General features: G+C 39.9%; 2 pseudogenes; one reads left to right on the top strand and one right to left on the bottom strand.

Annotated features, from left to right (window-relative positions):
- Positions 1–12,598: 12,598 nt before the first annotated feature.
- Positions 12,599–12,910, bottom strand: LOC147449148 (PHD finger-like domain-containing protein 5A pseudogene; annotated as a pseudogene).
- A 1,936-nt stretch (positions 12,911–14,846) lies between these two features.
- Positions 14,847–67,278, top strand: LOC147449147 (elongation factor 1-alpha pseudogene; annotated as a pseudogene).
- Positions 67,279–72,089: the final 4,811 nt, after the last annotated feature.

The raw sequence follows: 72,089 nt of genomic DNA, 5'->3' as shown, positions 1-72,089 counted from the left end.
ATACACATGCAAATAAAAAACACAAAGATAGATACATAAATAGATAACTAGGGATAGAGAGAGAGAGAGAGAGAGAGAGAGAGAGAGAGAGAGAGAGAGAGAGAGAGAGAGAGAGAGAGAGAGAGAGAGAGAGAGAGAGAGAGAGACCCTTTTGGAACTCAAGGGCATTGCCCCGTTATTGAGGATACACTTTTATGATGGACAAATGACATGATACATGGATCAAACCCAAGACAAGTTATTCCTTGTATTGATTGCTAATTGAGTATGCATCATGCATACTTTGAGCCATCTGTAGCAGAGAATGAGTAGAGAATGCATCATGCACATGGTGAGCCATCTATAGCCATTTGTAGTAGAGGATGAGTTTGCTTTTTCTAGATATATCATATGAGCTATAGTTTTGTAAAATGCTTCTTTGGATGGATGTTCATGGTTATCTTGTAGGCCCAAGGCCACCATGCCCAAAACTAAGCAAGCACAAAGAGTAGGAGGCAAGGCAGGGGGTGCATAGGCCTTGGGAGTCCCAAAGAAAGCCTGCCACAAGGGAGCGCATTTGGGCCTTCCATAGGTCTATGGAAGGCCCAAATAACCATGAACATCCATCCAAAAAAGCATTTTGCAAGGCAGGGGGTGCATAGTCCTTGGGAGGCCCAAAGAAAGCCTGCCACAAGGGAGCACATGTGGGCCTTCCATAGGTCTATGGAAGGCCCAAATGCGCTCCCTTGTGGCAGGATTTCTTTGGGCCTCCCAAGGACTATGCATCCTTGTGGCAGGCTTTCTTTGGGCCACCATGCCCAAAACTAAGCAAGCACAAAGTGTAGGAGGCAAGGCAGGGGGATGCATAGTCCTTGGGAGGCCCAAAGAAAGCCTGCCACAAGGGAGCGCATTTGGGCCTTCCATAGACCCCGGCTTTCTTTGGGCCTCCCAAGGACTATGCATCCCTTGCCTTGCCTTCTATTTGTGCCACCTTGCTTTGGCATGGTTGACATGGTCCTACAGGATGTTCAAACTTCACTCAACCATGCAATAATAGCTATCTCATACCATGGCGCGTTGCAAGCCCCCCTTTGATTTTCGGGATAGTGCCCCATAGTGTGTATGCTCTACTTTTGGTCTCGAAAGAAAAAGGGGGTGCTTTTCTTGGTTGTACAAGACACTTTTTAGTCTCACAAAGGCCTACTAGTGAAACAGAGTTGAAGCAAATGGCCATAACATCCACAAAAGGAGAGATACAGAGAGAGATAATTGATTCTTAAAGAAGCTACCCATTAAGGAGCCAATATTCTATTAGTACAAAACACTACTCTATAAGTTTATGCAAAAAATAATTGATCATACATGGCTAGCTAGCTGTAAGCAAAGAGATATTGGGGGGGGGGGGGGGGGGGGGGGGAGAGAGAGAGAGAGAGAGAGAGAGAGAGAGAGAGAGAGAGAGAGAGAGAGAGAGAGATAATTAAGGTTTTCTAAACCCATCCCATGCCTCTTTTCCATCCAATGCATGAATAGGCACCCTTGCCTCCTCTCCTAAACTAACCAACTAGCCCCTACCTTTGAAGCATTGGTTGATTTAGTTTTGCATCCTCAAAAATGCTACCATGATGCAATTACATGGCCCATCTTGATGCAGGCTTATGAGTGATGGGTAATCCTCCCCACTAGCATAATTCTCAACATTGGTTCAACACTTTCTATATTAGTTATGAACCCCTAGAATTCACCAAGAATTTACCGTATTCATGTGACACACTTGTATAAGCATCAAACCCCTCAGTAAGAATCAAATATTTAAAGAAATTGCTACATGGAAAATAATTTGCAAGATCAAAGATTTCATATAACAAAGCCATAGCGCTTGTTGTTACAAAACCATGTCCATTGTAGACCACCTCAAACATGATTGAGATTACAAAGTAAAAGCTATGTTGATAGCTTTGGGCATTAGTTGGGTAATCCTCCCCACTAGCATAATTCTCAACATTGGTTCAACACTTTCTATATTAGTTATGAACCCCTAGAATTCACCAAGAATTTACCGTATTCATGTGACACACTTGTATAAGCATCAAACCCCTCAGTAAGAATCAAATATTTAAAGAAATTGCTACATGGAAAATAATTTGCAAGATCAAAGATTTCATATAACAAAGCCATAGCGCTTGTTGTTACAAAACCATGTCCATTGTAGACCACCTCAAACATGATTGAGATTACAAAGTAAAAGCTATGTTGATAGCTTTGGGCATTATGGATACATGTTCAGCATGTATAGAGTACAAATCTAAATTCTTCAAATGTTGTCTCAAATACACTCAGGTTTGAAACCAGTGCCCTTGTGTAAAGTAACATCACCATTGCTTGAAATAATTGACCTTCCTATGCTTGGGATCCATCTCTGTCTCATGGCTATGGAGTTTCCACCTGTGGTGCAGGGGCACCCTTCTGTGTCCTTCCTACTAGAAAGTTTATGATGTGACTCCACCTTACATGAAAAAGAAATATTCTGCTCCATAGCTTGCAAGAAGCTGGGTATGCTAGAGTCTTTTCCATAGCTTGTGTGACGGTTGTGTATTAGTGTTGTGGGATGCAATAGAGGAAAAGGTGGATGTGAAGACAACTACATTAGCTTGTAATCATGGTGGGCTTGGTTGATAGGGGAAGTTGAGTATGAGGGAAGGGGTAGGGTCAGGGGAGGGGACGTTGACATTGAAATGGAAGATTGAGGAGGTAGTTGCTGTAGATCTTGGCTTATGGTAGACTTGGTATTTTTGATGGAGGACAGTGAACAATGGAAGAGGGTACATGGATACAAAGAAGAGGGGAGAGAGGAATGTGACAGTGAGACGAAGGGTTTAGCAGCTAGATGAAGAGGCAGATCCAGGAGTGTGTGAGAAAGAGAGGGAGGGTTTAGCAGGTAGATGGAGAGGGAGATGCAAAATTCTGTAAGAGTGAGAAGGAGGATTTAGCATTTAGATGAAGAGGGAGATGCAACAGGTCCTGGCTATGGTGGGCATGACTACTTTGAGGAAGGGGAGTGAGAGAGACAAAGAGGAGACATGGAGAGAGAGAAAGGGATTTTGGAGCCAAAAAATGATGTTTTGATATTAGAATAGGTTTGGGGTCACTTTTTGGGGGGAAATGACTACTTTTGAAAATTTCAATAAATTTCAAATTTTTAGGGTTTATTTTTGGCCGCGTTTTTAAAAAAACATGAAAGGTGGGGTTCTCTTTTTGTACAAGGGTCCCTCTCCCTCTTTATGACACCCCCTTTTCTCTAGGAGATGCTGAAAAGCTAGAGAGAGAAGGTAGCCTCTTAGTCACTACTTACCCCATCTTTTCTAGGCTTGAAGGATAGAAAATGACCTACCAAAATAGCCCCCATCATTTCCTTTGTCTCCCTTAATCACAACATACTTCCTTAAAATTAGGGATTCTTACAAGGCCCATGGAGAGTCCATATTTTTCCTAATGTTGAGGGTGCGATCCCTATCCCACCTACACTAGTAATCCCATCAAGCTAGGAACAAAAGGAGCTAGATTCAATCACGGGCATGAACCAAAGCTCAAGGACCCCATATCAGAACCAAGGATAGTGTTGAATACCATGGACAACTCTTCCAAGGGATTTCACATAGATATACCTGATAGTTGTAAAGAAATAGATGGTCTTGAATAATTGTGGGAACAAGTCAGAGAGAGGCCAATGAAGCAAATGAGATAAACAGACGAGTAAACCAAACAAGTGATGAAAGAGGAGTGTCTCTTCCACCAATAGAGGAATTTGAGGCTAGATCTCAAATGAATCTATAAGTGGAATCGTATTGGGGAGGACTCAAACCTCTACTATTAAGAAACCAATCAAAGGACAACTTTTGAATTCAAATAGGCAAAACGGCTAGTTGATTTGAATTCAAATTTTCCCCCAAAATGAGATTTAAAATCTAGCAATAAAAACCATATCACGTAATATATCTATGGAAAGATCTTGGCATGTAGATCACAAATCTATTATCTCCACTCAAATTGGGGATCGTACGTAGAAGTTATGGAAGGAAAAAAAAAAACTCCCTTTTGGGGGATAAAAGTGCATCCTGACCACTTTTACATGTCTCTGATACACCCACCTTTCTTGCACACATGGTGTGCACCTATTTGTCAATATATTAATCACCTTCATGATCTCATAGAAAATAAAGTGGACCTCCTAGACCCCATTCTCTTCCTAATGTTTTACATCTTTGGTTCGAGCCCTAGTCATTTGAACTAGAGTTCAAGCATGTTAAGGGTCTCTCAGAGATTAATTTTCTCAACTATTAAAAGTGCCACCTTCTCACCTGTGGATTGCAATGGAGGGATATCTCTTTTTCTTATGTCCTCTTTTATTTGTGAAGAATCAGCATGTCCTTCAGACCGTGGAGGACACTGTGGTATCGAAAAATTATTCTTGTACCAGGTGCTATTCTTTAGTGTATAGCGGCTCCACATTGGGTCAATCATGTATCTCTCCTTCATGTTCTTTGGTTTGTAGCTCTAAACTTTGCTGCTTTTATAGGATTTCTTATGCAACATCAGTGATGTGTCTAGGAGCTTGAGAGAGAGAGAGAGAGGTTGTGTTGAAGACCGTCCTTCTTCAATGGTAGACAGTGGAGAAAGTGATTTGGGAGATTTGTTCTCCATAGGTTTCTTTGAAACAGTTATAGTGGGGGTAACTGTATCTTGAGCAAACTCTTCACGAGGTGTAGCTAGACAACAAGGACAATCCAAGATTGAATTAAGCTCTGTAGTCCTTTGCCTTTTGGATTCTGCCTCTCTTTGTTCAGCTTTACGCTTCATCTCGTGATGGATTCTTTGTCTTTGTGCATCAGCCAACTTGAGGCTATCTCTTATAGTTTGTCTTCTTTCTTCTTTAAGATTTTACAATCTAGCATCTAACCCTGCGTCATTTGAGTCCGAGAAGGACGAAACATGTTGGGTCTTAGTAGCTTTCCTTAACTCTTTAGCCCACTTGGCTAGTCTTTTCGCTCTGAGTCTTTGAACCTCCTCCATGGATCTTTGCACCTGTGCTCTTGGAATATGCTCTTCCTGCTATGGTCTTTTCCTGATTAGAGGTATGCCAATCTTGTCCTCTTCTTCAATCATTTGATATTCTGAAGGGATGTATTCCTTCATGATCTCTCCCTAGAGCTCTATATCCAATTCCGTGGCTTCATTGTCTGTGGTAGGTGCTTTTGAGCTTGAGCCATGTGTCTTTCTTTTGGTAAGAGTCGTCGAAGCACTCCTTACTGCTTGGACATTGTGCTTGGACTTGTGTAGAAAATCCAGCTAGGATTAAGCTTTTGGTAGATCATCCATCATGCCAAGCTCTTGGTATGCTATGCGTGTTAGTATTGGCCCATCATTTATGTAGCTTTTGTTCTTGTCACTGCTCTTGAGGTTTGACTCTATTAGATTCCAAGATGTAGCTGCCCATGTCCCACTTGATGACAAGACGCTCTGATAATCCAATGGCCATGACCACCACCAGATGTAGGAGTGCGTCTTTATATCTTGGTGGCTTCTATACTTTGGGATGGTGTGAGATTAGTGGCAAAGGAAGCTCTGTTTTGACATAGATCAAGTCCTTGTAAGTGAGCTTGTGTCCTTGGTGCTTGATAAATGATTTTTCATTGTAGATTGCCTTTGTCTTTAGTAGCAAATTGTGGTGGGTCCAATAGATAAGTGAAGTCCTTGGAAGCTTATTTCACTCGTGATCTTCACTTGCATTTTGTAGCTCCATCCTTATCTATAAGGGTTGCCTCACCATTGTGTTGGATGGTGGAGATTAACTCATGTGCTCTTTGGAAATATGTGCTCCATGTTGGCAAGTGCAAGAAGCTGTCCAGTTGTAGACATCTAGCACCATAAATTATCTAGGGCTTTTGACAAAGTATCCATAGTTATTTGGGGGATATGGGTGCCTTGACTTTGGTTCCATCCGCAACTTGGAATTTGCCAATGAAGATTTTTGCGGTTATTTTCTCCAAATCTTCATCTTTGATGTGGGCCTTCTCATATGATGAAATATCTACCACCTCATAAGGAGCAGCTCCCCACTCCTTTGGCACACATCTTTGAGGCATCGTGCTAACATAATACATCACTTTAGTGCCAAAAGTTTGGTTGCAAACTTGTCAAATAATATGCTTTAGCGCAAAATTGACCATAAACTAAAAATTGGGCATAACTTAAAAAAATGTGATCCAAACTTCACCAGTGTGTCTAAGATAATTACAAGCACTAGGAAGATAAAGAGGTTATCAATATTGCACTCCCCAAGCATCCACTATACTCTATAAACACATTGTTGGAACTTTGATCTAGCTGGGAAGATGCAAACCTCTAGCTGTGAGAGGTCATGATCAAAGTCACAAACACTTTGTGGGAAAAAATTATGTGGCTCACCAACCCTCTTCCTAAGGATGGTTAAAAGCTTAGAGCATGTGATAGGGAAATCACAACCCTAGTTCCATGTCTGCGTAGAAATGGCCTATTATTGTGAGTGAGTTCATAATGAAAAGATCATAAAATCACAACCCCATTTACTTTAAAATAATAATGAAAACACTTCAATCTTAGCTATGAAATCTCAACTCACACACAAGCACAAGACCATTCAAAACCCCACCAGCCTTATTGCTGGATTCTTGTAGCCTCGCCTCTAATTGCACAATTATACATCAAACTATTGATAGAAAAACGCAAGCTTCTTGCTTCAAATTACTCACATTCTTATTTTGCAAAAAATTAAGATCTCTCATATTGAATCCCACACACCATTTAGAAGAAGTAAAACCCTAATTCACACGCTCACAAGCTTAGATACAAGATAGGAGAGAGGTAAATGGAATTAACAAAAACTTGACATGCTCTCATAGAGGCTAAGATGTCCATCAGTCTGCATAAAGATATCAATATTGATCTGCAAGATGTGATCAAGGACATTGCAAAGCATTTAGTCACACTAGAAGTCAAGTTAGCAATTGTAGAAGTGCAATTAGAAAGCATAGAAAAAAAATTGGTGCTTAAAATTGTATAGTCAAAAGAATCAAGATGAACCCTAGAGTTGCACGGTTCATAGATACAGGAGCTACATCCTCAAATGTAGAAGATCAAATCAAAGAGATAGAAAAAGTTGTTAGGGTACATGAGCACATCAGACAAGATGCCACAGTAGCAGCCATGACTCATGAAGATGATCGACAAGTAGAGAATGAGGCTTTGAAAAAGGAGAACGAGTATTTGAGGGCATTGGTAGCGGCATTACAAGCAAAGCTTGAGTGCAAAAAACCAAAATTGACTCACATCAACAATCATGGAGATGATGAGGATACAAAAAGGAAATTTGAGAGACTACCAAAAAATCAACAAAGGGAGACCACACGCTCATTGTCAAATACAGATGTAACAAATACATCTAAACCACAAGGTGAGAAAAGCACAAGAAATCAACAAACTGAGATGGAGACAGCTCAAGATGTGTCAGTAGAGACTAGTGCTGCTCCAAGGACAACAACAAAAGGCACAAAGGAATATTCAGTTTTAAGATACACTTGTGGAAAAGACTCGTAGATTGACAGATATAAAAATCAACTACACAAATGAATCACCACAATAGAAGAGACGCACTAGAAAAGAGCAATGGAATGGGAGGTAAGAATTTTACACTCGGTCAATGTACAACTACTAAAACCAACAAAGATCAATGAACAATGGCATATCGGAGCCCTCCCATTGATCATATATGAATGCTTCACTGCAAAGCATCCATAGAGCAAGAAATGACTGAAGTTGAGTCTAGTAACTAACAACCCAGATGGAGGAACGTGTGGCTCGATACGCATCCTAAATGGTTGATTCACTTGATGCGAGCACACTCTCCACTCCAGCAAGATGTCACTTTTTTTGTCCAGTGCCTAGAGTCAAAACCTAGAGCTAGCATTAAATATACAAAGAAGACACTACAATTGCTAAATTACCCATCATTAGTAGGTCTAGATGATAATGAAAGGTTAGATGAAAAATACATGCTACACACTCTCACAGTAGCAATTAAGCAATACGAAGGCTTAACATTTGTCTTGCTAGATGCTATAAAAAATATGTTGAATGTTAGAAATCTTCATCAATATGTACCACAAAGCACATGTTACACAGACTCCATGGATGTCCTTTTTGGAGGGGAATAAAGGCCTGATATACAATCTCAACAAGCGGCCTAGTGAGTAGATTTTGCATGACTTATTTGCATGTCTAATATTTATGTCTTCATACTACATGAGCACTTTCGAAGAGGATTTTTACACAAGATTTTTCACACTATATACAACCATTTTTGGGCCAGAAGTCAATGATCTTAGAGAAAATTTGTCAGTTACCATGCCATGGAGTTCTACCACGAGAACATTTTCAAGCCTTGTGTCCAAGAAGATATCGAGCTATGAAGAAAATATACAGAAGAGCTGAGGTGGACACTAAATCGTCATCTACAATGTCGGTGTGTAATTTTACAACCACCCCGACATTGACTCATGTGGAGGATGACATAAAATATGTAAGATCCCCAATTTTTGGGTCTCTTTTAAAAATAAGAAAATTAGCTTTCAATATCTATTTTGTCAAATTCTGATCTAAGGTGCTTGATTGACAATATTGAAAGGTTCTAAAGTAAAAGGCAAGGTCATTTCCATGTTCCAGTAGGTTAGACGAACATTTGGTTCAGTTTTGAGAAAATCCGCCATTTTTAGCTTTTTTCATGCTTTTTATGCTTTTAGGTGCTTTTTATTGCAAAAAGTAGACTTGGATCCTTAATCTACGTGTTTCGATGAAGGTATCGTTAAATTTTTTAAAAGTCTGCTTTTCAAGTGCTTTTTACACTACTTTTAGCTTTTCATGTTTTTTAGTGCTTTTTAGTGAATAGCAAGTCCGCTTTCTTATTCTAGTGGACAAGGGGAACCCGTGGTTCAATTTTAGAAAATTTTTATTTTTTATGTTATTTTTAGCTTTTCGTGTTTTTTGGCGTTTTTGGAAAGCAATTTCTTTTTAGGATGACCTAAGCATAAAAATATTACTTTTAGTCGTTGTGGATTTTAAAATGATCATCCGGAGGAAAAATGGGACCAAACGAGATTTTTACGAGAATTATTTTTATAAAACGCAGTATCGTAAATACAATGGGGCAGTACGAGAAAGTCATAATTATGTCGGGACGTCACGTTGCGGCATAGTCTAGTCAAGGTTCCATTAGTTGGCTGGATACTGTTCAATTGATCAATTTCACTGTAAAAATTGGATGGTAAGTGAGAGAGTTGACCACCAAAAGCAAAGCCATGTTTTTAGCAAAGTTCACAAAAAGCTGCATCTATTCTTGTACCAAAAACTAGCGCTAGAGTTTGCCTTGCGAGTCAGTCCGGTCTTGCACAGTGCCTATAAATTCACCTGTAGTGCTCAGTTTTCAGTGCCGTCTGTTGCGTCTACTACGGCAAGGCTATACATATCTATTATATGGACTGGTGCAAGCTCTTCATCACTATCTCCATAAGCTTTTCTCTCTCATAAATGGGAACAAGAAGAAGAAGAAGGTTATTCTCTCTCTACTTGATTATTATCTCCTCTCTCGTTTCACGGTGTACGCGCTCTCCAGAAGCTCTCGTGGTGAATACCTAGCTCTTATCACCGCTCTCTTGCGGCAAAGCAAGAAGCCTTTTGACAGCCCCTAATCGATTTTAAATCACGGTGAGACTCTCTAAACTCCATAGCCATCATCATCTGTGTGTGTGTGTGTGTGTGTGTGTGTGTGTGTGTGTCATTTTTCTTAGTAGTACCCTCTCGGTGATAGTTTTTTCATATATGAGTGCATGTATGGATTTGACAAGTACATACGAACTTGCCCCATGATTCTTTCATCATGTTTAATATGCTGATTTATGCACACGATGTGTTTATGATCACGTGCATGCATAAGAGTTCTACCAAACACCGAGCAAACTTATCCGAGCAAGCTCAAAACCGAGCAAAGTTACCAAGTGAGTTTCTCATGTATATATATACTTATTTTCTAAAAAGAGATATCACAAAGAGAGAGAGAGAGAGAGAGAGAGAGAGAGAGCTTTCTCTAAACCCAAACAATAAATGTCAGCACCATTGCTCCCCAGTCATGAATATGCAAACCTAGTCGTCCTTATACATGTCACCGTTGCTAGCAAAATTATGTTTTTTTGGAAACTTAAATATAGATCAATCTAGTCCTCCTTATGCATGTCACCATTGCTAGGTCAAATATGTTTCTTCACTTCATCTTTCACATTCTCCCACTTAAGTTTTAGTCCTCATGAAAATCAAGCCAGCATGTGAGCACAACCAAACTACCTTGTAGGATCATCTCTCTCTCTCTCTCTCTCTCTCTCTCTCTCTCTCTCTCTCTCTCTCACACACACACACACACACACACACACACACACACACACACACACACACACACAAAACTCTCTAAAAAAGTTTGCGTCTCTTTCTATGTTTAGATTTCAAGTCCGCTAAAATATAGTGCTAAGAGCCATTTGAAAACTCAAAACAAAACCAATTGAAGGGAGGGAAAGAAGGATAGAATCCTCTTTGAAAATTCAAGAAAATAGAGTTTAATTGTAAAAAATGCCGTTATTTTGAGAAATTTCCTCTATGGATGTTTGTGAAATTGTTTTTTTCCGAACACTATCTGAAGCATGTGAATCGGTGCTCTCTCTCTCTCTCTCTCACACACACACACACACACACACACACACACACACACACACACACACACACACACACACTAAGCATACACTCATTAGCAATATAACATGCTGACATTTGTCCAAAAATGATTTGCGAGAAAAAACCAGCAGCACTACCACATAGTAAAACTTACTTTAGCAACGCTACATTCCAGAGAGGCACCTACCTAAGATTAATTAAGCTAATTCTCTGGAATCTCAACATCCCCATCGTCAATATCTGTTTGCAAATCCTTGGAATCCTTCTTATCCACAGAGAAACCCAAAACGCAGTACCAAGAATTTCCTTTATTGTGGAAGGAAGCTCCTTTGCTATTGAACGGGGACGCATCACACTGGCAATCTCATTCACATCATCGAGAGAAATGTTGCCATTGTGCTTGATGTTCTTAAATGTATAAGGAGAAGAAAGAGGAATCTGTAGGTCGAAAACCAACTAAGAGCTGATGCGGCACTCTAGCATGGAGCAAAACCCTGTCGCCAATGCTAGGACTGAGGGGCCAGGAGAAGAAGAAACTTGAAAAAGGCAATCGAGTGCTGTAGTGGCTTGCATAGTCAGATTAATAGGAGGAATTTTGACAATGCAATTATGAGAGTAGCCAACAATCATGAGGAGCACCTGCAATGTCATAAATGCAGATGATGGCATCTCTGCTGCCTCTGTCAGTTGGCTTTATCATTGTGGTATTAATTATCATTAAATGGCCAGGAACCTAACTATCAAAGCTCACCCTCTTTGAGATTAGGAAGGGAGATAATTGTTGCACGAAACACAGAGCGGATTAACAAGGCCCTTTATAGCACTAATCATGAGCAACTCTAGTTGTCTTCAGAGGCTATGTTCACACCAGAGCACATGCGCCCACCATAGTAGTACTCGTTCTTGAGCAAGGATTATAGCACGTTTAGCTACTATTTCAGTCCCGCGAGGAACAACAGCTGTAGCAAAACATTCATCTTCTTCTTATCGCGCTCTTGCTCCTCGAGGGATTTGATCACAAGGGCAACGGTGCTAATTGCTCCCGTGCTCTAGTTCAATGTCACCATTGAGGTAGCCACCCGGAAACTCCACTAGATGGTAGACATGAAGCTGAGTGATGCATGTTTTGCACCCACAATGAAGATGCAATGCTGATAAAGAAAGGGCAGCAAGAATATGACGAGGTGGTTTTTGTTCATTTAACAGGAGGGAAAGTTGGAGCTACCCATCATTGGTGCCCAAGATCGGGCCTCTCGGTCTGTCGCCCAAGAAGATGACATTGCCAAGGAGACTACCAAGGACTGGAAGGGCCTGCATATTATTGTCAAGCTCACTATCCAGGATTGTCAAGCCAAGGTCGTTATGGTCCCTTCCTCTATCTGCAAGGGATCCAATTTGGACGGCATCTCTGTTGGTTTCCTCTCCTAATTCCTTTTTGCTACTTCTGCTTCTGCTCCCGCAACCCTGTGTTGCCCTCACTCACTTTACTCTCTCTCTCTCTCTTCTCTTCTCTCTCTCTCTCTCTCTCTCTCTCTCTCTCTCTCTCTCTCTCTCTCTCTCTCTCTCTCTCAAAAGAAAAACCTTTTTTGAAATAACTATGCAGCCAATAGGAGATAATTTAACATCAATACAGTATGTCTATCTGAACGGATGGAAACCTCACAATTAAAAAGTGTCATTCTTTGCACTCTTACATCTGCAAGAACATGCTATCATAGCCCACAATAAGCATGACACATCTCAGTTGTATGTATGCAACAACCCCCAACCTCATAAGGCACGACAAAGCACAAGGTTACGAGAGTGTACTGACCTATCTTTTTTTGAAACCATACTTCTTACATTGATAGAACAAATCAGTTTTGGCATTGTCAAGGTTCACAATTTTGGAAAACCATCTCTATTCTTCTCCTGTTGGGTGCACTCACCTCCACAGATGACGCAACGCTTTTGGAAGGAGCCATAATTGCTCTCATCGTACACTCTAACCAGAGTACATGGGCACACGTACGAATCGCAAGTCACACACTTACCATCGCACTTCTCGTAGAGTCGCCCTATAACGCCCTATAGCGATGCTCGGCTGCTTGCGACACATTCTGAGATCAGGATGATGCTTTGCCATGCCTGCTCGTGAGTCACGTGTGCTGAGAGAATCTCTCTCTCTCTCAAAAAAAAACTCCAAAAACTCAACTATCTCAAAGAGCACGCGTCGGCGCGTGCTCTGTGAGAGAGAGAGAGAGAGAGAGAGAGAGAGAGAGAGAGAGAGAGAGAGAGAGAGAGAGAGAGATCAACAACCGGCCATGTGGCCTCCTCATAGATCAATTGCGAAAGTTCAATGATGCGAAGGAAAAGAGAAGGGAGGAGGTGTAAAGCGGAATTCAACTGGCATAGTTGAAGCACCAAGAGCTTTCTTTTTAAAGGTTGGAGAAACTTGGAATTAATTCGGAGTGAACAGGGGAAAAAAATCAAATATGGCTACACGAGGGGCGGCGTTAACTGCATGGAAGTGCTGCTAAAAACTGGAGTCTCCAGATCAAGTTAAAGGAGCGAAGAGCAGAGAAGAGAGGAGGGCTGAGTGCAACGAGGAGAAGGGGTCGCTGGTGGTGAGCCGGCGGGCCGTGACTAGGTTGGGACCGAGAAAAGGAGTGTTACTTGATGGCGCAATCCGCTCGCTGCATGGGAGCCCGATCAGTGCAGGAGTGCTCTTGGCCTCCGGCTGGTGACGTAGGCGAGGCCGCGAGCTCCAGGATAAGTAGAAAGAGGAGGGGCTGAGGAGCCTTGCGTTCGGAAGCAAAAAAGACCTGAGGTGGGCGGCAACCGCAGGATAAAGAAAGCATAATTATTGTGGCAGGCTTTAAGGGGTGAAGCTCCTGCAGGTTTTGAGGGGTCGATAGGAGAGTGGTTGGAAGGGACGCTGCTGCGCTGTAATGGGTCGTAAGCTACAAGATGGTCGGTAGCAAGGGTTGAGGAAATCCATTCGACCATGAAGAAAAGAGAAGATGCTGTGTGCATATGAGTAGCTTATGGCGAGCAGGTTGCTTTATTATTTGATGAGTAAGGCTTTGGTCACGCGAGGCTTAGTTATCAGTTATCTGAACAAATAACTAAGCCTCATTTTTGGTCACACACAAAAAGGAGCATTAATTGAATAACTATGTCAACCCTTTGTAACTATGTCGATTCTGGCATAGTTGTGAAGTCCAAGGCTTAGTTGGGAGGATCAATGAATAACTAAGCCTCGCGTGACCATGCAAGAGGCTTACTATTCATTTAATGCTGTGTCTGGGCATAGTTGGCTTAGTTAACTACAAATGATAATTAAGCCTCGCGTGACCATAGCCTAATAGTTATGGCATATGGCAGTCAGGTTGCTTTAATGCTGTGTCTGGGCATAGTTGGCTTAGTTATCTACAGATGATAATTAAGCCTCGTGACCAATATAGCCTAACAGTTATGGCTTATGGCAGTCAGGTTTCTTTATTTTTATCAAGGTGGAGTTCACAACATGCAAGGGGGAGCTCAAGACTTTCCATTTGACCCTGAAGGGTTGTGCATATGATGGATTGTGCATACAAAGAGAGAGAGAGAGAGAGAGAGAGAGAGAGAGAGAGAGAGAGATCCAGGCAGTCTAGGTAGAGGGCGCTGCAGTATCAATTCTCTCTCTCTCTCTCTCTCTCTCTCTCTCTCTCTCTCTCTCTCTCTCTCTCTCTCTCTCTCTCTCTCTCTCGTGCGCACGCACGCACGCACACACACACACACACACCCGTTTTCTTCCTTTCTCCCTCCTAGCTTGCAGTGAATCCTCCACTTTGCTCCACAGAGAGAGAACTTGGTTTCTATGTCCTGTTGCATCCTTCTTGCTCCCGTTGGGAGGATCATAGAGCCAAGAATTAGAACTGCGAAGAACTTATTGCACTCTTTCTCCGAAAGCTTAAAAAGAAGGGTAAAGTGTTCGATATACTGAAAATGCAGGTGTTAATTCAAACCATTCAGAACAGATCCTATCTTGAGCAGTTTTTGACAATAAGGATTCCCAGTGAGAGTGGCCAATTGGGCAAATGGATGCAAAGGCTGTTGTGTCTGGTGCCACTACAGATTACCCAAGTAGAAAACAACCAATGGTCAATGGCCTACAGATCCCATCACATGCAACCTTCTCAGATGCAATTTCATTGGCATCCCTGTTGCACTTTGGGCCCTATATTGATATCATTTTGGCTAGATGGAAAGGAGAGGTCAAAGTAATATCCTCCATGGGTAAACAGAGCAGTGGCAAGTCCTACCTTCTTAACGATCTTTCTGGTAGCCTACTGGATGGTGTGTAGATGACTGTAAGATGTGAGTCAGACTGTCTGTATGTGCTTCTTGACTTCGAAGGGTTGGGAAGCTTTGAGCGAAGTGAGCAAGAAGACATATTGTTTCGGTCCATTCTCAATGCAGCAATTAGATTTTTGGACGGTCTTGCATCTGATGTTTTGGAAATGTCTTTCTAAAGTTTTTTTGAAAAAAAATAGAGAGAGAGAGAGAGAGAGAGAGAGAGAGAGAGAGAGAGAGAGAGAGAGAGAGAGAGAGAGAGAGAGAGAGAGAGAGTCCGACTTGCTTCTGAGACTCTGAGAGTGCGTGACAGAGAGAAGCCTTGCGAGTGAACAAAAGACATGACACTGAAAATTCAATAAACTCGGCGCTGAGAGTGAATGACTAGTGCTCGAAAAAAACTTTTTCCAAAAACTTGTCAACCTACATGTTAGAAACAATAGAGGTAAACTAACTAAACCTGAAGGTTTTTATACTAGTTTACAATAATTCTTTTTTCAAAATTTTGAGGTTTTCTCACCTTCAACTATAAAATTTAGAGGCAAAATCACAAAATTTGTAGGTGGGGTTACACTTAACCTAAGTTTTTTTCGAACATTGTTAGTGACTTATAGAGGCAGCGCTTAGTCAGAGAGTCAAAGAGAGAGAGAGAGAGAGAGAGAGAGAGAGAGAGAGAGAGAGAGAGAGAGAGAGAGTAATTGGCTACATTGGTTGAGAGCATGCACACCCCTTCCATGCAGAGCTCGCTGCCCAGTGGCGGAGTAAGGCCCACTTTTGTGGAACTCTAGAAGAAGGTGGAGGTAGTGATTGCTCAAGAAGGGCATCGGCGCATCGAAGTCAATTTTGACGCGCAAATACAAAGGGTGGTTTTTGAGAAGATATTCCTCGACTGTGATCCTGCAACTGTGGAAGACGAACCTCATTCTCTCTCTCTCTCTCTCTCTCTCTCTCTCTCAGACACACACACCCAAACTCTTCATCTTTTTTCTCACTGAAAGATTGCATGCGAGTGGTGATTATCGTTCATGTTGATAGTACCTTGTGATCTTCATCACCTCTCCCGTCCTTGGCCACAAAGTCCTCGTGATTGGGGCCTCCTCTTTTGCAACTCACCATGAAAACTCTAAAAGAGTCCATAGTCTATGAAAACCATTCTTTTCAAGTATGTGATGTGGAGGATATTTTCTTTTTCCTCTTTGTTTCTCAAGTGTCATGAATATACGCTAAAAGATATTTTTTGCGAGATAGACAAAATGGAGTCACTTGCCCTAAAAAATTTATCTCCAATTTCAATAACGTACAATCTAGCACCAAAGATTGCAAATACACATTGTTCATATTGGCCTCAACCTACCAATATGATCTACCAAATCTACTTCTTCTATAACTTCCCTAGAAGCACTTGCCATAATCTTATGTATTGAAGAACCCTCCTCCCCTCTCTACTACATTGCATGTGCACACACACACGCAAACACTTTTACTTGTCCAAGCATCTACCATGGCTTTAATATTGATGACTGCAAGCTATGATTCACAAGAGGGATCATATATATGACCTTGGATAATCAAGGAGTTAATATAAGGGTGGATGATTAAAGTCTCCATAAGGAATTCTTTAGAAGTTTAGAGTCGATGATAGATAGATTGTAATATGTAATTTGATGCTAAATGTTTTTATTATGATTTAAGTTCTATGTATCTTGTGGGGTTTTTCTCTTTTTTATGATTGCTCGGAAAGATTTTCTTGGAGTTTGAAATTTCTCATCCTGCAGTCAACCATGGCTAACCATGGCTAGGCACATAACCATTTATGGACGACAATGTGGCCACAAGGGTGTTCTTATGTTTGACGATAGCATCTATGCACTTTCTATCTCTTTTGTGATACAACATTATGAAATAACTAATGCATTCAATTTTCATCCATTAACTCTAATGGGAGAGCAGGTGAAGATAAAGGCTAATGAACTTGCTAGTGGTGAACAAATATTCCTTCTCAATCATGGCCAATGTCAATTCTAGAAGGTCCGCATTGCTATTGAAAGCACACAAGGCATTGGAATGAAGGACACACTAGTAATAGTCCGATGGTCCCTCCAGAGTAGTTGGTATACTACATGCAATGCCTTCACAAAGCAGCCTACACATGGCACTCAAGCAAGCAAAGGATATCATTCAAGTTCAAGAGCTACCTCTGCATTATGATGGAAATGTGGCATTTGAGTTACCATCTTTTGATCTATTTGTGCACGAACTTATGACAATTGCAACATGTGAATATACCATGGAGAATAAGTTTGCACAAATAAAGTTTTGGAATATGCTCAACAAGATGGTTCAGAAGCAAGGATATGACTGTGTATCAATGGGTGTGTGAACACATTAAAGGAAGAGTATGCCTCTTTTGTTTGAGACTATTTTAATGTGTGTGAACACATTAAAGGAAGAGTATGGATTTTTATGTTTGAGACTATTTGAGATGCAACATGGTTACTTTGCTACACTATACTCTATAGAGTAACTATTGAGATCTTGATCTAATATTTTTCACTGCTTATGCTTGCTCGGTTTCTTGTTCGCTCGGAAGTACTCGCTCGAGGATTGGGATTCCTCCATGCATAAAAAACACTTTTTGTTTCACGTCATAGAAGTGGTAGGAACACTGTTTTGGTCATAACTCACAAACCGTTGTGAATCAGCTCGAACCCTTTATACCAGAGATAAAACACATCATTTAGAACATTTTTTCTCTTAGATGTCATGTGAAAATCACGCACGAGCTATGAGATATATAGCTTGCTGCCTATTACAATCAAAATTTTGGACCCCAGGCTCTTTGGAGAACCACTATATAGATTCAACGGATGGGCAAACCCACTTAACCAATTAAAAATCTTGATTAAAATTGATGATAAATGTATTTAGATCTCTGTTATTACCTCGGATATGCGAGTTATTAATCATCCATAACCAGTTTTACCTACGCATGTAGGGGTGCTCATAGGGGGAGTACCATATGACGTCGTGAATCAACCGAGACGCTTATGTATAATTTATGGTTTTTTTAATGATTTGATTTTTGTGATTAGATGCCCATAAACTTATGTGAGGGTATATGGTTAGTCAACCCGAACCGCATAGGCAGGTATGATTAAAGTGGCTTTCTTTTTGTGTTACCGTTTGTTGTGTGAGTATCATATGGACAAAGTGATGTGATGGAGTGTTATTCTATATTATGGATCTGATCTTGATGCATTGGGTTGAGGTCAAACACTTGGTTGAGGTCAAACACTTTCATTTGCATGTTATGCATGCTCCCAAAAGTGGCAAAAAGTTGTTTTTTTGCATATATGTGAAGTTATGGTTTATGGTTGACCTAAAGGTTGAATCTGTTTTGCATCATGTTTATGGTGATGGAATGTTATCATATGATGTATGTAACCTTATAGGTTGATGTGGATGCCTCATGTGCATGGGTATGATTGCTTTCCACCTTTCTAGGTCAAAACTAGCCCTATGTGCTAAAGGGGTGAAGTGCAGATATAATGCATCAACTTTTCATGGTTAGATGTTGTCAAAATTGGATTTTTATATCATGTTTAGTTGCTGCTCAGACTTATCTTATGCATGAAAAGCTCATGTCTTAAGAGTCATCCGTGTGTGGACTCCGATTTACTACAGGGGATATGTCAAACTCCAAGTGTGGGAGTTGGGTTTATTGTGAATATGATTTGTGGTTAAGGGCTAAGATCCCTCATGCATTATGGTTGTGATTTAATGGTGGAAGCTGGTGTGGCTCTTGTTTTTTTTTCTGGATATGGTTATGCTGCCAAAATTTTTACAACCATGTTATGTTCTAAAGTGGTTATGTAGGATTGGTTGTGCCTCACCCGAGTTGGGGGTGGACTGCGCACCCATGTGATGTGATTGGATTATGGTTTATGGTTTGGGATTAGATCATGAAGTGGTATGGATGGTTTATGGTAGACGTGTAAGGGTAGAGACCCTCTATAGTCTACCCTCTATAGTCTAACTGCTTGGAAAAGATTATTTGTGCATATGGAAGGTGCTATTGTGATTGGACTCACGTGTTATGTTTCTCATGGCAGCGTCGCTACAAGACTAGGATCAGCTAAATCGCTTAACCTTAGTTAAAAGGGTCGTTGACCTAGGGCTTTGCTGGATCAGGGGTGTTGCCTAGGTCTTCTTCTTTTTGTTAGGCCCATCTACACGGTCAGTGCGTCGGGAGTTGAATGACCTACATGGCTAACACGTCGGGGATTTTGCCTTGCTTTGCCTAAACACCCAATGCTAGGCATCGAAGAGGCGTGGTGCCTAAACTGATATGGTTGGTGTTGATACCCTACCACCTATTGGTACTTGGGATCCTTCAGAGCTCAGGTTCATGGAGGTAGGCGAAGCAGCCTCAGCTTATGTCTGGCTCAGGTAGGTTGGAGGTGTTCTGGCTCGCTCCCGGCGAAGTGAAATTCTCTTTGTTTGTAGTAGAGCGAAAGTGGATGGGTGGACCAGTGATCCCTACACAGGGTCCGGTGTTCTGCTAGTTATTTTGTCATAAACTTTTTGATGTTATGGTATACCTAGATTTTTTTCATTGCATTGATACATGGTTGCCTGTTTCATTTAGATGGGGCATTTAAAGATTCTCTGGTGTCATTCTCTCATGTCTCTGTCCACTCTATTTCATCCTCCACTGTACTCTCTCTCTCTCTCTCTCTCTCTCTCTCTCTCTCTCTCTCTCTCTCTCTCTCTCTCTTGTCACAACGCGGTGTACACATATATTCACCCTCCACAATGTTATATTTTTCCTTGAGTATGCTTTCATTCATAATACCCATTCAGAGGTAGCACTAGCTGCTAGGTGTCTCTGGATGCAGTCCGCTCATGGCCTAAACTCCATGCTTGGTCGGATGCTGAGAACTCCTCCCCTATGCAAACGCTTCCGCAACTCTGATGTATATTGAGAATTGTATAAAGGTGTGAATTGTATATTTTGTGCATAGACCCCTCGGGAGGGGTATCTCTCACAATGGGAAGTGGGGGTGTGTTGGAAGATTCCGACAGCCACAAATATCAGCTTTGGAAAAGGAGGTGCTTGAGGATATTTTTTAGTCCTTGTATAAGAAAATGATTGCAATTATTGCCAAGAAATCATTAGCTCTATTTTCACTATAATTATGAAGAATTCGGGACTATGATCTCTCAACTTGTATTTTATGCTATTTTTGAAACAAGTCCAGTCCTTGTACATGAGACCTTGAATTGCAGTATAAAAGACAGTTTTTGTAAAGTTTTGAATATCATCATTATTATTAATGGTAGTGAGCATATAAGGGTTTCTATGTAATCATGTGTCTTCTCTTACTATTATGTATTCAATTTACCTCTATGCACTGCACCGCAGAATCATCATATCAAAATTTTGAGAGTATCATTGTGTTAGTCTCAAGGAGCTCTATGCATAGACATCTACATCGCAAGTGTTTCTCAAGATTTGAGTGCTGACTCCCACAAACTTCTATGTCATATATCTCACTATCCGAGTATTGTTTTGAAATTCTTTCAATTTTATTAGGTTCCCAACACCTTGAAGCTATCCTAGTAGCTATATTTGATATCAAATTTGATGACCTACCAATTTGCTGTTGAAAAAACACATTTTTTTCCAAAGGTATAGATTTTAGGTTTGTTGACCTGGGAGTGTTTCTAACCATGCATGGATAATGCCTATTAAGTTTGGTGTTGTTTGGGGTTGATTTGCTATTGGTTTTACTTGTTGATGCATGAATGGATCATAGATATTAAAGCCATGTTTTTGGTAGTTAGAACACACATAGATAGTTTTGATGGGGTGTATTATGTTCAAACAAGAGATTGATAACCTTTTGGTATGCCTCCATGCCCTAGTTGAGTCACTTGCTTCCTAGGATTGACATTATAGTCTTGGGTCCGTTTCATCGCTATTGTAAAAACCCCCAGACATTACCACTAGCATGAAACCTTTCAAGATGGTTTATGGAACAAAATTAGTGGTACCTATGGAATTCACAATTCCCAGTCTCACATTGGCTATCGAGCATGGTATGGACTTCAATGAAAACTTAAAGCAAAGATAAGATGAATTGCTCAGACTAGATGAAATAAGACAAAGAGCTATGTTAGAACAAGAGGCAGTTCAATAGAGAAGAAAGCATTGGCATGACACTAAAAGTAGGTTTCTTCGGGCCTAAGTTTGAATGATACAGCAACACTAGATCCCTCTTTTTAAATTCTCTGACCTTGATTTGAAAGGTGCATGGTCAGGACTTTATGAACTGAATTGAGTTTTCTCCAATGACAGAATTAGGCTAAAGGATTTATCAGGATTAATGATGCCAAGGGTCTACAATGGAACCAAAAGTAAGTTGTATTATGCCAAATCAAATGGAATCCCAACAACATCAGTTCAGGAGTTCAATTAAGAGTCAGATGATGAACCTCTAAATTTGTTCAACATCAGACCAGTTGAAGAAGGAGTGGAGGATTTTCAAAAACCAATAGATCTGTTGGGTATGGTCCTAGTCCAAACTCAGACTATAGAACAATCAAATAAGTCTGAAGTGAATAACAATCACTGGCATGATACTAATGAACAAATCAATGAAAAAATATTGCCAGTAATCAGTATAAGGAGCAGCCAATGCATGCACGTCATGTCACAAATAATGCCCATAAACATGATGCAATAGGAGCGTGATGCATTCATGGCACGTATTAGTATAGCTATGCAAAGAGTGTGTAATCCACCAATTTACCCTCAGAGACGTGGGTGCCTAGCTCCTTGACTTGACAAGATTCCTCCTCTAGTGTATGCATCATCGCCATCTGCACAACAAGCCGGCCTTGCCATCACTGATGCCTTCTCCCTCAATTGTCTTGGCTCTTTGTGCTTCAACTCACCATTGTCATCCAGTGATTTTTCTTTCACCACATAGGACTATTCATAGGATTCAGAGATGGGGAAACAAAAGTAGTCAATGTCGCAAAAGATGAAGGAAACTATGGATTAAAAAGTTGCAAAAGTAGAGGCCCTGCTTAGTCCAGTTGAGCACATATGTTCAATGCAACATCATAGGATAGAAATGTATGTGTTTCTCCATAATGAAAAGGAAATTCTCAAGCTCTAGAGTATGGAGTTATTATTGGAAACTATCAAAATTAGTTTTGATGCAGAGATCATTCTAGATACTTTCAATCTAGACACAGGCACTACAAAATTAAAGGCAGACCAGTACAGGCCATAGTGGCAACACTTTCCCACATTTTCCATCTATCTTTTTCAATTAAGGCCAAACCATGCTCAAGAGATGAAGCCAACCATTGTTTGGAAGAGGATGCTCAGGCAAAGAAGAAGAGAAAGATTGGACGTCATGCCCATTGCATCAAAAAATGGCATGCTCCCATCAAGGTATAGTGAAGGTCGTGCACCACGCCTATGAATGAAGAACAACATTGAACTATCACACTACAAAGAAACACAAAAACACTTAGGATGGCATATTTTAATTATTCCATACACAAGCTCTGTGTCCCAATAGCGTATGTCAATTATAAACGACAATGAAATTACCAAACCATGGGTTCATTTTCACACCGTAGCCAACCCTATAATTCTCATGCTCAAGGGAGACATGATGGGTATTAAAAGCACATAAGTTTTTGTAGCAAATTATCTTTGGATTTTGCAAAATCCCACCGATATATATGTTTTAGACAAATATTAATCACTAAGATTTAGCAACCTCATAATGAGACATCGATCATTTACATCACAATGAATTTGATGCAATTTGTCTCAAGCATGAGAAAGGAAGAAATCCCATAAAAATAATCTCAAGGGTTTACATTACTAATGACAACACCTAGAGTCACAACACTCCATGCAATGCAACCCAAGCATATTTACTTCTTTGTGCACCCAAAAAGTTGGTCGTTAATAACCATGGCAACTTCAATGTGCCTTGGCTTAGCCTTCAGCCGATTGAAAAATCAAAATAACCCATTGAAGGGAGGGGGGAAAGGAGAAAATCCGCTTGGAAAATTCAAGTAAATAGAGTTAAATTGTAAAAAAAGCCATACATTTTGAAAAATTCCTTCTTGAATCTACCCTAAAGGAAATTTTGTATGTTTGTGAAATTGATTTTTTAGACATTGATGGCAAGTCGTGATGCTCTACATTTAGGACACAATCCTTAACCATTGCGCATCCGCATGAAATCCATTAGGATATAGTCCCAATTATGGTCCCCATATGCTCTTCTCATTCCATTTAGTTTCAAGCTCAATCCGGACAGGACCCTTAGAACTTCCGCGTTGGTGTAGAGGCTAATCCGATAAGGTCCCAAGTGCTCCATTTGATGTTCTTGTCATCCCACATCGTCAAACTTCCCAATCCATTGCATTTCCTATCTATCCAGACAAGGCCATTGAGCATACCATGTCAGCACGGAACCAGTTATGGCATGATCCCATTTTACAAAAAAGAGCTAAAGATTTCACAGTAAATCAAAATAGAGCTAATAATTTCCCAATCAACATCATGTATATTCATTTATCTACCACACCTAGGCCTTTAAAGCATCATGCTTTGAAATGCTCAAGAGTCAATATGTACCCAAAACAAAAAGAGCATTGAAGTGCGTGAGCTGATTTCGCCAAGCCAAGCTACTACTAGGTTCACTCCGCATCTGTTGTTGATGTTCGTATTCAATGTTTGACTATAGAAAAATGGGACTGTACCCTAAATTGTACCACGCCAACAAGAGAGACGTTAGGGAAGTGTCCCATGAAAGATGCACCGACGCGGTATCCAGTAGGGCCAAGTCCCACTCGATGCTTAGTTTGCTTCTTTGCTCCTAAGGCACTGCTAATTTGGTTTGTTTAATTGATGACTTTATGAATGAATATACTTTCCTTAAACCATACACTCCTATTCTAAATTTGAACGCTGGCTCTGTGTTGTGTGCATGCTTACACTTATTTGTTTGATACAAAATGTTGATTTTAATAGCACATTTTTTGCCCTTAAACCTCCCGTGTCGGCGCAGTACTAGTTAGAGGCGGGTCCCAACATTTTTTTAAATACAAAATGTTGATTTTAATAACACATTTTCTACCCTTAAACCTCCCGCATCGGCGTGGTACTAGTTAGGGGCGGGTCCCGAAGGTATTATAGGGGCAAGCACTTTGCATGCACTTTGGCTTCGTGTCTCTGGCCCTTATAATCCCGCGCTGACACGATATGGACTAGTGCTGAGCAAGTTATACAAGGAGTAGCTACTTCAGCTCCCCTATAACCCGTCCTTCAGCCTGACCCCATTTGGAGCTGATGCGGCTTGCGGCCCGAATGAGAGAGATTGAGAGAGGGAGAGCATGTTTAATACAAAATGTTTTAATATATTTGTTCACTACAAAATGTTAATTCGATACGTTTTCTGCCCTTAACCCTCCCGCGCCGGCGCGGTACTACTTAGGGGCAGGTCCCAGTGTTATTAAAGAGAGAGAATGAGACAGACGGGGAGCTGTGCCCACCTCTGTAACTTGCTTTTCATAGCTCTTCCCTGCAAGAAGTTTCTTTTGCGTGCCATCCCTAGACTAGTGGGTGTGTCACCGTGTGTGTGTGATGGAAGGATGGACAGAGACGACTCCGAAGTATGGAGAGAGAGAGCAACTTGACGGAGTGGCAGAAGATGCATGCATAGGTAAAGAGAAAGCATCTGTCACCCCCTTTTAAAAAGATCCTCAAGTGCTAGCAATAAAAACATGCAACACATTAGGCACCAAAATAACCTCTCTCACTAGTTTTGCATGCATGCTTTGACCCAATATGATCCTTCCATTGAAGTGTTTGGTTAATTTTGAAATCCATCTTGCATGCTTTTCATCTTTGAATTTAGCACGGAAAGAGCTAGGTTGTGCTCCACATTGCCCAATAGTTGTTCATCTGTGCTGTCAAAGTATTGCCTTGTAGCACAAATCCAAATTTTTTTCAACATCTCAACCTCCCATGAAAGCAGGGAGGTTCCCTCTTCCACAACATACATCCTTGGGTTTGGCCCAGGGGGTCCAATAATCATCTCATCAATATTTAAATCATGAGTGTTGATATTGTTGTAAAACCATATGAACCCCTCCATAATTCCTCTTGGTTTGACACCCATAGCTAGATATTTTCTCCTTCCCCAAAAACGTGGTGCAAAAACACCGTTTTGCACATTATCTGAATTGTTGTATATGAACCTACCACAACGTACTTTCTCTCCAAAAAGAACACCAAAACACGTCATTTTTCTACCAAACTTTGTGCGTCTAATTGCCCAAACCATTCGAGGCACCTTCTTCTCTGGCAAGAGATCACTCCTAGAGGCAGATGCATTGTGCTTGCTATGTGGTACAATATAAACAAGTGTAGTGACAATAACAACTCTGATTTGTGGCAGCAAAAACTTTGGCAATTGGCACTTCTATTTAATGGACCCATATTTCTTGTCACTCTTGGAGAATTGAATTTGTGGCTTACAGATTCCAAGATGAGCAGCTCATGTTGCCATGCCAACTACATCGGCCATTCTTGTACGTACGAGAATAACGACACAAACCTTTGGCAATTGGCACTTTTATTTAATGGGCCCACATATCTTGCCACTATTGGAGAATTAAACTTGTGGCTTACCGCTTCCAAGATGAGCGTCTCGTGTCATCATGCTAGCTAAAGAGGTCACGGTTGTACGTACGTTGGGGGTGCACGTGAGAAGACATGCATGACAATTCCATGTTTTATCTTAAACATGCAAGGTAATGAAATAAATCAAATATTCTTTAAGCTTTGTGTGTGTGTGTGTGTCTGTGTGTGTGGATGCACTCTCTCTATCTCCCACACGAACGAAGATCACTAGACTCATACTTCAGGATCTAATTTAGCTAGATACGAGGAGCACTTGGATGCAGCAGGCACAAGAGTTGGGCACAAAGATGTCTTTTCATAGAGAACATATTTTCCAACTTAAAAAGGATGAATATGTGATCAGACTATACTAGTTATGTACACTCATTTACCCTATGGGATGCGATGGGCTATTGGTCAGATGCGCACGTCATCGCATCAATTAGAGATTGAGACAAGTAGATTTAGGAGAGTACCAACAGAGGCTAGGACTTGCCGGTTGTGTCATATAGACCCAGAGACTGAGTTACGTCACATTTGTCATTGTCTAGTCTACTATGAAATACGAGGCCACTTTCATTTTCTATTCAGAGAGCGCTTTGGACCGTTGGCTAGAGTCATGAGATATCAGGATCAGAGATGCCTAAGGTTGTTTTTGGTAGAGCTACGTAGGCATAGGGAGAGTTTCTTGAGGAGATTAGATAGTGAGAGACATTCATAGAGGCCACTTCTTCAGAGCAAGGACTTGGCAATCAGATGAGCAAGCTTCATAGAAAACTTCAAAGGCCAATCCAATACTTTCTCGAACGACTCTTGATGCTAGACATCCTTGGGCATTGATGATGATGATGATGATTTTAGATTTTTGCTTTACGAGACATTGTATTAGATCAACCAAGATTGTATCACTTTGTTCTCATAGTTCATTTTGGCCTTTTGAAGACGGAGAGAATTTAAAAATGCCGGTTGAGAGCATGAAAAAATGGACATACATGGTCTGTAATTGGCACTAAACAGTGTAAATTTCTTGAAACATGCCAAAACGTCTAATCTGTTTAATACACCACATTAATTTTCATAATTTTTATAATACATAACATAAATTTTCATATGCCTAAGAGCACGTTTGCTACCCTTTATCCTCCCGCGCCGACGCGGTACTAGTTAGGGGTACGTCCTGGCGTTATAGGGAACAAATGGCGCTAGCTGTATCTGCCAAGAAGGGGTGCTCTCCGCCATGAGGATTTTTCTTTTTGCATTGTTAATCCAACAGGGACATGACGCGGTACATTTAGGGCTAGATCTTGGATAAAAATGTTCATGCAAAAGGTCGCAATGATCATGTGCCAGACCAACTCAGAGTCTTGGAGACGGAAAACTGTAAAAGCATGCAGATCAGGGAACACTGAGCAGCTAATTAGCTTCCCCTCACGTCGGCTCGGCCCAGATTTCCTATCAGTACAGTTGAACGAGGTAGAGAGAGAGAGAGAGAGAGAGAGAGAGAGAGAGAGAGAGAGAGAGAGAGAGAGAGAGAGAGAGAGAGAGAGAGAGAGAGAGAGAGAGAGAGCCGACGTATCGATAGTAGGCATGTCAGAGCTAATGGGAAAGAAACAAAGGATAACAGATTTGCTGGCACAATTCTAGGCCAAGCTAAAGATGACAACATTGACCCCATACAATACATATATTGGCAATGATTAGACAAAGGGAACCTCAGTAGACAAGGCAATCAAATTTCCTATTATTCCATTAGAGACCACTACGAATAAAGACACTCCTACTAACAAGGGAAAAGATAACATGCCAGTTAGTACTTCTCAAACAGGGGGATTTAACATTTAAGAGTTTTTCATTTAAAGTTTTTTTGAGAATTTCATCAAACTTTTGAGTTTATTTAACCAAACATGTGTCATAGCATAAAGTATCTATTGTAATTTTCAATCATCATAAGACTCCACATATGTGTGGTTGACGGAGAGAGAAAGTATAAATTCTAGAGAGATAGTATCTATGTGCGTTACCATTGGAAGAAGAGATTATAAACCCTAGAGAGAGAGAATGACTTCTCTTCTAAAATCTTTAGAGAGACAAAGTAAAACTCTAGAGTTGTATATCAATATGCACACCAATTCAAAGCTTATAAAACTTTCGACTAGCCAAAAAAACCCTAAACCTTGACTGCATTGGTAAGCTATCAAAATTTCGATAGCATAACGGAGTGAAAATGTAAACAAAAAAAATCCCCATTCGACAACTCATGCCATCAGAGTCAAATATGTTTACAATGCATGCCATCGAGTCAAATAAGTCCACAACATATGCATGCAATAAAGTCAAATATCATGCCAAATAGAGATAATACCATTTCCCCCAAGCTTGAACTTTTTGAATCAAAGTAAGTTTGCGGATGTAAGTACATTCACTATTCTACCATAGGATAGGACCAAAATTAGAGTACAAAAAAGACATAAGTTCCATAAATGTAATGGTCACTCTAAAAGGTAAGTAATTTTCTCCCAAATAGCTTGCAAGTTGCTTCTGTCTTTTGTTTGAAATTTGAAATCCTCAGTTGCATAAACAATTTTTCTCTAATATAGATGATCACAAGTGGAATAAACTAAAATAAATGCAGAAAAACACTTTAGTATCACAGAGCAATTATCTAGTTTAGTGAAAGATGCATACCGAATCAACAGTAATTAAATGGGCGGAGAAATCCTCCTTGGTTGTCCGAGAATCAAACAAATATGCGTTAAAATTTATAAATTTAATGTATGCAAAATTTATAAATTTTCCTAAAAATATAAATTATCATAAAGGTGCTTACATCTGTATCAATTCCTCCCCAGTGAAAAATTCGCTGCTCCCACCATTTAAACCATCTGCTCACTCTAGTGATGCTCTCTATAGTTAGATGCTGTCTCCACCGATTTTGAATAGAATGCACCTTTTGAGATGCAAGCTCAATGTTCCTACAAGCTCTCCATTCCTCACACTTGTCAATGTGTTGATTTGTTAGATTTTGAGGTATCCACTTTTTAGCATATTTGTGCAGACTCTGCTCCCAATGAAATAGGCATGATCGTTACCATAATGAGGACATGTTGAATAATTGCATTGCATGCATCCCAAACAATGGCTTAGAAGAATTGTGCATGCTATCTCCATGGTTGTAACAGATGGGCGAGTCCACAAGTGACCATCGATTGTTCCATCCTTGATATTCATTTTGTTTTATCCTGAGTTGCAGGCAACTCAAAGCACAACTTTCCATCATAATGTTGTGGAAGTTCAGCAACTTACAAAGGAGTTCTACATAATGCTAATAGATCCTTTAACTTTTTTGCCCTGGATTTTGTTGAATCCAAATGACGATTGATTGAGTTTTGAGTTGTCCTATTTCGTCACCACTACTTTCAAGATGCACAGTGCTTAAAACCTCTTCAGATATTTCTTTATCATTTTCTTTCTCACTGTTAGATACCTGTATAAATGTGTCTGAATGAAGCCACTCAAACAAGCTCGACAAAGATACATCTATTAAGAAATACAAATGACCTTCAACATCCCATTGTGGTTTCAATAAGACTTTTGTTAGGCCACAATTACTTTCAATAACTCACAAACATTACCCACAGAATAACATATACATGTTCAAAGACCAAGGTACCCAGATAAATACAAAGGTTTATTATTCAAAACAAACTTAGATAGCCTGATTTTGTACAAATGAATAACATTAGGTTGGTACAAGACACCATCCAAAAGGAAGAAGCTCCTTCACAAACTTCAAACCAGCTGTCAATCTTCCAAACAGTAAAGCACCAAAAAAGATGAAACAAAGAGAGTAGCCCTCACTTGCACCCATAGAAACAACACAACATTTTGTTAGCATTGGCTCTGTATGCAGGTGATGCATGGGCATCCTAGTTGTTATCCATGTCACAAAAGTACAACTTTTTTGTGCAATTGAAATATAAATTTCAAGAAACTTTGGTAGTCAGTTACACCATTATAAAAAAACTTTTACAATCTGTTATACTAGTACTGGTACTAATATTGGTACCGATACCAGACTCAAATTTTCAGTGCCAGTACTGGTACTAGTAGTACTGATACTCCTATGTTGCTATCCTGGTAAATTGTACACTAGCTGTTATCCATTTCACATAGGTACACCTTTTTTTGTAAGTAACCTTAATAATTGAAAGAGAAATTTCAAGAGACTGATACATCATTTTAAAAAAACTTTTTACAGTCTGATACACTAGTACTGGTACCGGTACCAGTCTTAGATTTTCAATGCCAGTTCTAGATGGTATTGGTACTGCTATCCTGCAATCCTAGTCAACTGGTATACTAGTACTAATACTAGTCTCAAACTCTCAGTGCTAGTACTGGTATTGGCAATACTAGTATTGATACTGCTACAGGTCTATATTGTTATATTGCTATACCGGGTTTATTGGCAAACTGGTTTCCAAACATTATTTATGTCGAGATTACCAAAAAGGTGTATAAACTAGTAGTCTTATATAGGAGATAGGTAATTCCATAAGTCTTGCAAATAGCCAGTATACTGGTACTGCTACAGGTCTGGTATACTGGTACTCGTATTTGTATCAGTCAGTGCTAGTACTAGTACTGGTACTGGTACTGGTACTTGTATCAGTCAGTGCTAGTACTAGTACTGGTATTGAAATTGTGATACGTCTAAACTGGTATACCAACTGGCATACTTAGTATTGGCGCTGGTACTAGTACTAGTACCAATCTCAGATTTCTAGTGCCAGTACTGGTATTGGTAGTACTGGTACTGCTATCCTGCTATCGTGGTAAATTGGTACACTAACTGTTATCCATTTCACATAGGTACTACTTTTTTGTGTAAGTAAACTTATAATTGAAAGAAAAATTTCAAGAGACTTTGGTAGCCAATTACATCATTTTAAAAAAACTTTTTACAATCTAATACACTGGTACTAGTACTAGTACCAGTCTCAAGTTTTCAATGCTAGTACTGGTAGTACAGGTACTGCAATCCTGCAATCCTGGTCAACTGGTATACTAATACTGGTACTAGTCTCATACTCTCAGTGCTAGTACTGGTCTTGATACTGCTACACTTCTATATTGTTATAATGTTATACTGGTTTATTGGCAAACTAGTTTCTAGACATTGTTTATGTAGAGAATACCAAAAAGGTGTATAAACTAGTAGTCTTATATAGGAGATAGGTAATTCCATTAGTTTTGCAAAGAGCTAGTATACTGGTACTGATACAGGTCTGGTATACTGGTACTGGTATCAGACAATGCTAGTACTAGTACTGTTAGTAGAAGTACTGCTAGTACTTGTGCTGAAATTGTGATACTTCTAAATTGGTATACCAATTGGAATACTTAGTATTGGTACTGGTACTAGTACTGGTACCAATCTCAGATTTCTAGTGCCAGTACTGGTACTGGTAGTACTGGTATTGCTATCTTGCTATCCTAGTAAATTGATATACTAACTGTTATCCATTTCACATAGGTACTACCTTTTTGTGTAAGTAACCTTATATTGAAAGCAAAATTTCAAGAGACTTTGATAGCCAATTCCATCATTTTAACGAAATTTTTACAGTTTGATACACTGGTACTAGTATTGGTATCAGTCTTAGATTTTCAGTGCTAGTACTGGTAGTACTGGTACTGATACTGCTTTATTACTTTTCTGGTCTACATGTTTAATGGCCCTTACTGGTTCCCTGGCATATTGTTATTTCACGAGTATCTGAACAATGTTAAAACCAGGAGTTTTACCCTCAGAGATAGGAAATAGGCTGTTGAGAGTCAGTATATATTTTATAAGTGTGTATTGTATATATATTATAAATATAATACATGTTTAGTGATTTAATGTATATATTTTATAAACAAAATACATGTGAAGTGAAATGAAAGTGGAATGAAGTGAAGTGAGATGAAAGTGGTACTCAGGGTGTATCACTAGTACTGGACCAATGTAGTAATAGTCCACAAGGAGCACCAATATCAATATACAAGTAGCACTTGTTTAGTATATTATAATATACAAACCTTATTGAACCAGTACAAATCCAGTGCCCGTACACCAGAAGTACTAGAACAAGTAGCACCAATACCAGTTCAATATAAAACATCACAGTTATAGTACTAGTGTATCACACTAGTAGTAGTTGTACCAATTCAGTACAATCCAATTCCAGTGTCAGTACAATAAATACACACGTAGCATCAACACCAATACATTTGTAACACCAGTATCAGTCTAGTATACTAGTATCAGTCTAGTATAATATCAATATGAGGACCAGTCCACAAGTATCATCAGTACCAGAACTGGCTCCAATATTAGTATCTCCAGTGTCAATATAGATAAATTAACACACTATCCCAAGCAAAGTGTGTGTGTGTGTGTGTGTGTATGTTAATGTTCAGAACAATACAATACGAGTACCAGTTTTACAAGTAGCACCAGTACCAGTCCAATATAATATTGTATCCAAACATCACCAGTTACAGTATTAGTTACTATAAGACACCAAGTACTCGCCCCAATAAATAATTCCCAAGGACATTTACACACTCTCCTTATACTATCCTAGCCGAGCACAGGTCCGCCCATTTTTTATACCAGTACTAGTATCCCCAATACCCAAGTAGCATTAGTACCAATTCATAATTCAGTACCAATACCAGTATCAGTATAACACTAATACACAAGTGGCACCAGTACTAGTACACAAAATAGCACCAGTCTAGTCTTTTATATTAAATAAACAGTCGAAGTACCATAACCTGTTCATTACCAGCACACAATTAGCACCAGTACCAGTCTCATAAGTAGCCCCAGTATCAGTTCTGTCATAAAATCTAATATCTAACCAACCCAAATGATTTTCTCATATTAAATTGATCACTTAATGTGGGAGAATAAACGGGAACAAGTGTTAAGATATAGATATGTGCTTATAGATCTATCTCAACACGGGGCCAATAGTAAAGGGGCCCAAATGGGAGATGGTCTATCAAGAGCAAGGCTAACCAATGGAGCATAAGACCTTAGGGTTAGCTTCATTGAAGACCTCCAATAATGTGTGTAAAAGTCCTTTGACCTTAGGTAAGCTAGGGCTGATTGAGGTGGGAACCCGCCGGCCCAAGCTCAAGGTGCTTGTCGTGCTTGAGGTGCTTGTCTTGCTTGAGGTGCTTGATTAAGATGCTTGAGGTGCTTGACTGGCTCCATGCTTGAGGTGCTTGAATTGGTGCATGATTAAGGTGCTTGAGGTGCCTTGAGAAGCTTGCCTGAGATGCTTGTGGGAACACCCCCTACTTCAAGTGCTTAGTCATGCTTGATGACTAAGGGGCTTGCTCATCCAAAGTCAAAAAGATCCCTACAAGGAGGGGGGCGAGCCTACAAAGGGGGGGGGGGGGGGGGGGAGAGAGAACACACACACACACACACACACACACACACACACACACACACACACACACACACACACACACACACACACACACACACACACACACACACACACACACACACACACACACACACACACACACACAAGGGAAGCCCCAGCTTGAAGAGGCAGCAAGGACACTTGTCAAGTTCCTCCTCATGTTGCCCTCATGGTGTGCCTAAAGCCTATTGGTTGGCCAGCCAAGGGGCCCAATGATAATTTAGGATATTTAATTAATTGATTTTTCATTTATGAAGTCCTCTCTCTCAAAGGGGAAAGGGGGACACTTGTCCCAAGGCTACCCCTGTTGCTTGTAATGGCTCCTGCTTATGATTGGCTAGACCTGGAGGGGTCCAATGAGCTTCAAGCATGAGCTACAAGGGGGGGTCGACCCAAGCAAGCTATGGGGGTGCTTAGGTGGTATACTCACCCACACACACTCAAAAACACTCTCATTGTGTGCTATGAAAAGTGCAAGAGCTCCCTCTCCTTCTCCAAGCAAGTAGAGGTTGAGAGCCTACACCAACACTCTTGGCTATGGAGTGCAAATCCAACCAAGAGCCATGCTTCAATGCTTAAGCTTGCCATCTCCTTCTCCTTCATTACTATGCTATTATGTATGCTAGCAACAAGAGTATGATAAGTGAGGAACTAATTCTTTCTCCTACGAAATGTTTCTTCTTCCTTTTCCCTACCCTCATTCCCTGCTAGCTCTCTCCACCTTCGAAGGTGTTTGAGGTCTTGGGACTGAGGCTTGGGATAGTTAAAGCTTTCTTCAAGTTTATGTTATGTTTGTGATGCATGAAGCTTTCCATCTTCATTGCATCACCTAGGTCACAAGGAACACAAAGACTGTATTGTAACAAGTCTCTCTTAATGGGAGAAATCATAATACAAATGCCTATTGGAGGGGGGACCGGCTCCACATAAATCCGGTCCTCAAATGTTGTCATGTTCTCTAAATTCTCTCTCTTGCAAAAAGTATTTTTCATGCCAAGTTAACTAATTGCTATGATTATGTTGCTATCTTCAATTATGTTCACCCGTTATGCTCACCAAGTTATTTCTCAAAAGTACTCTCATTAATTTCCGCTACTCGCAAGTTAAATAGGCCAATTCCATTACAAGTTCAATATACTATTGTACACAAACAGTCCAGTACTAGGATCACCTGGCAGTCCTCTGGTTTTACAACAGGTTTTCTTGTTAAATGTCATTGTTTGACAAGCCCATACAGAGTGATTATGTCCTCATCATAACCGAGAATATGCAAAAATTAGTGTGCCAACATGATTGCACAAAAGCCGTGCATACCACTAGACAAATCCCCCTACCTACCAGGCTTCAACAACCAAGAATATGGAATTGAAGCCCTGCCAAAGACCTCAGCTATTGCCCCAATTTTACCCACAACGAGACATTGTGCCCTCTGGCAGCCTTTTTGAGACAGACATTCCAAGGATCGATAAATCTCCTTCCGAGATAGTTTTCCTCAAAATCTGCAGTTCCAACTTGAACTCTTCTACATACTAAATTACAACAATGCCAACCAAATTTGGATCAAGTGTTCTTCTTGGTACGTCAAGCCCAATCAAGCGCATGTAAACATTTTGCATGTAAACTTTCCTATAACTTTTCATGTCTTGGGATAGAAGAGCATGTAAATATTTTGCATGTAAACTTTCCTGTAAATATTCAAAACATTTTGCATGTAAACTTTCCTGTAACTTTTTGAAGTAAATATAATAAGATATCTTAGAATCTAAGCAATACCAAAAACATTTGCAATATTTTCACATGGAGATGAACATAGTAAGAACAAAGTAATATCAAATCTTTAAGAAGATTGCATAATTACAATTATGAAGTTTTTATAACCATCCATCAACCTGCACGTCAAAGTAATCATATGTGGACTATCGAAGCTTGAAAATTCTAGCCGCACAATCCTATATATTACAACTTGTCTTGATTTAAATTGATGCATGATAAGAAACACTTTCTAGCATACCTTGCTTGCAATTCGTCTGCTGCTGGTCTCTCATGTTGAGTCCAACATGGTAGCCCCTTGAACAATCACATTGCCTGTATTCTCACAAGAAAATTGGGGATTAGGTCAGATAATATACAAAGCAGTTTTGGGATACACACCATAAAAATCATATGTTTCATGCGATCATCGTAAAAATAAATCATGTAGAATTTTCATTTTTCCAATATTGGTTGTGCTTGGGTATAGGCTTGCAAATTATAAGTGCACTATAGATGGAATATGAATGCATCTTTCACAGTAACTATGCACACAAATGATACAACCACATGAAGTTTCAAGAGCAGCCTCATAGCTATTGAGGCATGTCATTTGACAGTTCCATGCAGCATGCCATTTTTACATGAAATAAAAATAAGCTTAGCCGATATGCTCAAATAAATGCAGATAAAGTGCTTATATGTGTGCATTTGGTGTACTGCATGGTACATTAAGAAACGATGGCCCATCGCTTTCTTTCTCTTGGTAATTTATCATAGTATAATTGTGAATTTATCATGGTAAATTTGATCCTTGATTAAGGTAGAAACACTGTAAGCACCATATTAGAGATTTTGACACTTTAGAGCCATTTGGGAATCACCAATTGATGTCTTAAAGATTTGGCCATATGGAAAAATCTTAAATTATCTTTTTAAGGACAAATCCTTCCACAAGGTACTACTCGAAAAGCTCTTTGGAACCATGCTCTCAAAACTTTAGCTAAGATTTGGCCATGTGGTGAACTCTTAAGCTCATTTGGAAAGTGGGAATTGGGAAATTCCCAAATTCACTAATATGGTGTTTGACACATTCCACCTACCAAAATAACATTTGATTATTCAGAAGCTCACTTCTTTTCAAGTGTTTAAGTTTACAAAAAGTAGCTGTTTTAGGATTTAGAGAAGGATCTTTATAGAGAGCTTCAGAGAAGAGAAAGCCTTTTGGTGACGGATATTCCAAGGATCGATGAATATCCTTCCAAGATAGTTGTCCTCTACATGTGAAGCAGATTTGCTTCGACCCACCATCTGCAGTTCCACAGTAAGCATCGCACCCACATGAGTTTGAGTACCCTACCAGGAACGCTAGTCTAAGTATCCAAGAGGCCAAGACTTAGTAATCTCACCATCAACAATCCCTTAGGAAGTGTGTGAGCATATAAGAAGTGAGCAATATTGGCTAACTTTGTACACCGCACAATATCCACAATGAATTCCCAATGCACACAACATTAAAGGCCTTTTCAATGTCAGCTTGCATGACAAGTACATCTTGTTGGGTATATTTTGCGTATTCATTTCTAAACATGACATTCACCAAATTATCTATGATTTGTCAATGAGGTATGAAACCATATTGTGCCGAATGAATACTTGCAAGAAGACATGAGTGACAATCATCTTGGCGAGAATTTTGTATATGACTGGCATCAAAGAGATTGGCCACCAATGAGGGAATTGTGCACAAATAGCTTAAGAAATCCCTCTTTCCATGGAAATCCTAAATTTTGCTTCTCTCGTGGTGCATTCAGTGTATACAACAATGAAAATTTGAGGGACTCCCAAAAGGATAAAATAATTCACAGTGAGACCTCCAATAGCCAAGAGTAAGTAAGGCCGAATGCAATTAAACTTCAATGATTTTAGCCTTGATTTTTTGCACATCATAAGGGGAGAGGATTGGATGCACCCAAGAGAGGAGATCTTTCCGGGCATAATGAGCTTTAGCTAAAACTAGAGGAGAATATGCTTATAGTACAAAACCATGTAGGTAGGAACCCGTATGTAGCATAACTTGCTTGATGGCTTGGGAGGCTTGGGAATGATGCTGGTGCTTCAAAAAATATTTCAAAGGACACCCTTTGTCCACAAATAGTCGCTGACGAGCCCGAGTTTTCCATTTAACTAGTTTATATTTATCAGTATGCTACAAAGACACAGGGGCCTTGTATAGTGGTCATGTGTCAGCCATATATTAGAGCTTTTCATACACATATCTTGCACCCTCTACGTCCTCACATAAACATTGCATGTAGTGTTGGCCATAATCTTTAAATATACCATGCAATATCAAATCAAGATGCATTTGGTCAAGATGTAGGGGAATAACATCATGAATCATATCGCAAAATGTCAGATGTGTGAGATAAGCATTATTGATATGTAGAAAGCGCTTTCAAGAGAGAGGTTGATCTTTTAAGCATTGCCCAAAGTGGAGGGTTAATAGAATAAGGGAATGATTTGATAGCATCAAGGTATGATCAATCCACATTTCACATACAAATTCATCATATTGCTTCATGTTGAGAACATTCACCAAACTAATTGTGCACTATACAAGGATTGAACATTATGCTAAGAAGTGTATCCCAGCACATCTACATACAAGACACTCCACAAATCATGCATTTGCATACACACAATAAGATGATCCCAAGCTTGGATTTCTGCAGTCAACATGTGTAAGTGTCCTATGGTGTTATCAAACATAGATGATGTTATCAAACATAGATGATGCACCACAAAGGAAGGCATTAGGGGTTCATTAATAGGAATCGAAGCCCATAGAAAGATATATCATGCCACAATGTAGCCCATTGTTCAGAGGATGTATACGCATACACACCACTAATTGCATAGGTACGGCCATTTATCATACATTGCACAACCATCCAGTGTCCGCTTGGATCATTATGCACAAGAACGGGCTACATCTCATGCCACACCATCATCAAAACTTCGAGTAACTAGTCAGGCTAGCATACGCTATCCAATATCTGGCAAAATAACAGCTCTGTTTGATAAAACTCATACTGACTATGATCTTGCGAATAACTTGGAAGGTTACGAATGGACTTTTATGGTCTTTTTAGGGGTCACCCAAGTAGAGGGATCACCCAAATCCACATCCTTTCCCTTACTTTTGGACTCATTCAAACCCACAAGCTGCCCTTTGCTAGGAGTGTGTTGGAGGTTGGAAGGTTTCAGTTTACCTTTGTCCATAAGAAAATATAGGCAGGTGAGGTAGCAGCCACAATAGGAACTAATCTTGAGGTAGACACCTCCTTTTCATAGGCCAAAAAATTCAAATCTGTTTATCTCTTTATGCAAAATTGGCACGAACAACAAGTTGCCCTGGACGACTACACATAGAAAAGGCTAGTCGACGGCAAAAGATTGTATCCAAAAGCATCAAGGAGGCATGAAACCCCAAAACCTACAAATTTTTTATATTTAGCTAGACTTTTGTATGTTTGTAAATGAATTTTAGTTATATACAAGTCATACTTTAAATAACTCACTAACGAGCACTTATAGTAACCTGGCAACTGCTGGTGCTACACTACCGCCTTGCACTACATGTACATGTGCTTGCTAGAGCAAGCTAAAAAATCCACAAAAAGAAAGCCCACACACCCTTTTGACACACAACACCATGTCCATATGTAAATTTACAAAACAAAACGGGGTGTCCACCAAATGCGCCGAACAAGGTGAATGTGGACCATGTATGCTTGCTAGTCTACCTCTCCTAGTTTATTTTTCCTCTCACAACATTTTCAATGTTTCTCTTGCCACTTTCATTGTTCTTTAACTTTGTTTGTAAGTCATGCCTACATATTACTAGAAAAAAAACTTGATTGGTCTACAATGACTTGACAAAGATATAAATCCTCTCATTACATTATATTGTTTCTCTCACCACCTTCAATGTTCTCTATCTGTGTAAGTACGTTCATTGCCATATATTACTTGATAAAAAACATAATTGGTAAAAAACTCGAAAAAAGTTTAAAAATTTCCTAGAAAACTTGAAATGAAAAACTCGCAAATAAAATACATCCCTCAGACAGCTATGGTAGTACACACACCTATTCAACAATTTGGACCAGATTGGTTGCAACAACTGTAGAAGAAACCTATGCAAGGAAATTTGGTGCTTAAGACATTTGAGAAGCTTTTCGAGCCATATCAAACTCCCATGCTAGTGTATAAGACATATCAGAATAGTAGAGAAACTATTACTGAAGGAGTTTTTCTACCATCCAAGCTAGGTGGAATACAATTTTAAATGATGTGGGCCAGATGATGGAAGCACAAGGTTCCATTTTGAGTTGTGAAGTGACTACTTTACAAGAAGAACTACAAAAGGTTAGAGATCAATCTGTAGAATTCAAACAAGAAACAATCCATTTGAAGGATCTAGTTTTGAAGTGTTAGATCGAACAAGAAAAGGATGGACAGCTCATGCCAATCAATAGAGGAAGATAGAATAGCTAAGAACTGACAATGCAGTGTTAGAAGAAGAGAAAAAGGAAGCACTCAAATTAAAAGGTTCGCTCAAAAATATATTGAATCAGAAAAGGGATTCTCTAAGTACACTTCATGAGGTTCACAATACATTTGCAGAATTTATTTAGATCTATCATGTTTAATCTGGATGACAAGGCCAAAGACTATACTACTACTTTATCAACCAAGTAGTGACAGATTAATTAAAGAACCAGGAGCCTGATGAGAACTATGAAGAAGAAGAAGATGAGCAAGACCAGAAGGATGGAGTTGGTACAAGCCATCCTAGTGATGATGATGATAATGATCAAACTTCTCCTCCAGCACCAAGTTTAACGACTGGTGGTCAGCAAAAAATGATACACAAGGGACAACTAGATTTAATGGGCAAACTAAAGGACAAGGTCAAACATAGTAGCAAAAAAGTGCAGCTACTAATAGAGAATAGTGCTACCATTAGCAATAGTTATCCTCAATTATGGGGTATAAGAGATAAAACCTTAGTCATTAATCGACGGTTCTTATCGAATAGAGGATCCCTTATACCCTACAACATCACTCCAAGATGGATGAATAATCCATCAGGGGTTTGGGAGACTTAGTTGCTCCAAGAATGTCTATTATTTAGTCCATATCATAGTTCCAAAGTAGAGTGACAATTTCTACTTGGTGTTTGAGAGACATTGGCAAAACATGATTCTAAGCATGCATACTACTTAATTTTTTGCGATGGAAAAAGAGAATTAGTCTCGTAAGACAAAAACATTGATCATTTAAAGGAAACATTTATATTTGCTTACTTTAATGTAGCATTGTAAGCATTGACAATTAGAAAGTTTATCCGGAATATAGGAGTTACAATATTCCCGATTTCTACAATGAGAGCTCCAAAAAATGATATCCAAGTTAGCTTCGGGTCTATATGTCCACTTTATGATTACTTTCCAGCAAACATGATTTCATTTTTGTAAACTGTGATGATCCAAAATCTTTTCAAGATTGCAAGGTTAAGTGGGTGGCTCAATTATGTCAACCAAGATATTAGAATCAATAACATTTTTTTCATGTCCTAACCATTTACATAATTGGCTAATATGAAAGACAAGATGAAATCGTGAATGTCTTGGTAATTCTAACTTGTAAGCATGTTGACCAATCTTCTTAAGAATTTAGAATGGACCACAATATCTTGGTGCTCGGGGGGTGCACTATGTAATCATGTTAATGTATAACGTGAATTCGAAAGGAAGGGTTTTAATACAAAAATTTTAGGCAATTTAATAGAGATACATTAAAATAAGGGATTTTTATATTCAATTTTTGAAAAATTTCCTAAAATAAGGGGTCATTTTATTTGTTTAGACATGTTAAGGCAGCGACGCAAAATGTGGGACGGGTGTCTAACCTCACTCCTATCTTATTGCAGATGTAGCGAGAACCACGAATAAATTGTCAATCCATGGGACGAAGCTGACTCGACCAGTGCATAGAGGCTACAAGAGGTTGTCAATCTCTTGGAAAACAACAAACAAATCTCATCTAACTCAAGCTACACTCAAGTGACTGAAATCACCCAAAGCCAATCACTCATCAGCAAACAAATCACATCCATTACAGGATCAAATGACATCCAAACGTAATAAAACTTCTAGGAAACATTTATAAGACCTAATCACACATGCTTATGGTCTCAAATCCCACTTTAGGTCAAGTGCAAAAATCACGATTATTAACAATAGTCGGTTTTTGACCCCCTAAAATGTGAATGAGTTTCAGAGAACAACAGATAGCTCTCTTACAATCTTACCCTTTACTTTTGTATTTTAGATTAGATGTTTTGTAAGGTGTTTCTTGAAATGAACCAGGGAGTGATACATAGAGGCCCTCTCCTTCCTTAAAAATTTTAAGATGGTTCATATATAGTATAGATGTGTGTGTGTGTGTGTGTGTGTGTGTGTGTGTGTGTGTGTGTGTGTGTGTGAGAGAGAGAGAGAGAGAGAGAGAGAGAGAGAGAGAGAGAGAGAGAGAGAGAATGCGATGTTCTTGATTGCAAGATTTTGTGCGTGTTGAAAAATAGAGAATGGTCCGTGTGATTCATCCTCTGTGTGTGTGTGTGTGTGTGTGTGAGAGAGAGAGAGAGAGAGAGAGAGAGAGAGAGAGAGAGAGAGAGAGAGAGAGAGAGAGAGGGGGGGGGGGGGGGGGGGGGGGGGGGGTCTTACAAAGCGACGATCAACAAAATCCACAATCAAGAATCAAGAATCGACATTGATATCTACAAAATCAAGAATTGATATTTCTGTGTGTGCTATTGCAGCCATCCCATCTCGTCAGCACTTTCCTCTCTCATCGACAAGTTGTGTAAAGTTTCCTCGCCATCACCTCTACCTCTCTCTTTTGGTCCATGCAGACGCTTTTTGATACAGGCCACCATCCAATGCTCGACTGTATCATGTAGTCTTGCTGCTACAGTATGGGGTATTGTACGTGCAAGTGCCAGCTTCGATCGCTCGACCCTAGCCAATCCCAAATTTTCTTCTTGCCATCGATCGCGATCCTTCACCTTGCCATCGATTAGAATCTTGCCCTTGGTCTAGTGTGTGACTGCTCTGTGTTTTGCATGAGTTGATGAGCAAGAAAGTGCCTAAGGCCGAACTCAAAACCACTCATGAGCCCGACCCCAAGCCCGAGCCCAGATGTGGCACTCAGATCCTCTATAGGGTCTCCTCCAGCCTGTGGCTCCCATCTTGCAAACCTTGGAGACCACGAGGCTTGATGCCCTCAAGAGAGTATGGGACTACATCAAAGCTCACAAGCTCCAGAGTAGAACTAAGAAATCACAGATTTTATGTGATCCTCCTCTTAAGAAGGCATTTGGGCGAGACAATGTTAAGGTGTCAGAAGTGCTTAAGTACTTGAGTCCCCACTTGTCATCACATTTTTTTGTTGATGCTATCGGGCTGTTGGCCTCTCATCTCTCATGACTGGTTCAATGCAGAATATGGTGTCTGCAAGAATTGGTTAATGTGACGTATCTCCAAGGAGATGAAGCAGCATTGCAGGGGAAGTCAAGTAGTAAATCATGCAGGTGCAATCAGGAAGCGAGAGTTAATTGGCCATCCGATATTGGGAAGAGGGAGGAGGCATGAGCACGAGCTTACACTACTATGTTATGATTCTTGCAGCAACTGCCAATATTTCAGCTGACTACAAGTAGTAGTACTAGCACCAGCGTACAACATTCGAAGAGCATAATAATTCATTGCTTATTAGATATGATGTTTATCATTGCACTGCAAAATTGCAAAAAAAAAGATCTTCTCACAAATAATTGGCCATAGAGCATATGATAAGGCCTATGATAGAATTGAATAAGAGTTCATAATTCGAAGTCTATATGATATGGGTTTGGATAGATTCTTTTTCACATTCTTTTTGGGAATGTGTCAGCTAGAATTTCAGTTAATGGTAATCTTACAGGTGTTATTCCATTGCATAAATCCATAAGACAAGGGTGCCCACTTTCTCCTTTGCTCTATGCTATCTCATCTGATAACTTGGATTGGCTTGTTAAAGATGTTATGCAGTAGGGCAAACTCATTGCCATAGACATGTCTGGCTCTATGAAGCAAATGTGGCTCCAAAAGTTTGTTGATCATACATCAGGAAGAGAATGGGGTCTAGGAGGGCCTCTTTATTTGGCAGTTTAGGGAAGTCAAACCTTTAGTATTAAGAAAGTAATCAAAGAATAGATTTTGAATTCAAACAGGCAAAACGGCTAGTTTATTTGAATTCAAAGTTTACCCCCAAAATGGAATTTAAAATTTAGTGGGTAAAACCATATCACGTAGCATATCTATGGAAAGAGCTTGACATGTACATTACAGATCTATGATCTCCGCTAAAATCAGAGATCATATATAAGAGTTATGGAAGGCCAAAAATTATACAATTGTCCTCCTTTTTGGGAGGGAAAGTGCACCCTTTGACCACTCTTACACATCTCTTACACACCCACCATTCTTGTACACTTGGCAAACACCTGTTCATCAAAATGTTAATCACCTCCATAAGCTCATGGCAAATAAAGAGGCCCTCCTATAACCCATCCTCTTCCTAATGACAATGCAATTGTGAGGAATGATGTACATGCAATGGAGAATTATAGGGCTTATCTCACTATCTTACAAGTGGCTTGATTATTAACCATGCTAAAAGTCTAGTTTGATGGGGTTGTTTGCTTTGTCTAAGCCAGTTTTCACCAGAAGACTTAAACTGTTGTGTTGGGGGAAAAAATATGCCCATGCTACTTGTCGCGACTGGTGTTTTATGTCGAGCCATTATCTGATAGTTTATAGTTCAACTTCTTTTTGATGTGCCATATCTGTACGACAGGCTAGTCATCAGCATTGATGGAGTCATGCTATAAATATTCACTTTCTAGCAAGACAATCCGAATGATTGGAAGATCCAAACCAATTAAAACTGTGGGTGGAGTTCTAAATACTAAAACAGCTAATAGGAGTTTTGGTTATGAATTAAAAAGTAATGGTGTTCCAAGGATCCTCTATCCTCTTGACTAAAAAAGAGAAAGAGTGAGGATCCTACGAGGAAGTGTTCACCAAAACCTTTTGTAGGAACCAATGGAAAAAAGAACATTGAATATCTTAACAAAATGAGTTTGGATTTTTACCTAGTTTTACACTAAAATCCTCCAAATTTGGCCATTGAAAACTCTTTTTGTTGAAGTGCATCAATATATAACAAACAATAAATATTCTGTTGATGATAAAATTTACTATATTGCATACAAACACTTGCTTGGGTTTGTCTTTGCTCGGAAAAACTCGCTCGGTGCGTGGTAAGACTCTTTTTCCTAGGTCAAATGACTTTGGTTTGTCACAATACTTTATGTGCCACTCTTTATACTTAGAAACACCACATATTCGTATGATTTATGCATCACATACTAGAATCCACATACACTTTTGTAGACATGGTATTAAAGAACCTTGTTTTTTAGTTAAATAGTGATTTTCAAAACAACTTTGTAGTGTTTTCCTTATGAAGTATACCCATTGGGCAAGTTACACACTATGTAAGTTGGTAGAAATTCATTATGATTTTGCCTTGGAATTTTCTACAAAATGATCCAAAAAGGACACTGTAATGTCTGGTTGTGGTACCAAACTCGTGTTAACATGCAAACATATTGGTGCACTTGCATCATTACATAGAGCTTAGCAACATAATATAGGAAACATCTTTGCGTTTCTTGGATAGAATAGACATGGAAAAATAAATATCGATAAGTTAACTACCACAATGCAAGATAAATGCCATGTTCTGTAGACTTATCATAATTGTGTGTTGTCCAGAATGGAAAAATCAATGCCTTGATAAAAACATCCATAGTAAAAACATAAAAGAAAATGTGTATAGGACATAATAAATGCCAATAAAAAATCTTGTGTGCAGTCGTATGCAGATTCCATAAGCATTTTCATATAGAAAAAAAATCATATCATAAAAAACATTGTTTTCAAAGATGCACTGTCCTCCTTTGAACTTTCACCAATTTGAAATCCAGGCACAATAAAGATTTTTTCAGTAACACGTAGATCCGGAATGATGAGAGTATTGGTCGAAACTTGTCAACTTAGAAAAAGCTCAAATCACTCAACAAAAAACTCTCTACGTTTTCTCGCATTTTTCTCGCCTAGTGCAAACTTCACCACTCTAACAACCAATGAAGCCTTGCACCAAGCTCTAACCCCATCAAAAGCACTTAACTGTCTCTTGCGGTGAGAAACTCACCACAAAAAAACAAAGACCAAGAAAATCCTAATCTGCACTTGGTGAGTCACTCTAAGGTCCTTGAGTACCAACTTTTTGAGTTTTGATCAGCTTTTAGGTCTCTATTATCAAATTTTGAACATTTCAGAGCTCTGATCGTTTTGTCCAAAATATATGGTTTTTAGCCCTTTTTGCCCTAATCTTTTTAAACCAATTTGATGGTTTTGGTTTCTACTTAACCTACTTCTCTGTGCTAGAAAGAAACTTGAAACAAAAAGGAACAAAAGAATGCAAATTCGAGTCTTGATGGAAAACATCTCTCTCTCTCTCTCTCTCTCTCTCTCTCTCTCTCTCTCTCTCTCTCTCTCTATATATATATATATATATATATATATATATATATATGAGTGGATAGAATCCTGAACCCTCCTTCATATCTATGAGAGAAAATTGCGATTTTCTCCTACAAATCTCAATCAGAGACAATTTTGAGTTTGAGAATGGACCTGTGTGTTTAAATTGCTTGACTACGCACATGTATGAAGTTTTTTTGCAAGTTGATCTATAGAATGCGAGAAAGAGCCAGACAGAGTGGTTGCAAGAGGACTAACTACTTGTTTGACTCCAACCTACAAGGATAAAATAAGCTACAGGTTGGTAGTTATGATTAAAAGAGAGGTATAAAGACCATAGATTTGGACAAAGGCAAAAAAATGCATTCTTAAGTGAACCCTAGAGAAATTTGTTATTTTTTCCCTTTTTTCAGATTTGAAGCTCATAAGTTTGCAATGAGGTCATGCATTCACCTTGGGCCAAGAAATCCACCCATTAAGTCAAAAGTGAATTTGGGCATCAAGAGAGTGTAGAGCCAAAAGTTGGCTTTTGGATTTGAAAAAGTGCTCGAATTGTGATTGTGGTCAAATGAGTTTTTCAAGTAGGGTGATAATTGGTAAATGTACTCTTAAAGGAGGGTCCTTGGGATCGACCAAAATTTGAAAAAGTGAAAAAAAGTAGGACTAAGAGAAAAAAGGCGTGATTTTTTCTTGAGTTTGTTCTAGAAAGGGATTCTTTAGATAAGTTTTGTACCAAGAGTCTATCTTGAAGCAAGAATCACACCCACTATGTTGAAATTGCAATTTTAATGTTATGCTCATTTTTAAAAACATTTATGGTGATAATTGTTTGAAATCTAGTTTAAATTAGTTTGCGATTACTTTTAATTTATGCTTTATGATTAATGTTAAAATAAATTTATGAGTAATTTAAGTTCTACACTAGTCTGCGCTTGTTTTGGTTAGTTTATGATTAGTAAAAGGTTTATGAATAATAATGGTTAGTAAATAATTTATGGTTAGTTTGCGCTTGTGGTTCATGTTTAGGTATAGGTATTGCATTGTAGCTTTAGGATTGTAGTTTAAATAAACTTATATTTAGTGAATTTAAACTTAGGTTTAAGTTTTGCATTGTAGCTTAAGGATTTGTGGTTTATATTTATATTTAAGTTTACAGTTTGTAGTTTAGGTTTAAGGTTGTGCTTGTGGTTTGCTATTTATATTTAGATATAAGTTTACAATTTGTGGTTTATGTCAAAAGTTGTGTTTGTGGTTTGTGCTTGCAGTTAAGGTTTACGGTTTAGGTTTTAAATTTGCGCTTGTGATTTAAGTTTGGGTTTTAAGTTTAGGGTTTGTATTTAAGTTTTCACTTTAGCCTGAGGTTTTTAGTTTCTAACTTAAGCTTTATTCTTAAAGTTATAGGTGTACATTTTTAGTTTAAACTTTGTGTTCAAAGTTTAGGTTTGTGTTTTTAGTTTAAACTTTGCGCTTAAAGTTTAAGTTTGTGTTTGCTATTCAGAATTGTAATTGTGGTTTTTAGTTTAGGTTTTAGGTTAGCAATTGGTTTAAGTTTTAAGTTTAGGTTTTAGGTTAGTGGTTGATTTAAGTTTTTATTTTAAGTGAAGGTTTAGGTTAGTGGTTGATTTAAGTTTTAAGTTTAAGTTTTCATTTTAAGTGCAAGTTTAGGTTGCATTTTAAGTTTACATTTTAAATCTCCACTTTGATTTGCAGTTTAGATTCAAAATTTTCCTTTTCGATCTAGGTTTTATGTTTTGTGGTTATGGTTTAGGTTAGTGTTTTAAGTTTAGGTTTAAGATTGTGATTGTAGTTAAGGTTTTCACTCAGGTCTTAAGTTTACATTTTTGCCCTGCTCAAAGGGGTGAGTCCTTAGTGATGCCTTCCCTTTTTACTAATGAAAAAGAGGAAGATATTTTTTAATTAAAAATGCATAATTCTTTTGATTGGTTGGAGAAAATAGAAAGTAGTATGTCATAAAAACCTAATATTTACTTTCCCAAATGATTTTCTCATATTAAATTGATCATTTAATATAGAAAAAATACCAGGGGGAGCAAAGGCTGGATATTGGAAAGGCTGTCAAACCGGTATCAACAGGGGATCCAAAAGAGGGGAATTAGTCTGCTAAAGAGCAAAGTACGTCAATGGAGTTTTAAAAGACCTCTAGGTTTAACTCCATTAAGACTTCCATAGGGCAAAGTTTCAACTTTTTGACTCTAAAGGTCATAGACGATGGGAACTTGGCTTAATGACTAAAAGCGCTAACTCAATTAGTCAACAAAATGATAACCAACAAAAGGACAAAGGAGGGGGCAAGCTGGGAAGATGACAGAAGACTGGGAATCATACACACACATACACACACACTTTCCACAAAACAAATAGGACACATGTCAGGCATGCAGGAAAACTTCCAATTCTTGTCTGAATTCTATTGGATGGACATAGAGGTGGACCAATGAGGGCTCAGCTAGTGTAAAATAATTTTTTTAATAAATGCTTAAAAAAACAACCCATAAGAATTAGTCTCCCTAAAATACTATTGGACAGTCAAAAGGTCCAATGAGAATTAAGCAGCCCATAAATTTGCTTAATTCCTATTGGCCAGAAGACTAAAAGGTCCAATAGGAACTCAGATCATTAAATTAATTATCTGAGCTTTTACAAAAGGGGAAAAGGATGGACACTTGTCACAAGGCTCTTGACTGGGTCTCTCAAATGCTATTGGTTAAACTTTCCAGAGGCCAATAGGAAGCCAGCGAGAGTAAAAACTTGCTCAAATGCTATTGGCTAAGCTTTTCAAGGGCCAATAGGAAGCCATCATGAGTAAATTGCAATAGGGGTCGACCAAGATGAGAGAGGGGGCTAATTTCTGAAGGCATTATTCCACACACACTCACACAACTCATGTGTAGAGCAAGAAAGTCATCTCTTTCTCCAAGCTTTAATGGAAAGCTCATCATCTTCTCCAAGTTTTGAGAATGGAGGCCTACACCAACAACTCTTGGATATGGAATGCAATCCAAGCAAGAGCCAAGCTTCAATGCCATGCTTCTCTCCTATGTTATCTAATTACTAAGCTAAGCTAAGCTACAAGAGTAATTAAGTGAGGAAATACTTCTTTCTCGTAAGAATACTTCTTCCTCTAGATCTACTCTCATATCCCGCTAGCTCTCACCATATTCGAAGGTGTGTGTGTTGGAATGAGGGCTGCAGAGAAACGCACACAGCTTGGAGAAGACGAAGCAAGCTCAAGGCACACAATAGAGAGTGTATTACGTAGTGTGCAATGGAATGATAGATAGCCCTAGAGTGATGGGCGTATGTACAATGTTCGGGGGAAAAAACATCCTAAAGAGGGAAAAAATGCCCCGGTGGTCCTAGTGTGTTCACACACATCACTACCGCATGTATATGGTAACAAATCCCCCCTGGAGTGATGCGGTGAACGAGAGCTGGCACATAAGTAAAGGGAAGTGCCATGCCCTGAGGACATGATCAGTCCGCAAAGGGGAGTAAGCCCAGAGCTTTGCGGAAAGCTTCAAGCTTCTCACAAGAAAATGCCTTTGTGAAAAGATCTGCAAGGTTGTCCTATGTTGGCACATAAGCCAAGATGACCTCTCCTGCTAAGAGCCTCTCCCTGACATAGTGGTAATGCACCTCAATGTGCTTTGTGCGAGCATGAAAAACTGGGTTCCTCACAACTGCCAATGTGCTCTGACTGTCAGTGTAGATAGTGTTGGCAGTGTCCTGTCCAACACCCAAATCAACCATAAGGCATACACACTCAACTGTAACTGTGAAGACTGCCCCTGTACTCAGCCTCACAACTCGAAGTGGCCACAGTAGGTTGCTTCTTGCTCAACCATGATATACATGAACTGCCAAGCATGAAAATAAAACCACTTGTGGACACTCGTGTGTCAAAACAACCAGCCCAATCTGAGTCCGAAAAAGCATGTAAATCTGGCGGCAATGATCCCCCCTTGGGATAAAACAAGCCAAGATGTAAAGTGCCACTAAGGTAGCGGAAATAATCCTCTTGACAGCCTGCCAATGCTTAGACCCTGGGCTATGCATAAATCTGCTGACCTGTGAGACTGCAAACTGAATATCTGGCCTCGTGTTGCATACATAAATGAGACAGCCAACAATAGTTTGGTAAAGAGTGACATCAGCAGGATCGCCAGCATCATGTAGACTCAGCTTCAAACTTGTTTCCACGGGAGTGGCAATAGGTTTGCAATTCTCAAGTCCAAACTTACATAGCAATGTCTCTATGTAACTTTTCTGACACAAGGCAATACCACCATCACACTGCTTAAACTGTATACCCAAATAATGATGCAATAGCCCCAAATCTTTCATCTTGAAAGTAGCATTCAAATCAGCCTTAAATTCAGCAATATGTCTCTCATTTGCTCCAGTGATCAACAAATCATCAACATAAAGAACCACAATGAGAAGTACATCATCCTCACGCTTTACATACAATGTGCTTTCTGTTGGACTATTAGGAAAGCCTCGTTTAACCAAATGAGTGTCAGCTTTCTCATACCAAGCACGAGGAGATTGCTTCAACCCATACAAAGCCTTCTTACATCTGTACACTTTGTCCTCTTGTCCTTTTATGACAAAACCACGAGGCTGTGTTACATAAACTTCCTCAAATATGTCACCATTCAAGAAAGCAGTAACAATGTCTGATTGATGTACATCCCAACCAAAATGAGCTGCCAATGCACATAGAAAACGCACAGTAGTCATACGACAAGTGGGAGCAAAAGTATCTTCATAATCTATGCCTTTTTGCTGTGCATAACCCTTTGCCCCAAGTCGAGCCTCATGGCGATCGATCTCACCATTCGGCTTGCATTTCAACTTGTAAACCCACTTTGTACCAATGGCCTTTTCTCCAGGAGGCAAATCACATAAAGTCCATGTGTTATTTTCTATAAGTGCATCATATTCTGATTGCATGGCAGCCATCCAATTTTCTGAATTCTGTGCTTCATCAAAAGACAGAGGCTCCTCAACATCATGTAAGCTAGACACAACCAAAAAATAACAATCTGATGCATAAGATGCATGGCGAGAGCCTGAACGAGTATGACTAGACAAAGGTGTATCCAATTTACTGTCACGCAAAGTGTGCACCAGCCATTTTGGCATACCTCTAGCCTGCTCATTTTCAACCCTTTCCTCATCAAGTACATCATGTACATCTGCATCAGTTAATAGGCTAATCTGTAACATTTTTAGAAACCCCCATAGGCTGTACATTTGCCTCATTGGAAATTACATTCGTATTTCCACCACTGAAAAGAGGCAACAAAGTGTCATAAATGTCCTGTGAGCTTACATTATTGTCTCTAGTACATGACAGCAAGGGCTGAGCAGAATCTTTCACAAACACTACATCCCGTGAAACCAGAATACGTTTTGTTTGTGGATGATACAACCTGTAACCTTTGCTTTCAACACTATAACCAAAAAAAATACATTTGACAGCCTTATCATCCAATTTTTTGCGCTGTGTTTGTGGCACCAAAGCATATGCCAAACAACCAAAAACACGCATGTGCTCAATAGAAGGCTTTCTATCATGCCATGCTTCATATGGAGTAATAGACTGCAAAGCTTTCGTAGGACACCTATTAAGTACATAAGTGGCACACATGATGGCCTCAAGCCAAAAAGAATGCGGAAAAGCTTGACTTTTGACCATACATCATGCCATTTCCATTAGTGACTTGTTTTTCCTCTCAACAGACCATTTTGCTGAGGTGTATAAGGCACTGTACATTGGTGTTTTATCCCACAAATAGCCAGAAATGCATTAAATTCATGAGAAATATACTCCCCCCCTCGATCGGAATGGAGGGTGCCCATAGTACATTTCAAGAAATTTTTAGCCAGCCAGAAATTGTTTGAAGCACATAAAAACTTCGAACTTTGCTTTAAGCGGAAATACCCATGCATGCCTGGAGTAATCATCAATAAAAGTCACGAAGTACAGGTAATTGCCCAAGGACGGAGTTTGCATGGGCCCACAAACATCGCTATGCACAAGCTGCAACCTGCATGTGGCCCGAACTGAACCATCCTTTGGAAACTTAGAACGTTGCTTCTTACCCAAAATACAGCCTTCACAAACATGTTTGATAGGTGCTTCAAGAGGCGGCAAAGAAGCAACCATATCAGATTTCTGCAAACACAGCAAACTGGCAAAATTTAGATGACCAAAGCGTGCATGCCAAAGTTTTGCATCTGAAATAGCCCTTGAATCTGCAACAGCATTTGTAAAATTTTGTCCACACTTATCATACAAAGTGAGCTTATACAGCCCACGGCAAAAAAGGCCAGATGCAACAATTTCATCACCAAAACCGAGATCATGAACTGTACATCTATCATCCACAAATTTGACTACAAGTCGAAGTCTAGCAAGTGCGGATACAGACAAGAGATTCTTCATGATCCTAGGTACATAAAGTGCATCAACAAGTGTGAAGGAACTGCCATTTGCAGCAGTAATCACAATCTTTCCAACTCCCTGAACTGGATAAGAGGCATTGTTGGCACAAGTAACTGAATTCCCATGAGGGATAGACTCGAGAGAGGTAAACAATTCACAATGTGAGGTAACGTGCTTTGTAGCACCACTGTCGAAATACCACACATGTGAATCTACAACACAACTGACAAGCATGCATCATGAACATCAAGATTGTAAGTGCACTCTGCGCTAAAAGCCCATTCTGCATCAACGTCAGCATTACAGTCTCCTTTCACAGAAGACTCAACAATGGCTGCATTTGTAGTGAAACCAGCATTTGCAGTGGAACCACCCTCTTTCTTCTTAGCCTCTTTGGCCTTTAACTTAGGACACGACTTGATCAAGTGATCATTAGCTTTATAATAATGGCAACGCATCTTCTTTTTGCCCTTGTCACCAGAATTGCCCGACGAAGTGCTGCCAACAGAAGCATTAGGAACAGAAGTTTTGCCACTCGTAGCAGAACCATAAGAAGTGGCTGCATTGCTGTTACCACCCTTTATTTGAGAAGCAATAAAATCCTGTTCAACTGCACGCTGTCTAGTCTTGTTTTTTCTGGAAAGTGACTCTTGCAACAACAATGTGCATAATGCATCAAACTTGACAACTTCTGGATTTCCTTGGGTCATAAGTCTCCAAGTACCAGCAAAAGTTTGGTAAGAATCTGGTAAGGCATCAAGAAAAGTCTGCACAAGGGAATTTTCTGAAATGACTTCACCTGCATAAATAAGTTGCTCATTGATATCCTTGACACTAGCAAGGAAAGTGTTCATATCATCTTCCTCATGCATAATCTTTGACTCCAGCTCTTTACGCAGCAAAGCAATTTTAGCCTCATTGCGACTTGCATAAAGACCATCCAAAATATCCCAAGCCTGTTTTGCAGATTTTGTTGAACGAATGTGAGGAACAATGGTGTGCTTCACAAACAACGCAATCAATGCATGAGCATGCACATTCTTAACATCCCAACGAGCTTGTTCTGCCGTAGGCAAAACAACTCTAACAGCTGCAATCCTTGCAGCAAGACCTGCAATATCCTCAACATCGCATGCATCCTCAGAACCAGGACATACATCAATGCCCTGCACAATATTCTAGACGCCCTTTGACACAAGAACATGTTGCATCATATAAGCCCACATAGGGTAATTGTCTCCATCCAACCTATCCTCAACAGCAAACATCTTGAACACATCTGTGTTGTTGTTGTCAGCCATGGTAAATGCTGCACCTAATGTGAAAACTGCCCGAAAATAGGAGAAATAGAGCGGGAACAACACGTGCTATATAGCACAACCCGTAGAAGACTGTAAGGCACCTGTTATGCAAAAAATGGCACTGACAAAAACTCTGCATAAAACGACAAAATAGCCTGTGTAGCACTGCCTGTAGTGGAAACGAAGGCCGAAATGAGCCCGAATCAAAAATCTGAGCAGACCAAGCTCTACGACCTCTCCATTTGTCGACCTGCAAATGCTTGCCAAAGCTCACTGAAATCGGAGAAAGTGAGCAGGCGTGTGATGGAGCAGTTGGCAACTAAGCCCATGAGGACGCAACCTGCTCTGATACCAATTGTTTAAATTAGGATTGCAGAGAAACGCACACAGCTTGGAGAAGACAAAGGAATCTCAAGGCACACAATAGAGATTGTATTACTTAGTGTGCAATGGAATGATAGATAGCCCTAGAGTGATGGCCATATGTACAATGCTCGGGGGAAAAAACCTCCTAAAGAGGGAAAAAATGCCCCGGCGGTCCTAGTGTGTTCACACACATCACTACCACATGTATATGGTAACAGTGAGGTCTTGGGTTTGAGACTGTGAGGGAATTGATGTTATGTGTTATCATGTGTAAGTTTCGTGCATGAAGCTTCCATCTTCATTGCACCAACGAGTTTTTACCAAGGAACACAAAGAATTGTATTGTACAAAGTCTCTCTTAATGGGAGAAGCTATAATACAAATGCCTAATGGAGGGGTAAATCCGGTCCTCAATAGTTGTTGATTGTTCTATTTCTCTCCCTCTTTGAATTATTTTTATGCCAAACTAATTAGGTGTTATACTAATGTTGTTATCTCCAACCAAGCACTCTTCTATGCTCATTAGGAACTTGCTCTTAATGAAACACTCACTATGTTAAGTTATTTTCCGCTATTTACAAGCTATTTGACCATTAAATGTTACATGGATATCAGAGCTATCAATTTCTCTTTTCTTGCTCAAGAAGAGAGGTTCTCAAGCTTGCTACAAATGGTTGGTACTATTAATTGCATGAGGGTAAGTAGAATAGGGATTTATTATCCTTGAGGTGCGCCTGCTTCATGCAGTTAACGGGGTATCACCGTCGAGAGCTATGGCCTTAATAATGGAGTCCCAAGGGGCTTGCCTACGGCTTAACCATTATTGAGCTATTAGAAGCTTGACAGGAACCGGTGCCAACGACTGGGCTATGATAAACCCTCTCTTCTATTCCTTGCAATTAGTGATATTTCGAGCCACGGGTATAGATGCTTGAGTGCTTATCCTTATCTTTGAAAGTAAAGAGGGTTAGAAACTAGGGCTTGAAATGCCAAAGTACAAGTAAAAATTTACACCTAAAACTTAATTAGAATGGTTGACAATAATAGAGAGAGTGAAATTAATGTTGATGGCTTTGATTTTGCTAACGATCAAGCTACTAATGATGCCCCTATGCTTGTGAACTATCTGGTTACTAGGCTTCAAGAAGACATGGGCAACCCATCCCTCCTAGATGAAGTGCAACAGCCATTACACATCCATGGGATTCTCCAATCTCCTCACCTAGAAGAGGGAGTGCCTATGAAAGCTCCTAGTGAGATTTCTAGAAGAGGGCTCTCTACGGTGAGAGAAGAGGAGGACCCATACGAAGGGCTCAAAAGATTACAAGTTGATGGAGCAACTCCTTCACAAAGGAGAGCTCAAATCTCAATGGTAGAGCCCCCACCAAAAGAACAAGAAAGAAGTGAATCTTTCGCCACCTCGACGGAGATGGCACCACGAAGACAGAGGGAAAAACGCTCTCCAACACCCCCTAAACGGAGAAGACCATCGCATAGTCCTTCTCACCATAATTCAAAGAAGCAAGAAAGGAAGTATGAGAGCGAGAAAGAGGTCACCCTCTTCTCCATCTTCATCATCTTCCTCCTCTTTAGTGATGGTGCAGCTCCCAAAGAACTCAAAAGGAGAGGCCATAGGAAATCCTATGCCGCTTGGAAGAGGTCATCCAAGCTCAAACAATTCAAGGAGGGAGGAAAGAATATCTCTTTTCTTACCTAAGATGGCACTTTTGGTGCTACAGACAAAGTCTTGACCTTTATTCAACAATTTGACGCGGCATTCGGGGATGAGGGCTTCATGGAGTCCTCTAAGATACGTCATGTAGCCATGCATCTCCAAAAGTCCGCCAGGCAATGGTGGTCTAGTCTACGAGAAAACAGTGAAGCTCCACGAACATGGAAAGCTTTAAGAGCTTCCATTATGAAGTAGTTTTTATCTAGCGATGCCAAAGACAAAGTGCTCACCGAATGGCGAATCTTGAAGCTCTCTCCCTACCAATCTACTCACAAATACGTAGAAAAGTTTTGGGATTTACATCTCAAAGCCACTATCTACAAAAAGATAAATTTTGGAGAGCAAAAACAACAATTTTGTGCTGGTTTATCTGAACATATGGCGGAGTATGTCAACTCCAAAAGGCCTCGCATACACCATACTATGGTGGCTTCACAAATCCACTTCCAACAAGGGGCTAAGAAAAGTCTTAAGCCCATGGAAAGCAAAGACTGTAATGAGCCTAAGGGGAAGGATCATGTCCAAAAGTCTCCCAAGGGAAACTTCAACAACAACAAAGCCAAGGAGAAGGGAGTCTACAAAGGCAAAAATAGACTCTCTCCTGAAGAGCTAGAGCTTTATCGCAAGGATAACCATTGTGGGTGAAAGCATGTATAGGTGGACCGCTTTTTCCACTATATAGTATATGGTTTTTGGGGTTGAGAAAATGGGTGGTTTAGGCGTTTGAAACAGTGGGATTAAATTCAAAATTTTTGGAAAAAAAGGGTTAAAATTTGACGTGTACTAAGTGAAAGCGCTTAGTGGTTAATGATCACCTTAAGGTACTTTCAAGCACTTAATGCAAATATTCTCTCGAGTCTCGTCCCTCCCTCTCTGTCTCGCTCGTTCCTCCCCCCTCTCTCTGTCTCGGCTGCGCCATTCAGGTTTTTGATTCCCTCCTTCCTCCCTCCTTTGCGTTTCTCTGCTAGACAAAGCAACAAGCAACAACATCACAACAACAGCAAGCAAATTCAGGAGGAGTACTTTTTGCTGGGCTAGTCATCAACTTCAGTAAAAATCCCCTGCACAGCAGCAACAGGTATGTGGCATCATGTAGCTTGAAGCATTCTATCTCGAACGTTGGTTGAATTTGAATGTGGCTGGTTTTCCTAGGTAGCATTTCCAGGTAGCATTGATCCATGTTTTAACATGCTTCATGTAGATGTAGAAGCGTTGTATGCTTGTCTCTGAATGTGTGGCAAGTTAATCAAAGGGGGCTTGGCCTAGTGGTTAAAGTGAATGGGTGGGTGCGTAAGGACCCAGGTTCAACCCCTGGCGATATGGTCTGCCCTCCGTTGGGGAGGGTATTGCAAAAAAAAAAAAAAAAGAATGTGTGGCAAGATAATCGTGGATTGTAACTATTAATGATGCATGTGTGAGTTTAGAATTTATTTCTAGAATGTATATGCATTGTGCACATCTAATTGATCACCCTTGTGTATGCTTTATCAAAATGCATCATCCAGTTTGAAGCATCATGCAGCTTGAAGCATGAATGCAGATTTTATCAACTGTGTGTGCATGCTTATACGAATGCATCATGCAGGTTCAAGCATGAATGCATTTAACTATTGATGTTGTATCTATGTGGCATTTGTGATTTTTTCAAGATGAAGAACCAGGCTACAAAAGGACCTTCAGACTCTGACAAGGGTACACCTAGGAAGGGAAAGAGCTCTACACAGGAGTCGCCTATCAAAACAGGTTAGATGCATCATGCATGCATTTCTAAAATTGGTTTTATGTCTTGTAAAATTTCTCAATTTTTTGCACATGCATGCTACAAAAAGAACTTCCGAGTCCCCCAAGGGTACACCTAAGAAGCAAAATGTTCAGCAGGTTAGATGCAGGTATTTCCCCCATGGATTCAATTAAAGTGTTGCTTTAGTAGGAAAAAGTAGTGTGCACACCACTAGTAAATATCAAGTGGATGAACCCCACTTTTTATGGGTACAACACCACTGATAGGCTGTGTTGAAGTGGTGCACCTGCAGCACCCTTTAAAGTTGGGCAGAAACCATGGTTGCATCACTACATAGTTATGCTGATATGGTGCCCATCTCTTAAAAGTGATACTAGACCACTTTAAAGTGTTGGGCAGCACTAAAAAGAGGTAAGGCCCTAGTAAAAACTGGCGATACAATGGGTGCATCACTTTCTAGTGGAAAACCCTAACTATTTTGTGGTGAAGCATCACTTTTAAGCGAAGCATCACGATGGTGCACCACTTTTGAGTGGTTCTATACACTTTTAAGGTACCGAATAACGTTCCAGTTAAGAAGCACCACTTTATAGTGGTGAAGACCACTATAAAGTGGTCAACATCACTATAAAGTGGTGAACACAACTATAAAGTGGTGCTTCTTAACTAGAACGTTATTCGGTACCTTAAAAGTGTGTAGAACTATTGAAAAGTGGTGCTTCTTAACGTAAACGTTATTTGGTATAAAGTGGTAAACACCAATAAAGTGTTGTTCACCACTTTTTGTGGTTCAAATCACATTTAAGTGGTGGTGCTTGATGGTCAACCGCTTTCAGTGCTGTAGAACCACTTTTTAGTGATGCTTTACAAAAGTGCAATAATCTTTAGTTCTGCATCTTTGCTAAAAGTGGTGGTTAAGTGCTTTTAAGTGATGAATCTTTACAAGGAGATACCACATTCTATTGGTGTAGCACCACTTTTTAGGAGTGTAGCACCAGTTTTAAGTTGTGTACAACAATTCACATCGGTGTAGCACAACTGAACAGTGGTTCATCCCACTTTTATGTGCTGGAGCACCACTTTAAAGTGGTGAAGAAACACCAAAAGGTGATGTATCACCAGCAAATAATGGTGTAGCAAGACTTTTTAGTGTTACCTAACCAGTTTTAAGTGGTTGAGAACCATTTAGTGGTACACCACCACTTAAAAATTTTGCAGTACCACTGAGAATGGTGCATAAATCATTTCAACCACTTCTTATTGTTGATAAAACAAGTTTAATTATGGCTCATTACATACTAACATGCATTCATATATGTTTTTACAGGGAGGTGGACAGTACCATGAGTGGCCTTACCCACTCAAACAAAATTTTGCTTCACCAAGGAAGATTTTCATACCGAATATGGGCTATGCTTGGTTGGCCAGGATCCGAAGCTCCTATGTGATGATGATTTCTCAGATGAGGAGTGGCTTAGGGTATGGCTTTACAAGCGCCACCAAAAGGAGAAGATGCATTTAAAGGGGCTAAGGCCTGAAATGTATGAAGAATGTCTCTAGCTATACCACAAAGTATATCAGGGAGCTCCCCCAAACAACGAGGTAGGCGTGCATTTTGCACATGGATTTACATGGTAGAAGTGCAAGGGCGCTGAAGATTCTGAAGGTTTAGTTGCATGGGCTGTGTATACTGAAGGTGTTATCAAAATGTTACGCCAACAAAAAACTTTAAATAGGAAATTGGAGAAATGGAGGTCCACAAACGGTCCATGTCTTGCAAGCGAGTGGAAATTTAATGCAGAAAATATGCCTAATTACACTGACAGTACTGGCACAGGCTTTGACTGACAGACATACTCAGGTGGACATCAATTTTCAGGGCACGCTAAGGAGGAATTTCTAAAGAAGCAAGCCTTTGGCTCCTCGATGGGAACATTTGGAATGTCAAATGTTTCCTAGACTACATTTTCTGCGTCAACACAGCTGATGTAGAAGCTATTTCTAACATGAAGGCTACTGCTGATGAAAAGTTAAAAGAGAAGCAGCAATGTCTCGAAGCAATAAAAATTGCTTTAGATCAATCAAAGACAAAGAGAGATGAGCAGGTTGGTTTGATGCGAGGCGCCACCAAGATCATAGAGAGACTGAACAAGGATATGGAGGAACTCAAGTTGCATAAGGCTGGGCTTGTACCAGACGAGGAAGCAATGGCAAAGCTTGAGACCTTGATTCAAATAAGAAAGGAGGCTCTCAAAGACATGGGACTTGATATTGAAGTGCACAATCTCGATATTAACCTAGGTGAAGAGGCAGCACAGTTACAGGTATGTAAGCTTGATTGATTCGCCTAGTAGTAGTTGATATTACTTAAAAGTGGCTAAACTCTAATTAGAAAAAAATGGTTAGAGACCATTTTATATGGTAAAATACCACTTAAATGTGTTTATATAACACTCTTAAGTGGTACCACATAAAGTGATGAAGACTCTTGAAAGTAATGCACAAACACTTATACTGTTTTATAAAGTACGCAGTGCTATTTTTTTACAGGGTCAGCATGACGCTTTGTTATGGGAAGTAGAAGTGGCGACATGGAATCTTTGATTTGTGGAAACGATTATTAATTTGTTCAAGTCAAGAATGCCTATCCTTCCTGTCAGGCCGCCTGTTCATTTGGGATCGGACAATAGCTGTGTGCAGTTAGGTGATTGTGTTGCTTGTGGGATGTCTATCATGCAGACTGTTGTTACTGGTGCCTACGTGCTTCGGTGTCAACCGTATCACCCACTTTGTTTTGTAACTACCTGTAAGTCTGCCGGCCAGTGTCTATTTCATGGATGTGAGGAACCCAATGCACCAGCTACATTCAACTGCATGATGGAGAAGCTCTTTAGGCCTCACCGCAGCTACAATGGAGTGTTCTTTGATGATATAATCATCGACTCCAATTCCTTGGATGAACACGAACAGCACCTCTAGGTAATTTTTCAATTTCTGCGAGAGAATAAGCTTTACATAATCAAAAGAAAAGTGAATTCTTCTTACAAGAGATTCAATATTTAGGTCATATTATCTCTAAAGATGGCATCCAAATGGATCCATAAAATTTAGAAGTAATAATAAAAGCATGGCCTAATCCAAATAATCTGCATGAATTAAGAATCTTTATAGGTATGTGTGCATACTATAGACGCTTCATAGAAAAATTCTCACTCATAGCAGGACCATTGCATGACCTAACAAAAAAGAACGTTAAGTATGCATGGTCTACCAAGGAGAACACTGTTTTTAAAAAGCTTAAAGAGAACCTTATCTCTCAACCTGTGCTTACACTATTGGATCTCTCAAAGCCATTTGAGATCCAATGTGACGCTTGTGGTGATTGCCTCGAAGCTGTTTTGCTCCAAGAAGGGCATGCCATAGCCTATGAAAGTCGAAGGCTTGACCCCGTTGAGCAAGCTCTAGGCATATATGAAAAGGTACTCCTTGCAGTTCTACATGCCTTAGACACGTGGAAGCACTACTTATTGGGGACTCATTTCATTCTGCAGACGGATCACCAAAGCCTCAAGTACTTCCTGATGCAGACCAAGCTCTCTGACAAACGAATGAGGTGGGCAAATTTCCTTTTGCAATTTCATTTTCATATTGCTCACATTGCTGGAAATCATAATCAAGTAGCCAATGCACTCTCAAGACGACCGAGAGTGAATGCGGTTTCCATAGCAACTCACAATGATCTAGCTTCTATGATAGATGAGTATGCTATCGATCCCGATTTTAAAGATATGATGTCATCCCTTGCACTAGGGAAGAAAGAGGAACCATTTACCCTACAAGATGGTTATCTTCTCTCTGGTAATAGGCTATGCGTTACTAACTCACTACGTGAGAAAGTAATGTTTGAATCTCATGGTCCTCCATATGCGTGGCATAGAGGGATTCAAGCTACCCTAAGAGGGATAGAAATGTACTTCTATTGGCCTACCATGAAAGCGAACATACAAGAGTATGTTTCAAAATGTGTGGTTTGCCAAAAGATGAAGTTTGATAGAGGTAAGCAACCTGGTTTGCTTCAACCTTTTCCAATCCCTAATTCCCCCTGGAAGAGCATATCCATGGATTGCCTAAGTCTATCCATGAGAATAGAGGAATATGGACAATAGTAGACAGGTTCAGCAAAACAAGCGCATTTCATGCCTGTCAAAAAGACTATTAAGGCTCATCAAATGGAAACCCTCTTTCTTTATATCACAAATCTTTAAGTACCATGGCTTGCCAATGTCAATAGTGTCGGATAGAGATCCTAGAATGACCAGCAATTTCTGGAAGGGTCTCTTTGAGAATTTAGGTACAAGACTAAATTTCTCTTTAGCCTATCACTCGCAAACGGATGGCCAAAATAAGATAACTAACCTAACAATTCTTGATCTACTAAAAGCTTATGTCACTGAAGTAGATCAAAGGTCCCAATGGGAGAAGTACTTACCTTTAGTGGAGTATGCTTACAATAACACAGTACATACATCCATGGGAAAAGCACCTTTTGAGGTAATTGAGGGAAGATCAAGAAGTCCCCTGCTTAAGGTACATGGGAAGATCTTTGTTGCAGATGAATATAGCCGCGACCTACATGAATCTTTCCAGAAGATTAAAGATTCTATATCCATCTCATAGCAAAGGCAAAAGACTGTTGCTAACAAGCACAGAAGAGCCTTGACCTTTAAAGAAAATGATTGGGTCTTGCTTAAATTTCCCAAGGCTCGGTTAAGGCACACGACGGGCAAGAATCCTACGGGACACCAAAAGTACTATGCTAAACTAGCAAAAGGGTACTATGGCCCCTTTCAAATTCTTAAGCCAATCAATGAGATAGCTTATCAGTTCAAGCTTCCCAACCACTGGCTCATACACAATGCTTTCCATGTGAGCCTGTTAAAGCCTTACCAAGGAGAGCCACCCCAAGAAACAACCATAGAAGACCCACTGGAAATTGAAGACCAAGAAGAAGTTCTGCAGCCCGAGTCCATTCTCCAACACGAAGACAAGGTATTGAGAGGTGGTAATATTATCCGATTGTATCTTATTAAGTTTAAGAATTATCCTTTTGAAGATGCTAGATGGATGCAAGGCATACAATTAAAGGATAATCTAAACCTTGTCAATGCTTACAATGATTGCCTAGAGTAAGCAAATGTAAATATGTTTTAAATGATCAATTTTTTTGTCTTATAAGACTCTCTTTTTATTTATTGTGCACAAATATTAAGAAGTACGCATGCTTGGGATCATGTTTGTGGCGATGACGTCTCCCAAACACCAAGTAGAGCTTGTCACTCTACTATGGAAGCTTGATACGGACTAATGAGCAAATATGCTTGCGGTAGCTAAGTCTCTCAAGCACCAAATGTATTAGTCATCCATTCTGGAACGATGTCGTAGGGTAAAATAGGGATCCTCTACCCGCTAGCAAATGGACTAATGACTAGGCATTATCTTCTCTACCTCACAGTCAAGGACGACTATGATATCAAGAGAGAGGTAATGTCATAAAAACCTAATATCTACTTTCTCAAATGATTTTATCATATTAAACCGATCATTCAATATATGAAAAATACCAGGGGGAGCAAAGGATGGATATTGGAAAGGCAGTCAGACGGGTCTCAATAGGCAATCCAAAAGAGGGGCATTGGGGATCCAGATGGGGATGGTCTGCTAAAGTGCAAAGTACATCAATGGAGTTTAAAAGACCTCTAGGTTTAACTCCATTAAGACTTCCATAGGGCAAAGTTCCAACTTTTTAACTATAAAGGTCATAGACCATGGGAACTTGGCTTAGTGACTAAAAGCGCTAACTCAAGTAGTTAACAAAATGACAACTAGAAGAACAATGGAGGGGGCGAGCTGGGAAGATGATAAAAGACTGGTAATCACACACACACACACACACACACACACCACTTTCTAGAAAGCAAATAGGACACATGTCAGGCATGCAGGAAAACGCCCAATTCTTGCATGAATCCTATAGGATGGACATAGAGGTGGACCAATGAGGGCTCAACTAGTGTAAACTAAATTTCTTAATTTATAAATGCTTAAAAAGACAACCTATAAGAATTAGTCTCCCTAAAATACTATTGGACAGTCAAAGGGTCCAATGAGAATTAAGCAGCCCATAAATTTGCTTAATTCCTATTGGCCAGAAGACTAAAAGTTCCAATAGGAATTCAGATAATTAAATTAACTGTCTGAGCTTTTACAAAAGGGAAAAAGGATGGACACTTGTCACAAGGCTCTTGACTGGGTCTCTCAAATGCTATTGGCTAAACTTTTCATAAGCCAAAAGAAAGCCAGCAAGAGTAAAAAGCTTGCTCAAATGCTATTAGCTAAGCTTTTCAAGGGCCAATAGGAAGCCATCATGAGTAAATTGCAATAGGGGTCGACCAAGATAAGAGAGGGGGCTGACTTGTGAAGGCATTATTCCACACACACTCACACAACTCATGTGTAGAGCAAGAAAGTCATCTCCTTCTCCAAGCTTTAATGGAAAGCTCATCTTCTTCTGCAAGTTTGAGAATGGAGGCCTACACCAACAACTCTTGGATATGGAATGCAATCCAACCAAGAGCCAAGCTTCAATGCCATGCTTCTCTTCTCTATTATCTAATTACTAAGCTAAGCTAAGCTACAAGAGTAATTAAGTGAAGAAATACTCCTTCCTCTAGATCTACTCTCATACCCCGCTAGCTCTCACCATCGTCGAAGGTGTGTGAGGTCTTGGGTTTGAGACTGTGAGGGAATTGATGTTATGTGTTATCATGTGTAAGTTTGGTGCATGAAGCTTCCATCTTCATTGCACCAACGAGTTCTTACCAAGGAACACAAAGAATTGTATTGTACAAAGTCTCTCTTAATGGGAGAAGCTATAATACAAATGCCTAATGGAGGGGGGACCGGTCCATGTAAATCTGGTCCTCAATAGTTGTCAATTGTTCTATTTCTCTCCCTCTTTCAAGTATTGTTATGCCAAACTAATTAGGTGTTATGCTGATGTTGTTATCTCCAACCAAGCACTCTTCTATGCTCATTAGGAACTTTCTCTTAATGAAATGCTCACTATGTTAAGTTATTTTCCGCTATTTACAAGCTATTTAGACCATTAAATGTTACATAGTATATGTTCATTACACATACAAAATTGAATAATGAAAAGTAGACTCTTGAGTGGTTGAATGATATAATAATCTCTCATATTAGATATTGAAATTTACACCACCCCTTCCATGTCAACACCAGGCGTCCCACGAGAGAGAGAGAGAGAGAGAGAGAGAGAGAGAGAGAGAGAGAGAGAGAGAGAGAGAGAGAGCCCTGCGGCCCCTGCCTCTCAATGGCATGTTTCTTGCTAAGGCATATGCCAAGAGCACGCGACGCTCAACATCACGTACCTACTGTGTGTGTGTCATGATGGGCACATAGCATAGTGCTGTCAAAACCATTCCTCTTCCTAGCTAAGCCAGCACAATCCTTGGGTTTTTAGGGGGTGGAGCCCAGGGGGAGAGTGTGAGAGAGACAAATAGCCTCTTTAGATCCAATTTCACTCCTCCATGATGACTCGTCTACGAGTGTTAGAGGGCTATGGAAGCGAGGATGAGCATGCATGCCTGCTATAATTGCTGAATAGTTATAGAATCTCTCTCCCCAACTTGCTTAGCCATCTAGACCATGGTCTAACTTCTCTCTCTCTCTCTCTCTCTCTCTCTCTCTCTCTCTCTCTCTCTCTCTCTCTCTCTCTCTCTCTCTCTCTCTCTCTCTCTCTCTCTCTCTCTCTCTCTCTCTCTCTCTCTCTCTGCATGCATGGAACTCATGGTGAGAGCATACCTCTTGCAAGTCTTTCTCCAAACCATGTATAGCTCTCAACTTTTCTGACTGCTGAAATCTTTCTATCGGATCCGATTTGGATGCACTCGATTCCTCAGCTTGTTTGCAGCCTCAATTGCATACTCTGCTTGTTTGCAACCGAGACTATAGAGGTCGTGCTTTGTATTTTAGTGCTTTCCCTTATGCCCTTGCACCGTCTTGCACCCTTTCCTTCTCACCCTTTTACGTCTGAAGCCTTGAAGCATGTGCGTTTTTTGATGCAAACCTCATTTGCATTGCAGTCGGAGAGAAAGCTGTGGTGGTGGATGTGGGGTCAGTGCTGGGTCTTCTTGATAGCGGCCTCTAAGGTGCTGTCTATCGATGCCTTTTCCTACACGTGTTGTTCCCCAGTTGGTTGAGAGAGAGAGAGAGAGAGACACAAGAAGATTTAGAAATTTTCTCATGTAGGAAAAGGGAGACTTTTTCAGTGTTTTTCATACAATGCATAACATCATGAGCTTTTGCTCAGGAGGCACCGCATACCTAGCTAGGTACGATTGGGGGCAGGAGACCACTGGTCCCCCCCACCGGGCTGGCACTTCAGGGTACTCTCACAGAAATGTCTCATATCGACATTGTGGTCATTGCTCAGTCGTCTATGGCCAAAAGTCTACCTCCTCTGACAAACTAAAGGATGAGCATGAGCGTGTTTTATCATTGATATTTCCATGTGGAAGCTTGCGACCACAAAGTATTACTGCACACGATCATTGTAACTTCGTCAAGGACATGATTATTGGAATCTACTAGGTTGACTATGATGTCCTGATTTTTGGCTCAACTGCAAGCTTTGAAGCTAGTATTTTCAAGGATGGACAAAGTCTGCCTTGTTGTTTTTTATAATCCATGGGGTGAAACAAATGATTTGTTGCTACAACAACATGGATGCCACAAGTCCAAAGTACTCCAAAGGCTTAGGATGATGAAATTATGGAGGAACTATCTACCTATGTGAAGAAGGTAGTATAGAATCCTGAAAGATTTTGTTCATGCCCATCTCAACTGGATTCAAGGGTAACGACATGATTGAGAGATCCTCCCTCCTTGACCGCTACAAAGGTCCCACCGTTCTTGAGGCTCTTGACATGATTTTAGAGCCTCTTTGCCTACCATTGCAGAATGTGTATAACATTGGTGGCATCGAAGCCGTACCTGTTGGATGAATGGAATCAGGTTGTTACCATGCTTCAACTAGACTAACAACTGAGGTGAAATCTGTTGAGATGAAAACAAGGCCCTATGAGGCACTTTTGGGTGACAATGTCACCTTCAATGTGATGAATGGCTGTCAAGGATCTCAAGCATCACACAAGAAGATTTAGAAATTTTCTAATGTAGGAAAAGTGTGCCTTTTTCAATGTTTTTCATACAATACATAACATCATGAGCTTTTGTTCGAGAGACACCACATACCTATCTAGGTACGATTGGGGGTAGGGGACCACCAGCCCCCCCCACCAGGCCGGCGGTCCCCTGTCCCTAATCGTACCTACCTAGATATACCGTGCCTCCTTCACAGAAGTTCATGATGTTGAGGTAAGTCATAATGTGGGAATTATTGTGAGAATCCGTCCAAAACTTCTTGTGTCAGTTTGTGGCCTCAAACTCCAAGAATGACCCTGCTAAGGACGCCACCAACTTTCCTTCTCATGTTATTATCATGAACCATCCTAGCCAAACTGGTAATGGAAATATTGCACTTGCGCTTGATTGCCACACTTTTCACATTACTTTGAATTTTGTTGAGATTCTCACGATGCCATTAACAAATGCTTGAGCAAGGAGCTCCAGAAGGAGCTATGTTTTTGAATAATGGGAATGTTGATTTTGTTAAGATGATTCCCATCAAGCCCATGAATGCTAAAACCTTTTCGGTGTATCCTCCACTCGAATAGTTTGATGTCCATGATATGAGGCAGCAGATTGTTGTAGTGGGAGTCATCAAGGCAGTGTAAAACAAGGCCAGTGGCGCCGAGGTTGTTTCCTGTGCATTCTGATGCTTTGGATGGTCTTGTCTAGACTATTAACACATGTTTTGGTATGGTTTCATTGCACTTCTGCCTTTATACATGAACATTGAGTATGTATTTGATAATGTTGATGATTATGTAGTTTTTTTTTTCTCATGAATAGCCTTTTCTTGTGCATGCATGTGTGTGTGTGCGCGCGCACACACACACACACACACACACACACACACACACACACACATACACACACACACACACACACACACACACACACACACACACACACACACACACAATCCTAGCTTGTCATCACCACGTGGTGGACAGAAACGGGAATAGTTTGAAGGTGTTGATCAAAGTAGTGTAGCAACCAGTAGCAAGGAAGAGACTCACTTATGAAAGGTTAAGTGGAATGCAAACTGACGGGGGCTCTGATGGGATACTCTCCAACTTTGCATTGTTTGCTAGAATCCTTTGTCATAAACTTTATACTTACTTTGGCGTTGATATTAGTAGCAATGGTCATGAATGTAGGATTCAGGCAAGGTAACATGGAAAGTAGTAGCAGTTCTCATGGTTCCCCCCTAGGGGGATTAATAGGTTGTGCACATCTGAGTGTTTACCTACAATTGCCACAATGAAAATCTATATGTATTCTATAACGGCAGTGAGAGTGCTCTTTACACGTGTCGACAGCTACCAGTTGGAGGCTACAGTCCAAAAGTCTGCACATACGATAAAGAGGGAGAGAGAAAGAGAGAGAGGCCGCCCGCTGAACTAGTGTCAACTAAGATTGTATCATCCAAAAGAGAGGAATTCCTAAAACATTTTTATACTTTAGGCTAATAACTCTTTTTAGAAAATTGTAAATCTCACCACTCCCTACAAGATATAGTATCAATTATTTTGTGTGTGCTTATAGTTGAGAGAAGGGGAGTGCTAGCTCAAGTAGAAATCTATTTGCACCAGCATGGTTTATTGCTCGCAATCCACAGAGAAGAAGAAGAGGAAAAATTTGTTAGCTTTGCCTCCAAATCAACCAACGCATATTACAAATGTGATTTTTTAAAAAGGTCTACGTTTTTTTGCCTGCCCAAAGGGCTAAGGCCATAGTGATGGGTTCCCTTTTTGGCCTGCCCAAAGGGCAAGGCTATAGCGTTGCCTTCTCTTTTTGCTGACTAAAATAGGAAAAAGGTTCAGTTGTATTTTTAAGTATTTTTTGATAGGTCAAAAATGTTGATTGGTTGAAATAAGATAGTGAGCACTCATTGAAATGAATTGTGTATATCTAATGATGGACATGTCTTGAGTTTTGAAATATGAAATGAACTCTCATATATCAATCAAAAGATTTTGGGTTGCCCAATGCCTTTGGAAGCATGAAACCTATAGAGCCTTAGATGTTAAATGATAAAACCTTAGAGGCTCCACAAATCCCAAGAGTCACCTTTTCATTTTGAAATATGAGAAGTTCTTTTATCCCCCTTTTCATTTTGAGAATTTGGTTCACCCCTTTAAACTTGAGGTAATAGATTAAAGTTGTCATTTTTGTTAGTTAAAACTTTATGGAAGGAATTTATCATTTAGGGCTTTAACCTTTAAAAGATTCTTTATTTTTATTTTTAGAGATTTTAAAGCTAAGTTTAGAATTTAAAGATGAAGAACTTTTAAAGTAAGTCTCTCATGATCCAATGAGTACCTAGAGTTTTTTTTTATTAGAAGGTAAAACTTTTAATTAAAGAGAGTGAAAATGTTACATGGATCCACAAGTAGGGGGAGGGTCACCCCGAGACGCTAGAGTTTTAGGACTTAGAACTTTAAAGCTTTTAAAATGGGATTTACAACTTCAGGATCTACAATTTTAAATTTGTAAAAAGGGCTCTAGAGCTTAAAAATGTAGAATTTTTAAAGTGGAGTGTAGAGCATAAGGATCTAAAGCTTACGGTGTAGAGCTTAAGGGTGCCTTTTAATTCAATTTTATGTGTTTATGTTTTTTTAAAAAAAACTTAGAGATATAGTGATTTTAAAGTAAAATCTAGCTTCAGATCAAGGCCTAAAATTGACGCCCTTTTTTTTGTTAAGGGCTATTTTGCCTATCAAAACAATCTCAAAATTGCCTGTCATTTTTTGTATTTATATCTTTAAGTTAACGTTATATATGACAAATTATATAAGTTGATTGCATTACACAAAACATATGAAAGGGGGGTTGAAAAATTGCATGTCAAAAAGAAATTTTTATCATGCCTAGCAGGCCTTGTGATTTTATCACTTGTTTCTTAAGGAAAAAGGAAAGGTGTTTTTAAAAAAATATAGATTTTTTTGATTGGTTAGTTCCAAGAACAGACACTCATTGTAAATATTTTTAAAGATAGAGCTTTGCAAAACACTCATTACAAGGATTTTTTGGCCTGAGGAGTAAGGCCTCGTGCAGAGAGGAGACACTCATTATAAATATAGACTATAGAAAACACTCATTACGAGGATCGAAGATAGGAGAGGTCCCTCCCCCTTTCCTTTCCACGTCAGCACCTGGTCCGAGAGAGAGAGAGAGAGAGAGAGAGAGAGAGAGAGAGAGAGAGAGAGAGACGGTTGTGCCTTAGCAGCTTATAATCCCCTCCTTTTTTTCGACTGCACCCGGGCCCGCAACCCCTAGCTGCTCCTGCTGCAGCAACGTCCGTCCCCACCCCTAACAACTCATCCTTTGCCCGTGCTCTGCAAGCCCAAGCCAAGGCACCCAATCTTTGCCTCCCACCTCCCTCGCCTCCTGCGCAGAGAGAGAGAAACTTATTTTATTTTCCAAGACGGAGCCGTGGGTTTCGGAGTGAGGCCGAGGCCGTGGCGAAGGGGGAGAGTAGCGCACTGAAAACCCAAAGAAGTTGAGCACATCAGCAGCAAATGTGCTGTCGACAGCTCCGCGAACAGAAGCCCCCCGCTTCCGCCTTGCCATCTTTGGCTTTGAGTGCCACCTTCCTCACCACTGCCGCCTCTTACTCTCCACTCTGGCCTCGGTTCGCGCACTATTGCTGACACTACTACGCCACTACTACCCCTGCATATAGCTTCCATTCCGCCCCTTTGCATGTCCTTTTCTGCCTGTGGCCGCGTTGTGCACTATCTTCCTCACTCCTCCTCCACAACTTGCTTGTCTACCGCATTTGACACCTTCACGAACAGCTCCCCTGTTTTGGCTTTGCCCTCAATTTGGCACGCTGCTATTTCTTTGGTCAGCGAGTTTATTGTAGCATACCCTCTCTTGGCCCCCTCACTCACACAAGCCCATACACACACTCCACAAATTTCACATTAGCTAACCACATTACCACTCGTACATTCAAGTTACCCTTACAGAGTCATTCACACACGTTCATGCTCACACCTTACACACACACAGTCAATTGCACGCGGTCATGCTCTTACTTGATCTCAGGGTTTTGGGAGGTGAGGTGGAGAAGGGTCTTTCGGTTTGTGTGAAGCTATCTCGGCCAATACATCTAGGAGACCACTATGTTTCCCTTGCAACCATTGTTGCTCCATTGCCCCTCGTCTCTTGCCACTTCTCTCTCTCTCTCTCTCTCTCTCTCTCTCTCTCTCTCTCTCTCTCTCTCTCTCTCTCTCTCTCTTTTTACTTGTGGGTCCAAGTGGCGGCGTTCCCTGCTGTTGGTCAACACGATCTGGCGCGCTCATTGTTTGAAGCTCTCTCTCTCTCTCTCTCTCTCTCTCTCTCTCTCTCTCTCTCTCTCTCTCTCTCTCTCAGAATGTAGTTCTTAGAGAGAGAAGTGCTCCAAAATCTAAGGCATTGAGCAATAAACAAGTTATTATAACACCACAATAGCCTATCACCTGATGTCCATTCTTTGAGATGAAGCGTTGTAGATAGTGCTCGAAAAAAACCTAGGCTTAGTGTAATCCTACCTACAAATTTTTAAATTTACCTTTAAATTTTATATTTGAAGGTGAAAAAACCTACAAAATTTCAAAAAATTAGTGTTTTTTGGTGTATAAACCTTCAAATTTTGTCAATTTACCTCTGTTGTTTCACATATGTTGGTGCACAATTACCTATTTTACCTTATGAAGTGAATTAAAAAATTGATACAATTATTTAGGTTGTGGAAAGGGTATATTGGGTAGGCCTTATCATTTCATCGCTTGATTACATTCTAATGTTGATCATGGTGGGTATAAGCACAACAAATTCCTATGGCAAGCTTCGTGATTTTATCACTTTTTTTCGCTCTTGTTTTCCTTCTACGATGGAGTTAAAGAGCTCATTGTAACCTCTAGTATCTATTGGAGAGTTTTTGAGAATTAAACAAATCTCCAAGAATGGAGATGCGATTGGGCTACATGGACTTAACTATAACACACTAGCAATGGGCAGGCCTCGTGATTTTATCACTTGTTATTTTATTTGTTAGTGTTGTGCGAGAGTCTAAAGCTTGCGGTTTGGATATTACATTTGTGCTTGCGGCTTAGGTTTAAATTTGGGATTGCGCTTACGTTTGTGGTTTAAGTTTTATGTTTATGCTTGCAGTTTAGCTTTGCATTTTTTAAGTTTAGGTTTGGGTTTGCGCTTGTAGCTAATGTTCGCGCTTAGGTAAAGAATTTTAAGTTTGCATTTTAGGTTTAGGGTGTGCATTGAAAGTTTAGGATTTGCGTTTTAGCTTTAGGTTTGATTTCAAAATTATGTTTTGGGCTTCAAATTTGTGTTTGGGTTGAATGTGATCCAAATAGTAAATCTAGATTTGTCCGCATAGATGTTTGTTCAAGATCACTGTTTTTTATAGAGGGAC

This window comes from Adiantum capillus-veneris, chromosome 10 (assembly GCF_014529385.1).
Source record: "Adiantum capillus-veneris isolate H3 chromosome 10, ASM1452938v2, whole genome shotgun sequence".
In the NCBI taxonomy this organism is placed as follows: Eukaryota; Viridiplantae; Streptophyta; class Polypodiopsida; order Polypodiales; family Pteridaceae; genus Adiantum; species Adiantum capillus-veneris.
This window is presented reverse-complemented; position numbering and strand designations above follow the sequence as displayed.